This window comes from Hetaerina americana, unplaced genomic scaffold (assembly GCF_022747635.1).
Source record: "Hetaerina americana unplaced genomic scaffold, ioHetAmer1.1.p SCAF_89, whole genome shotgun sequence".
Classification (NCBI taxonomy): Eukaryota; Metazoa; Arthropoda; class Insecta; order Odonata; family Calopterygidae; genus Hetaerina; species Hetaerina americana.
The window spans coordinates 960,935-1,016,778 of record NW_027287527.1 but is presented as its reverse complement, the minus strand read 5'-3'; the positions used below and the strand labels follow the sequence as shown (position 1 = coordinate 1,016,778).

The window sequence follows — 55,844 nt, the reverse complement described above, 5'->3', positions numbered from 1 at the left end:
GTAACTAGCAAACTAAAATTGAGCACAAAACATTTATTCACTATTTGCATTAAATATAAAATACATAATAATTTCAACAGGAGGTGGGATAGTAATATAAAGTTTGTCCGGGGAATTATTTCCATAAAGACATGATGCACTTGAAATAGCATGAAAAATTTAGCATTCAAGTTGTCACCAAAGCCTTGGTATTCCCAGCAATGTTTGAAATCATTTTCAAGGGAATGTTGTCACCAAAGCCTTGGTATTCCCAGCAATGTTTGAAATCATTTTCAAGGGAATGTTGTCGGTAACACCTTCATGCCCAAAACACTGGTGATTGCTTATTTGTCCATTGTTCGCTTCTTCTTGCGCCCTCTACCACTGTCAGGCGTGGCATTCTCACCCCTCCTCTTGCCTGTGCCACACACACCTCCCGAGGGTGTCCCACCATCCTTTGGACCAGTCTTCTTCACTTGGCACTCATTCTTCTCCAATTTCTGGTGCTCTCTCTCAATCATTGTTAACAGTGTTTTGCAACGCCTCTGGAGATCACTTGAGAAGCAAGACTGCAGGAGCAAATGATGGCTGAATTGTGGGGCAGATCTAATGGCAAGGGAAATAACAACCTTTGGTAAGCAATTCCAACAAACAAATTATTGCTTAAAAAAACCAGATGTGAACAACAATCACATTGCTCCAAGGCTTCATTTAATATGAGTACAATGCAAAACGTTCGTGTGCTTTATAAACAACATAAATATTATATCAAAATATTATGACAGAACTGAAAATAATGAAAAATGGATTGATACCACAAATTCAGAAAAAACTTCAGCCTGTTCATGATCAATTATAGTTATGAATTCAGTAATATGGTACTATACTATATCATTATGGAGTGCATTTACACAGCAGTCAAGAGTCCTGGAATATGAACAAGATAACTAAAGACCATAATAAGTAACGGTTGAAATGAGAGGATTTGGAGTTGTTTTATTAAGGGATCGAGGGATGTGCTTAGAGAGATAGCATTAAAAATGCAGTGATCAAAGTTGAGGGATGCAATTTTATAAACCTCTAATCCAGATGCACCATAGAATTTTAATGTACATTAAGAAGACATACATTGCATCAGGCTCATCAAAGTATAGCGCATAATGATTCTCAAAGCCACAATTTTTTTATCAAAACCACTGCACAGGATAATGCAAAATGGTTTCACTCAGCGACCCATGGTTTACAAGATAAACAACATTAAGCCTCATTAACTTTATCACAACAAAAATGGTGTCTTTTCAGGAAAAATAGAAGTGGGCTGATGGAAAGGTAAAGAACTGCTGTCAGGAATCAGCACTTTGTCAGCTGCAGTTAAGTCCTCCTAGTCTCCAAGCCTCAATGAAAGGGAACTGGTTTTGGTTTGATGTGGAACGACCTAAAAACTCCAAATTAAGTTACAATGAAAACTTTTATTAAATTTTTGAAAAATGCGGTTATAATAGCAGGTGAAGTTATGTAATAAAACTTAATATTTGAGGTCTGTAATAAGGACTTCGTCAACTAATCATTATATCTTGATTGGATTGTCATTTATCCATAATTAAGAGAAAGAGTATTTTGTTGTTAAAATTAAATTTTCATGAGCTTGAACAAAAGACGATACTTATGCATGGCTGGTTGAAAGATGACCTAAACATGTTTCCAAACATTCTCTAGCCTCCTTTCAAGGTTTTTTTTTTTTAAAGGTATTCTACCCTTAAGGTAGATTTTTGGATGGACAAAATTACCAAACAAATATTTTATTACTCCTAACAAAACACAAAATCCATCATCCTACTCTATATCAGGTCCCTCTTCATCTCTGAGTACTTTCTTCCTCCCTTCATCCCATCCAACATCACTATCCTGTTCCTTCCCTTTCCTCTTATGCCCAACATTCTACCCTTTATCACAGTCTTCAACATCCCACTGCCGGTCAACACCCCCTTCATCCACTTTTCCTGCCTCCATAGGATTGCTCCCAACAAACCCCTCTCTTCGCCCACCATACCAAGTACTTCCTCATTTGTATTCTTCTCTGTCCATTTCACCTTCTCCATTCTTCTCCACACCCACATTTCAAAAGCCTCCAATCTACGTCTATCCTCCTGCTTCAACGACCACGTTTCCGCGGCGTAAATAGCTACGCTCCATATCAAAGTTTTTACGAGTCTTTTCTTAACATCCTTACTCAAAGTCCCCGTCATCAACTCCCTCCTCCTTGTGAAAGCCTCTTTGCCTAGCGCAATTCTTCTCCTTACGTCCCGACTACTTTGACCGTGTTGGTCCAAAACACTACCGAGATACGTAAACTGTTCTACCTGCTCTATTTTTCGTCCACCTATTTTAATGTTAAGCTTGGCGTTTTTCTTTCTAGAAAATCGCATAACCTTTGTTTTATTAATATTGATTCTCATCCCATACCTGTCGCACTGAATTTCCAATTCACTAAGCAATGCTTGCAGCCCCTTGGCTGACTGACAAACTAAAGCTTGGTCATCAGCAAACCTAACTGATTTTACGAATTGCCCGCCCACCTTCATTCCTACCTCCAGGCCTTCCCATGCCTCTTTGATCATTTCCTCTGCATACAGGTTGAACAGCAACGGTGATAATGGGCAACCCTGCCTTACACCCCTTCCTAACGCTGCCCATCCTGACTCCCCGTTTCCCACCCGCACCTGAGCAGTCTGAGACATGTACAGGTTGCGGATTAGCCTCCTTTCCCTCCAATCTATTCCTATTTTCTGCAGAATACTCATTAGTTTTTCCCAAATCACTCTATCAAACGCTTTTTCGTAATCTACGAAACAGGCAAATACCTCCTGGTTGTGCTCTATATTCCTCTCGATTAATAATCTCATTACTGCAATGGCATCACGCGTACCTCTCCCCTTCCTAAACCCAAACTGATCATCCCCTAAGTAATCATTTGCCCTACTCTCTATCCTTTTGTTTATGATCCTGAGAACAACTTTAGCTGCGTGGGATATCAAACTTATTGTCCTATAGTCCTCACATGACGTGGCCTTTACCTTTTTCGGAATAGGAACTAAAACTGATCTCACAAAGTCTTCCGGCCAGATTCCCTCCTCATAAATATTACGGATCAGCCCATATAGCCTCTTCCTCCCACATTTTCCTAAGGATTTCAAAAGTTCCACGGGAATGTTATCTACCCCGACGGCCTTATTTCGTTTCATCTCCCTTAATGCCCTTTCTATCTCATTGTCTAGTATGCCTGGACCTAAGCTGTTTTCCTCTACGTCATTTTCTTTTTCAATGTCTAACTTTGTTGGTCTGAGTTCTTTACTATACAGTTCTTCTACATACTCCTTCCATCTCTCTTGGATCTTTCCTGCGTCAACTATTACCTTACCCGCCTTATCTCTAACTGTTAACATAGCTCTTCCTTTCTTACTTCCCGATAACGATTTAACTTTGCTGTACAGCGCACCGATTTCACCCTTCCTCTGCAGACTCTCCATATCCTCGCACTGCGTCCTCCACCATGCTTCTTTCGCTTTATTTGTTGCCCGCCTTAATTTATTGTTCAATTCTTTGTACTTCATTTTGCCTAATTCTGTATTTACATTCTTCCATTTTCGCCGCTCATCCATTTTTGTAATCATCTCATCCGTGATCCATGGTTTCCGAGTCCTTTTAGCATTAACAGTTCCAATAGTGTCTTTTGCCGCTTTGGACAACCCTTTTTTGATACATTCCCAATTTTCTTCGATAGTACTTAGCTCTTTACCGTCCTCCATGATTTTCTCTACCGCCTGTTTGTATTCCTTTCTTTTCAACCCATTTAATGCTTCTACATTCCATTTTCTAACTCGCCGCCCCTGCCTTATCTTGTTATAACGTACACTACATTTCATAACAACTAAATTGTGGTCTGAGTCCGCATCTGCTCCCGGGAAGCTGTGGGAATTTATCACACTGTTCCTAAACCTGTGTCTAACCGAGATATAATCTAGCTGATATCTTCCCGAGTCACCTGGCATTTTCCATGTATACCTGCGTCTTTTGTGGTGTCTGAACCAAGTGTTGGTGATAACTAAGCCCTGTCTCCTGCAGAACTCAACTGCTTTCTCCCCGCGGTCATTCCTCGTGCCTAAACCGTAGTCCCCCACCTCATCACCATCTCTTCCTTCGCCTGCCGTCGCATTCCAATCCCCCATCACTATCAAAGGTTTCCCTGCAGGAACACACGCAATCATGTCCTCTAACTGATCGTATATCCTATCGACCTCTTCTTCCTTATGGTTGCTCGGTGGCATGTATACCTGGATAATAACTAAGTTCGTCGGTTCTGCTTTTATCTCCACTAGTAGTATTCTATCCGTTACCTGCTCTATGTTGACTACGCTTCTTCCTACCTCTTCATTTAATACTATGGCAACCCCTCGTTGGCTCTCGTCCCCACCGCTGTATATTATTCTATACTTATCACTCCAGTAATCCCCGCTATCTTTCCATCTCACCTCGCATAGACCTAAAATATCTATATTTCCCCTTTCCATCTCTCGCTTAACATTCTCCAATTTCCCCGTCCTCATCATTGTCCTAACATTCCACGTTCCTATTCTAACTAGTTTGGTCTTCTTCTCCTGCGTCTTCTGTCCTGCTGCCGCTGGTTTTCCCTTGCAAGGGTTTCGTGGGATGACGACCGCGGAAGCCTTGCCTCCCCCACTGCCGGGCACGACACACGGCCGATTGGGCCCGGCCCCGTGGTTGCCAGGACTCAAATTATCTCTATTGTCCATCATATTTTTCTAGGGAATGATAATTGAGGTGGTTTCCCGTTGCCTTCCTCAATAGTGTTTTTAACGTGACACCATCACTTACTGGCCGCCCCACTGGGGTCAGACGCCATTGCAGCCGCCTCACTGAGGAACAGACGCTGCGTGGACTACCTTTCGTCTGGCTCCTAACCTTCGACCTATCTGGCATGGGTGACCCAACCAGGAGCAATTTTTATTACTCCCGCCAGCACAGCTCTAGGGGTCATCGGAACGCACAAGCCCTTCCACCACGTCAAGGTTGTAGTCCGGGGAGGGATACATACATATATATACATACATATATATATATATATATATATATATATATATATATATATATATATATATATATATATATATATATACATTTATATACATATATATACATACACATATATACATACATATATATATATATACATACATATACATATACATACATACATATAAATACATACATACATATACATACATACATACATACATGCATACATACACATACATATACATACATACATATACATACATACATATACATACATATACATACATATACATACATGTACATACATATACATACACATACATATACATACATATACATACATATACATACATATACATACATATACATACATATACACATACACACATACATATACATACATATACATACACACATACATATACACATACATATACACACATACATATATATATACATATATATATATACATTAATATACACATATATATGTTTTGTTAGGAGTAATAAAATATTTGTTTGGTAGTTGTGTCAGTCCAAAAACCTACCTTAACCGGTAGATTACTTAAAAAAAATACATATATATACATACATATATATATATATATATATATATACACACACATATACATATATACATATATATATATATATACATATATATGTATATATATATGCATATACATATCTATATATACACATATATATATACATATATATATATAATTACATATATATATACACACACACACACACATATATATATATATATATATATATATATATATATATACATACACACATACATATATATACACATATATATACATATATATATATATAAATATATATATATATATATATATATATATATATACATATATATATATAAATATATATATATATATACACACACGTATACATATAGATGATTTCGTCGACGTAACACAGAAGTGTTCAATAATAAATTGGACAGCAACAATCAATACAAAAACACATAAAAAGATACTTACACAACATCTAAAAACCTACCTTGACTGGTAGATTAGCTAATAATAATAAATAATAATTATATAAATATATATATGTATACAATACATAGATACATACTTGACAGCAGCACGAATTTCCTTATATACATTTTTCTTGTCAAGGCCCAATTTATGTAGCATGCATACAAGAAAACGATCTTCTTCTTCTGTGTAACCTTTCCTTGGGGTTTTATCATAATGAATGCGAAGCTGATGGAAAGGTTCAGGATAACTAGCCATCTGAAAAAGAATACAGCAATAACTAGTACTTGGTATAAAACCATTGTTTCCCCAAAAGAAACCCAGCTCAAAATATATAAAAATTTGCATTAAAATACTGATATCACGATTATATATTTTATGAATAAAACACAAACATATTAATTGATTTGCTTAGGAAATTTGGAGAACTCACAAAAGCATTACTTCATAGTGATGTTTAAAAATTAAATGGACTATTGCTTGCTCACTAAATGCTTACTTCCTCCATAACCAGCCATACATTAGGCAATCTTGATAAAAGAACCACTTAGATTGCTTTTTAATAACACAAATATTTCTTAAGTACGATGGTTGCTATTTATATTTTGAACCTTGACAACAATAAGTGCTTCATGCCCCATCGGACATTTCCATCTGAAATGTTTGAGCCTTTTACCACTAACTTTCTTTGGGACATTTTGTCGTTTGATCAAAACTTGTATTGTTCACAGAGACACAAAAATTTTGTGTCATCAAAAAAATGGAGTTAACTAGTGAACACTTTCGTGTGATGATTTTTTAAGACTTTCGACGTGGATTATCAAGACAAGAGTGCATTGATCAACATACTTCCACTTTTGGCAATGAAGCCCAATCCTTTGCCACTGTGAAATGCTGTTATAATGAATTCCATCATGGCTGCCACACGCTCAGCGACGGAAGTCATGAAGGTCGTCCAAAATCAGTTGTGCCAGAAAACATAGATGCTGTGCAGGAGCTAGTAAAGAAAGATCGTCATTTGACCCAACGTGAGATTGAAGCATCCTTGGGGATTAGTATGACGAGCATCAATAAGATATTGCATGAAGCTGTGAAAAAATTTGTCTGAGGTGGATCCAGCATAATTTGACAAAATCTCAAAAAGATGCTTGTGTCAATTGGTGCAAAGAAATGCTCATCAAATACAATCACAGTGCATCAAAGCCGTGTATAACATCTATACAGGTAACGAATCTTGGATTTATGCATATGAGTCGGAAACAAAACAGCAATCCACTGTATAGGCCTTCCAAGACGAGCCAAATCTGACAGAGGTGATTCATGCACGAAGCACATCAAAGCATAAGATCACCTATTTTTTTTGGAATAACTGAACATGTGGCAACGTAGAACCGTGAATTCTGAATGGTACACAAGGTTTTGGTTGCCAGAAGTGCTTGGTGAAATACGGAAAAAGAAGCGCTGATGAAGGATCATTCTTCATCATGACAATGCAAGCCTTCACAGATTGGCTGATATAACTACCTATTTCACTGGCCAAAATGTTGAATTGATGGGTTAACCTCCGCACAGCACCAAATGACTTCTTTCAATTCCCATTTTTCAAGACAAATTGCTTGGCCAACGTTTTTCAACACCTGACGAAGCCGTTGATGCATTCAAAAACCATGTTTTGGAGGTACCTCAAACGGAGTGGAAAAAGTGTTACGAAAATTGGTTCAAGTGCATGGAAAAGCATATTGATTATCATGGGGAATACTTTGAAAAACAATAAAGCAATTTTCAACAGTAAATTATGGTCTTTTCATCATTAGGGTCAAAACATAAATAGCAACCCTCTTTTCGTGAAACCATACTCATACTTTCCTGGGGAGTAGAAACAAATTGCAGCTGTGTTTTATTATTGGCAGTTACCTACTAGTTAAGGTAGTTATTTGATAAATACAAAAACTACACCCTAAAATCTCACCTAATATGAAGATAAACACCGTACAAACCACTCACTTCCAGCTTTTTTCATAATTCCAAAACAGTTCTTTTCAAAATGTTCCTTAACTACTTATTTACAGGAAAAATACTTAACCAACAAATAATTGGCCAGGGTTCCCTTCTAAGTAGTCTCCTCCCCAACACACATTTATCCTGGACAATAGGTTTTCATCCTCTTCAGTTTGTTCAAACAGATCCTGACAGACTTGAACTTAATGCTATTTGTGGTTTACTGTCTTCAGGCCAGGCATGAATTTGGTAGCGACTTGATGCATCCTAAATTTTTCAGTCAGGATTTCAGGGCATGAACCAATGAAGATGCCACACTCTTCTGCAAGTCTCCCAACAGTCAAGCGTCGATTTGCAGAAACGATATCCTTCACTGTTTTCGATGTGGGGGTCATCAGTCGATGACAGTTGATGTTTTCCGGAGAGCTTGTCCTCTTCCACTGATTACCGCCTCTTTTTGAACTGCGTAAACCACTCATAACACACAGTACATTTTATTGCACCCTCACCGTTACCCTTGGTAAACAACTCAAAAGTTACCAGGAAGGATTAGCAGTTTTTCACGTAAAATTTTACAGAAAAATCCTGTTCCTAAAAAGAGTTCATTTCCTAATGATCCGATTTTTTAAGGCACTCCACAAACACCCCTTAACATTAATGGCTGTAAATAATCAACAAAGTGGTTTGAAGGCTGTTGTTCAGGAAGTTTCGCTGACAAAATTAAGCCTCCAAGCAGATTGAAAATAATTAACTGCAGGCATGACATTTTGAAGGTAATCCTCGATGAATCATAATTATTTTGAAGGTTACTGATTAATGGAATACTCAATGTATCGCTGACGGAATTACTGGCCTCAGCAATAATGAAATGGCTGCAGTTTTCCCCATAGAAAGTCAACTGCCAATACCTAGCTTTCATAGAAAATTGAACTAAAATAAGAAGTGTACCTTAACAGAATATTCTGGCCAACTATATTATCAAGTAACTGCAGTATGCATGTAATTATACATTTGGCAGTCTCAATGTGAAACACTTTTTCAGCTCTGATAACTACATGATGGAAGATATCATCCATTATATGAAGTTAATGAATGTGCAATTTTAAGTCAGTATCCATACAAAATTTATCTAAAGCAGTAGAATACCAAATAAATTACATGCTGACCATTAATCAGTGATATGAGGAGATCTGTGCCACCTAGTTCTCAGAAACGACATTTATGCTCACACCCCAAAAGATATATTGCATAACAACTCAATTATTAAGTTGAAAAGGAAAGTTTTAATATGAGTTAATAACTACAGAATTTACAAACCTTGGCATCAAGAGCCTTTTTGATCCTTGCTCTCCTCAGATTTTTAGCCTCTCCTTGTTCAATCCGTGCCATTATTCTGTCAAAGCGTTTCAGTTCATGGCAGCGTTCCCAGAACACAGAACTGTATCGAGTAACTTCATCAAGGCTCTTACCTGGAAAAAAGAATCAACTTTTGACAAAACACGACAAAAATTTTTTTTATAAAAGATTTGTTGGAGGGAATGCACTTCCTATGAGGTCAGGTTTTTATTGAGTAGACAACCCTCAAAAACAGAAACTGCTATGACTTTTCATATATTAACATGGACTTACTTCTAACTCAATTAGTTCAACTGAATTTCTGAAAACCTTCTCTTTAACTTTCTGAAATGACCCATTTGTTGGAACAAAAATAACAGCAGAAACTCACAAGTATGAAAGCAGAGTTCGTAGAATTCAGGAATGCTCAACCTTATAATAAATAAAATGCAGCATTTTGCAAAGGTTTACTGTACCTGAGAAACCTTCGGAATTGTTTCATACTGAAATGAAAGATATAATGTAGTTTTTCCTCCACGGTGTATATTTCTCATGACCTAGTTTTTATTGAAGTTGAACATCATCAGGTGAGAATATGTTGTAATCATACCAGTGTTTATTTATAAGGCTTTTCTGAGAGGAGAAGGGGACATCATGTACAGGTATGTGGTCATATCATTAGAATGAGGCATTGAGGTGATTTGGGGTGGGAAGCTGTTATTTAGTAGCGATTTGTACCCCCCCCCCCCCCAGATCTTACATGAAGTAAATAAGGGACACAATCTTAATAATTGGAGAAATTTGAAATAAGAAAAACAAACACTGCAGAGAATATAAGTTTTTGCTTCATGAAGTTTTTTATTACCTCTACTTCCCCATCCTCCTTATGGGAAAACATTTGGCTATATGCAAAAGCACACCACCCTTGGTAATGCCCCCCTCTTTCCATTAACACCTAGGCGACAGCTCTCCACCCAAAATCACCTTAATGTCTCCTATTAACAACTTGACTGATGCTTAATGATTCCTCCCGATCCTCCAAGAAGCACCATACAGGTATACGAGGCCTGTTCAAAAACCTCCTGAACTTATTTATTACAAAAAAACTGCACTAACAAATTATTGGCCAGGGTCCCCTTCAAAGAAGGTGATTGCGTAAAAACGTTAACAAGGTTTGTGGGAAACCATCAATAAAAAATTTATCTAATGAATATATTTTTATATCCTAACAACCCTTAGTTCGTGCATATGCTTTGTACAAGGTCTGCTCAAAGACTTTTCGAACTTTATTCATTGCAACAAAAATACTTAACTAACATACAATTGGAAGAGCTCCCCTTCAAAATGGCCTTCTTCCAAATGTATATACACTTATTCCAACAGTGTTTCAACTTTTTGAAACAGTCCTGGAATGCTCCAACTCCTCTGTCGAATTTTTCTTTATCACTGGATTGGTGGAAAATCTTTTTCCTTTGAGTGGGATTTTTTAGTTAGGGGAACAGGAAAAAGTAACATGGGACCGGGTCTGATTAGTAGCGTGGGTGGAGAAGCACAGTGGTCTTGATTCTGGCCAAAACCTTAAAAGAGTTCTGAGAGATGAATGGGTTGGCATGTTGTAGTGGTGAAAATAGCACTCGCCACTCCTCCAGAGTTCAGGCCTTTGTTGCCTGATTCTCTCTCCGAGACATTTCATAACCCCCGGGTATTACACCATGTAGACTCTGGCCTTAAGGTGGTATTTCATGCTACACAAGCACCTATGCACCGAAAGAAGCAGTCAAAATGGCCTTGACATTCAAGCAAACTTGTCCAGATTTTTTGGGGCAGGGAGATTGTTCCACCAATCCAGTGTAAAGATTGCACTTTTGTTTCAATGTCATATCCATAAACCCATGACTCATCACCTGTTATGACACTGGAAAAGACGATTTCATTCTCTTAAGTACGATCACACAGTTCCTGACAGACTTGAACTTGATGCTGTTAATGGTCTGCTGTCATCAAGTGTACAAATTTGGCAGAGATGCAATACATCCTTAATTTTTTCAGTAAGGATTTCAAACAAACCAATCGAGATGCCACACTCTTCTGCAATTCCCCTGACAGTGGAATATGATTTGCACAAATGAGATCGTTCACTTTCTCGATGTGGGGGTCATCAGTCTATGTTTTCCAGAATGCTTGCCATCTTCCACTGATTACCACCTCTTTTTGAATCGTGTAAGCCACTCATAACATACTGTACATATATTTGCATCCTAACCATTATCCTTGGTAATCAACTCAAAAGTTTCCTTTAAAAGAGACCTCGTATGAGACATTACATTGCTGTTTATCATTTTCTCCCAATGCAGGACATGCAATGCTATCAGAGTGGTTCTCTATCTGATATTTTGTTGGAATGGCAATATACCTTTATGACAACTTATACAGAGCAGTTTAATCTTGAAATTCTTTCAACTCGAGGCCTAATTAAGCAAAGGGTTTACAGAAATTAAGCCTTGGAATTATTTTCAAATAAGAGCCCACAGAATTGAGAATCGCACCATAAGCGATCGCACCTATTAAGAATACTCAAGAATTTTGAACCATTTATAAATTTTTCTCTTATTTTCCTAGTCTTCCAGATAATTAATTTCACAGACTATTGTGGAAGTTTCAGTGAAGTTGAAAACCAGCATCCTTACCTTTTACTTCTTTTGCTATGTTCTTGATATCATGTCTACCATATTTTTCATTTGCAGCTATGAAGTGAGCAAAGTTTCGTACGTTCCAGTTGGTGAATCCCTGAAAAAAAAAAGTTAATGAATTCTTAACTATTTAGACTTATAATCAATATTGCAAACATAAGCAAAGTTAAATAAACGTGATCCCAAAGGTAAAGTCTTGAATATTTTTGAAAACAGAAACAAACTTTTATTTCCAATAACTGATACATCATTCTAAAGCAAATAGAGTCCTTCAAGGCTCCAGCTCTAAATTCCTCTTCACTGGTTCTGAACCACCCATCTGAGCTGTTTAAACGCCTCACAATGCATGCCAGCATTTAATGTGCTCCCGGGAACTAAGATCAACAATAATACCCTGTTTCTATCCCAGTGCCAGCCCCAGTGGTGGCGGGGTAACATACACGCCAGCCAACCCAAAGGTTACGGGTTCCATTCCCACCTAGGTGGGTTTTCCTCCCCCTAGGGCATGGGTGTTTGTAATTGTTTAAAATGTAATGGACAGGGATTAGGTGGAAGAAGGGACTATGAAGTCTCAAACTTGCCCCAATAAAGTTGCTAAATAAATAAATAAAACAATTTTCATGATTTCTAGATTGGATGAACTTGAATTTTTGTGGCTTTGGGTAAAGAGGAATGCTGCCACTTATATAATTACTGTTTGATCTCCATTGTGACATGGAACAGCATAGTCCCATCACCCATTACAAGCAATGATGACCAGGTGACAGATGAGGTCCAACACTTCCACAATGACATGGCAGCAAACTTCTACGACAAGTCCGCAAAAAACTGTCCCAGAGTCTAAAAAAATACATCGACTAAGATGAAAATTGTGAAGTTAGAGGAATGTCTAAGCTCTAGAGTGACGTAAATTATTGAAAATAAATGTTTATTTCTATTTCCACAAAAGTTGGAAACTTTACTTCTGAGGTTACCCTTATACTTGCTGCATTTAATAATTTAGGTGTCTAACACAAAGTGGAAGAGTGCATAGGTTCTATTAACTATATATAAGGAATTTCACATCTTTTATTCAACATAAAACTAAATTTTTAAGTTACGGCTTTCAGCTAAGAGAAGTCAACATTAAACAAAGATAAGTCTGACTAGCACCACGGTTGTAAATTAATATTGCATTTTATAGGAGAAAAAAAACATCCTTCAATTCCATGAAATTGAAAACCATACCTGAGTTAAAAGTTTTTCCTTTTCAGTATGCTCTTCTTCAGACAGTGGCTGAGCATCATCAATCTTCCTCTGCTCTTCTTTCTGAATACGAGATGCATCACTCCCTAATTCTGGATTTTTTGGTACCTTAAAAAATTATTCATAGCTTACAGCGCGTGAGGAGAATTCAAAATAACCTCTGATTTCTAATAAAGCTGATATGCTCCTTCACAAGAAATCATGTGTAAGTACAGAAAAGTAATCATTATACTCACCTTATACCCCACAGTTTTATTGAAGTAGTAGGTTTCTTGATCTAGCAATTCATGGAGGCGAGGTGGGAAGAACTGGAAGTCTCGGACAATGGGTTGTTTTGGAGGTATTGGTGCCTAGAGAAATTAAGGATATGAAATTTAAGGTTTCCCCTGGTGGAGAGAGGATTTTTTCAGTGATTTCTCCGTATGAATATTAAAAATTCCAGGAAAATCAGAAAATAAACTGGCAGGATTTGAAGGGTGACCAATTTGCTCTTCACTCAAGACTTTACATTTAGATGCTCCTGAACCATAATGCCATTATTTTAAAATGACCTGACATTTCAGGATTTTCCAAACAAAAAATTCTTCACTCATTCCCTAATTCTGGATTTTTTGGTACCTTGAAAAATTATTCATTGCTTACAGTGTGTGAGGATTACCACTATATAGCCTCTGGTTTCCAAGTAAGCTGATATGCTTATTCACAAGAAATCTTTTTTAAGCGCAAAAATGCATTCATTTCCTCACGCGTAACGGCTAACACCCTAACACTTCTGGATAATATTTTTACAGATTTCAATGAACATCAAACTCACCGTGGTATTTAATTCTGCAATCTCTGATCACTTAGCTGTAGCAAATATTTCTTGTGGGAAGCACGGTGTAGCATAAGCATCAGATACAATAGATTTTTAAATTACTAATGTTAACTACTTCCACGCAATGCTTACAAATCAAGATTGGACAGAGGTATGCAGGAAAGACTCCCTTAATAATAGCTTTAATATGTTTTATCCTGCTTTCAAGCACAATTTGAATGCTCCTTTTCCTTGAGCCAGTGAAAAGTTTCCATGAAAAAAGCAAAGATTGGATGACACCTGAAATCATCAACATGTCAAAGACCCCAGGGACAATGTTTATACTCATTAAAACCTCAGATGACCACTCACTACATGAACAATATTGTCTTCTTAAGAAACAGTTTAGGAATCTAAAAGGGAGACAAAAAAAGGAGAATAACAATGAACAGTTAAGGAAGGCATCTAATTACTTGAGAGAAGCTGGAAAATCATTAAGAGTAACATGGCCACAACGTTTTCGTGACACCATCTTATGTTAATGACAACAAATGGTGGAAAAAACAACAACCATAACAGACCCAAATAAAATAGCATATGCATTCAATTTTTCATTTCTTCTACCACCCAAGACACCCCAACCAACTTCAAGGAAGATCATTAAATTTAAAATAAGGTCAAGCAAGACAATGTACGACGGTAATTGGCAAAGTTTTCCAAAAGGAATACAAATAAACGACCCACCTCAGTAAAACTTCTTTATTTACCAAAGTAGTCTCCTTGTACCCCAATGCACTTGATCCACCTGTGCTCCGATGCATTGATAACATATCGAAAATTAAATTTCTTCAGGCCTGCAAAATACCTGTATACTTTGGCTGTTCGTTCATTGTTTGAAGAGAATCTCCATTCAGTGAGGAAAATTTTGAGCTTGGGGAAGAGACAGAAATCTAATGGAGCCAAATCAGATGAATAAGGTGGGTAAGGCAACAATTTGTATCTAAGTTCACACATTTTTGCAATGGCAACGCAATTGTATATGAGCAAGGATTGTCTTGATAAAAGTTGTCGTGGCATCTCCCACAGTCTTGGAATTTGTCAAAGTTGACTTTCTTCCTTGTCAAACCTGGCCTTTTTTGTGTATCTTTTGCTGTAGTTGGTCCTGGAGGTATTTAGTATTTTCCAGTAATTATTTGACCAGCAGGAAAATAGTCTATCTGCATTATTCCTTTCACATCCCAGAAAACTGAAGCCATTACCTTTCTGACGGATCATATTGCCTTTGCTTTCTTTGGTGCTGGTGAATCAAAATGTTTCCATGGTTTTCAGATCTGTTTTGTCTCTGGGGTAGAGTAGCAGACCCAAGTTTCATCTACAGTCACAAACCGGTGCAGAAAATATTGTCAGTTGCTCTTAAAATAGGTCAAACATTGTTTGGAAATTTCCACTTTGATGCATTTGTGATCCTGCATCAAGCGGCACCCATCTAGTAGAACATTTTCACACATCCAATTGCACTGTTAAAATGAGATACACCCATTCAGATGAAGATCCCTACAGCTCCAGCAATTTCTCGCATGTTCAGTAGGTGATTCTCCATGACCATTTTATGCACTTTTGCAATAATTTCTGGTGTAGTGGCACATTTTAGCGTTCGAATATCAATTTATTCCATCTTCAAAAAGCACGAGGGAACAACAGCAAGGGGATTGGGATAATGCTGTGGCTAATGTGGAGGCTTCCCACCATGAAGGCCCGGGTTCAATTACTGGAGCCAAATATTTTTCAGTGGTATCCTGATCCCTACTTAGATGCTTTGTGGAGAGTACTTAAAGAGCATTATGACGTGCGTTGGATGGGACATTAAACTGCAGACCCCTTGATACTTTTTGACAAGAATAGGCTTATGCTGACACTGGGTTTCTCTCCACCCTTACTGTCCCAACCATCCCTAATGATGCAAATGACCTTATCTGTTGCCCCCAACAAAAACTCCAAGTAACAACTACAGAGAGGCATCCACACCACAGATTTCTTCCCAGAGCACTGACATGTTACATGTTTATTCATCAAAGATTACCTAATACTATACAGGCAACTCGCCACACTAATGCTGACATCTGGCGGTGATTCCGAGAACCTTTCAATCTACTCTCGTACCTTAATCCTTGCAGTGAAAGTGAGCTATGCCCCTATCTAGGGAAAATAGGAGTCACAACTCACCTGGTATAGATGTTGTAGCAGGTAAAGCTCTCAGGGAATTACAATAGTTCATCCTATCCCCTTTACTCTTCCTTGTAAATCTATATCTCTCTGATGGGGTTCACCCTGATTCTCTTAAGGTGTCTTCGGTTGTCCCAGTTTTTAAAAATAAAGGGGACAAAAACATCTTGAGTAATTACAGGCCAACATCAATTATCCCTCAGTTAAGAAAAGTTTTTGAGCTTGTCTATAATCAAAGGCTTATTTTTTATCTTGAAAGCAATAACCTTTTATCTGGGTATCCTTCTAAATTTTGAAAAGGAAAATCAACAAAACAAGCTCTACTCGATACAGTTACTTATATTATAAATACAATAAATTAAAAAAACAAAGTAGTTGGAATCTACAAAGGTGATCCCAGAAGTACCTGACCCAACAAAGAAAACAAAAATTTAGGAAATAAATGTATTTATTTTTAAACAATCTCCTTTCCGCTTGAAACACTTCTCCCAGCGAAGTTCAATAATCTACTTTCAGCTTGAAACACTTCTCTCAGCGAAGTTCAATCAGTTTTTTCAACCTAATCTCCTTTCAGCTGTATATACTTCTCCCGGAGAATAAGTTCAAAACCCTTTTTATAACAAGAACTGTATTGCTCCACAAAATAGCCATTAACTGCTGACAACACTTCTTCACGGTTGGAATATCATTGACCACCGAGCTATTTGTTCAAGTTTGCAAACAGAAATTACTCTGAGTGGGCTAAATCTGGCAAATAGGGTGCCTTAGGTAGCAATTCATGAATTTTGGCCATTACAATGACAGATTTGTGAGCTGGTGCATTGTCTTGAGGAGACAACATTTCCTTTTTGGCCAAATGCGGCTGATTTTGCCTGATTTCTTCGCTAAAATGTTGCAATAAGTTCACTTGATGCCAAGACCTTGCCTGCAGATAAAACAGTCTTTGCCTTCTTTGGAGCCACTTCTACCTCGAATCCATTGTTTTGATTGCTCTTTTGTTTTGGGTGTGAAGTAATGGACCCATGTTTCATCCATGGTTATGAAATGATGCAAAAACTCTGCTATGTTTCTGTGAAACTCTGCTGAACACTCAATTGAAACATCTTCACGACACTGGTTTTGCTCAAGTGTCAGCAAACGTGGCACCCATCTTGCACACAGCTTTCTCATGTCCAAATTTTCAGTAAATATGCAATGTACCGCACTTTGTGAAATGCCTACCGTCTGCTAGCTCACGCTTTTTCTGCTGACGATCATCCAGTGGATATTCTTCACCGTTTTTCTTAGTGGCTTTTCTTCACCGTTTCTGAAGTCGTCACCTCATTTGGTTGACCAATGCAATGCTCATCTTGACAGCTCGTAAGACCTCATTTAAATTCTGCTACCCAATATTTTACTGTCGTAAACGAAGGAACAGACTCAACGAGAGTAGAATTCAGTTCAGCTTTTATATTGGTTGGGCTGAGGCCTTTCAAATAAAAGTATTGTATCACATAACGATGACCAATTTTCTCTATTTCCACAAATTCACTGAAAACGTTCACAATTGATGGCTACCAAACAAATACAAAACAATTTAGCATCTTCAAACTTGAAACTAAATACAGTGATATTTTTCAAACAACTACCGCCATTTCCAGGTCAGGCCGGGTAATTCTGAGCCTTAATTACTTTCACTTCAGCAAATCTTTTGAAATGGAAGATCATGAAATACTATCAACAAAATGGAGGTGCTTGGCATAAGAGGAGTTGCTCTGAGTTGGCTTAAGACATAACTCTATCTTATAAAACTGACAAAAAATTGTTGTCTTATACAAAAACAGAAATAGTTATCTTTCATCTCGACTTCAGGTGACCAAAGGGGTACCTAAGGGATCTGCTCTAGGGCCAATACTTCACATAATATTTATTGATCAACCCATAAATTTAATGGATAACTGCTATAAGAGTGCCATGAATGCTGATGATGTGGGCATCATGAATTCCTGTAATTCATTGAAAAACTTACTGAATTCTCGTGAACTGGGGATTAAGCCAATGTTTGACTGGTGTAGAAGTAATGGCATGGTCCTTAACAATGGTCAAACACAAATGATGTTTTTTCTCCAAGGCAGTGGTTAAATAAAAATTTTGACTAACAGAGTAAAATGTGTGATCTCATGGTGGTAAAAAATTTAAAATCTTTAAGGTGATACAGGTATGTCGACCAACATCTTAAGAGGGATAAAATTATCTCGCAGGTAAGTAAAAAGATTAGTGCAATTCACTATCAAATATCAGTTTTAAAACACAATACATTTAGAAGTTCTAAAAATGTTATATTATGGCTTATTTTAATCGGCGACTGCTTATGAAATTGTAATCTGGGTAATATCATCCTCAATAAACCAATGATTTTTAGTGCAAAAAAATAGCAAGACTCATAAAGGTGTATGTAATTATCCTTAGCATGCACACTGCCAACCTATTTTTAAATAACGAAGAATATTAACTGAATCTATCATTCAGTGACTTATGCTAAGAAAAACTAGAGTGACTTCACAATGAATAACAGTTATCACTGTCAAAAAACTAGAAAATATTAAGATTCAAATGCGAAAACATCAAATTTGTCTATGGTAGCTGAAGGACCTACATCAATGAGTAAAAAATTGTTTTACAATCTACAAAAATGAGAGAGAGTTCACTATTGTACATGAGTGCTATTATATCATAAATGAATTTGTGAATGAACCTGTAAAACTATGCATGTTAGTTTCTTGTAATAACTGTATTTGCATTTCGAACGGGAATTATGTGATCTATGTCTGATTGACGTGTCCTATACACCTGGCAAGTATTCTCAATTCTGTACCATCACTGTGTCTGCTGGACAAATAAATATATTTTATCATTATACTTACCTTATGCTTGACCGTTTTTCTATTGCAGTCAATTTCTTGATCTTGAGGCTTCAAAAGATTAGGTGGGAAGAACTCTTCGTCTTGGTCTTTGGGTCGTTTTGAGGGTCTTGATGACTAGAGAAATTTAGCAAATGAAATTAGAGTGTTCACCCGTTGCGGAGAAGGTATGTTCAGTGATTTCTCTGCATGAAATTTTGACTAACAGAGTAAAATGTGTGATATCATGGTGGTCAAAAATTTAAAATCTTTAAGGTTATATGTCGACCAACATCTTAAGTGGGATAAAATTATCTCACAGGTAAGTAAAAAGATTAATTCAGTTTACTACCAAATATCAATTTTAAAACACAATACGTTTAGAAGTTCTAAAAATGTTATATTATGGCTTATTTTAATCGGTGACTGCTTATGAAATTGTAATCTGGGTAATATCATTCTCAAAAAACAATGATTTTTAGTGCAAAAAAAATAGCAAGACTCATATGTAATCATCCTTAGCATGCACACTGCCAATCTCTTTTTAAATAACGAAGAATATTAACTGAATCTATCATTCAGTGACTTATGCTAAGAAAAACTAGAGTGACTTCACAATGAATAACAGTTATCACTGTCACAAAACTTAAAAATATCAAGATACAAATGCAAAACCATCAAACCTGTCTATGGTAGCTGAAGGACCTACATCAATGTGTAAAAAATTGTTTTACAATCTACAAAAATGAGAGAGAGTTCACTATTCAAGTGGGATCTATCTGCATATCTGGTACATGAGTGCTATTATATCATGAATGAATTTGTGAATGAACCTGTAAAACTATGCATGTTAGTTTCTTGTCATAACTGTATTTGCATTTCGAACGGGAATTATGTGATCTATGTCTGATTGACGTGTCCTATACACCTGGCAAGTATTCTCAATTCTGTACCATCACTGTGTCTGCTGGACAAATAAATATATTTTATCATTATACTTACCTTATGCTTGACCGTTTTTCTATTGCAGTCAATTTCTTGATCTTGAGGCTCCAAAAGATCAGGTGGGAAGTACTCTTCGTCTTGGTCTTTGGGTCGTTTTGAGGGTCTTGATGACTAGAGAAATTTAGCAAATGAAATTAGAGTGTTCACCCGTTGCGGAGAAGGTATGTTCAGTGATTTCTCTGTATGAAAATTAAAAATTCTTGGGTCATCAGAAAATAAACTGGTAGGATTTGAAGGGTGACCAAATTTGCTCTTTACTCAAGACTTCACATAAAGATACTCAACCATCATAAATGAAAGAATTCAAAATCATCTGATATTTCAATATTTTCCACACCAAAAATTCTCAACTTTCCACACAAATACACAGCAACCAATTCCATATCAAATAAATACAAAAGAACTGAGTACCAGGGAGTAGACGCGACAGAAATTGCATACAGGGTCGCACCCAAAAGTGGTAGGACTGATTTTTTTCCAAGAATTTTATTGACGATATACTTACATCGACTTAATAATCTTCCAAGTATGCTCCTTGAGCTGCTACACACTCAGTGTAACATTGCTCCCATTCCCCGTATGCCCACTGGAAATTTTCTTTGGGGATGCCATTGATGACCCTCGTCGAAGCCTCTTTGAACGGCCTTTATCGAGTCAAAACGTCGTCCCATGAGCTGTCTTTTCATCAGGGGGAAGAAGAAGAAGTCCGGTGGTGCCACATCAGGAGAATAGGGTGGGTGCAGCAACGTGGCAACGCCATATTTGGCCAGGAGCTGTCTGACGATGAGCGCGCCATGGCACAGCAGTTTGCGATGGCCGGTCGGACTCTTTTCACGCGTTCTCGGCGGCGGGTGAGCACCTGCCCGTAAAAGTTCGCATTCACAGTCTCCCCTGGTGGTCTGTGTTCAGCAGTGTCCTCACTCTGTCCACATTCGTGTCGGTTCTTGCTGTCGACGGCCGTCCTGAGCGATGGTCGTCTTCAACGAGCTCCCTCCCTACCCTCTTTAAACAACTTGTGCCACTCAAATACTGTGGAACGGCTTAAGGCAGTGTCCCCATATGCCTGCTTGATCGTATCGAGGGTCTCAGTTGCCGTTTTCCCGAGTTTTGCACAAAACCTCGCGGAATAACGTTGCTCTAAATTCAGATTCATTTTGTTTTTCGACGCGGACAAAAAACTTGCTTCACTAAAAACGGTGTCACCACTCAACGACAGCCCGCAGGTGACTGAGGTTGGTGTTGGTCTGTTGCTAAGAGCCCCCTCCACTTTACCCTGCCAGGCAGACCCCCCTCCACCAATCCGTTCGTGCCAGAGAAAATCAGTCCTACCACTTTTGGGTGCGACCCTGTATTTTGTTTTTGGAGCTCCAAATAAACGCTAATAAAATGAAATAAAAAATCTGTAAGATTTCCTATAATTGTGAAGCAGAGCCTAATAGTTTACACCAATGTGGGTACTATGATGTTACTTAATGCTATCCCAGTATTTAAATCCTAGGATTTGGTTTGCTGCAGCTCCTACATTCTACTCTATTTGAATGCCAGTCTCCACATACTAGGGAGAATAATATGATGGTTTCCCGTTGCCTTCATATCCCAGTACTGCGGCCGATTCCATGAACTTCACTCTCACCCCCAGCTATGGCAACTGATGCTTGGCCGACCCATTTGGTCTGTGCCACCAGTGCCTGATGGTGAAACTTCTGCCTTTCACCATGGGTTCACGGTAGCTTTTTAGCATGAGTCTATTTTTCTTGTTGCCTCGTTCTGAAATACCATTGTTCTGTTTAAGTGTGGTTGCTTTATTCCGAGAAACCATAAACCAACTTTTTCTAGGCTGAAATATTTTGCCGGAACCAACTTTTTCTAAGCTGAAATATTTTGCTGGAACCAACTTTTTCTAAGCTGAAATATTTTGCTGGTCATGGGAATCAAACCAGGGACCTCCAGCTCCACAGGCAGATATGCTACCCCTGGCTAAATTACTTGCTGCGCGAGGTGATCTTCAAGCAGGATTCCACTGTACTTTGATTTACTTGGAAATAATACTCATTAAGCCAAGCTAATAATTGCATTGGTATTAAGAAAGAGAGGAATATGCTAACAATGTAAAATATTTAACATTAGCTATTTTAGGGTTTAGGGCAGTTACAACTGAAATTCCGAATGAAGTCGACAAAAATTAATTTCCATAATCCTGGAAAAACACTTCTTACTACAATGCAACTTTTGTGTCAAATAAATGAAGAGGTTTCTCAAACCCATTTGACTGTATTTTAAAAACTGAAAAACACGGAATATCTGAATAAATAATCCAACCAAAATGGCTCATGGCTCAAAGAGTACCCAATAATAAATTTTAAACAGTACAGTCAATGAATTCCTGATTAATATAATTATATTATGAAAGCTCTACCATACAATAGAACATAGGAAATATGAAAGCTAAAAAATAGGATTTGACAAATACCTTACAGCTCTTGGGCCCCAAATCCCTGAAAACGTTTGTAAAGCATGCATTTTCTGCATAGTTAATCTTTCTCTCACGCTTTGGTAGCTCAATCCAGCTGCCAGTTTCTATTATCTTCTGCTTTTCTCTGTGAACAAGAATTGAAACAAGAACGAACTCAACACCATTAGTCTTTCATGGCAAAAATGCTTAATTTAAGTTTTGGAGAAACCAATGAATTAACTTTAGCAATTTCAATTAACATAAAATCTCCATCTCCAAAAAAGCAAGAACTTAGAATGCAGTCCCAATTTGAATGGCTTTACCTATAATCCTCCCCTTCAAACTGGTACACTGATTCAGTGGGTGCATCAACAGTAAAGTTCCTCAAAGTAGATTCTCCTGAATCTTCCAGCTTCTTCCTCATTTCATCTGTCTGAAAAAGAAGAAAAAATAAAGTTCGAAAGTAATCATTAATCGGTAACAAATTTTGGAAGGATTTTACAAAAAGTATATCTCAAAAGTTAATCAGGCTTGAATTCTTCCTGAGAAATGATTTTCCATGGTACACTTTATCAAATACAACAATTAATATTTGAGAGAATAGCACAATAAGCAATCATAACTACTGGGTTCATTGAATTACATATGTTAACATATTTATTATTGAGATCATAGAATATGCGTAATCTGAATCAATAGCTGGATAAAATAAATACCTTGGCTTCACCCTTCTCCAATATTGTATCTATATCTTCATCTGTGATTGCTGATTCCTTGGAGGCAAACACATGATTGGCACCGTACCTAATCATTGACAACATTTGTTCCTTGTTCAGCTGATTAGACTTGCCATCAACAAGCCTTCCTAAAAATTTTGAGGTCAAAGTCACTCTCTTAATAAAACTGCAGAAATCATTAAGTAGTTCAATGAATGGCACTTACCCTGCTGAATGACTAGATTGTCTAGCCTCAACTTCTCCTCAGCTCTCTCAACAATCTTTTCCTCAACAGTGTTCTCTATTATGAATCTGAAAACTCGGACTTGCTTCAGCTGTCCAATACGGTGAGCACGATCCTAATCACAAAACAGAAGAATATGGTTATATTTCTCATCACTAGCAGTTAGAAGTAAAATACGACATCCATGAGAAAAAAATTAATAGTAACATTTTCACCTATGCATTTCAATTTGGGCCAACCATTTGGAGGTCAGCCAACATCTTCCTGTAACCATCGCATGAATAAAAAAGGATTACATTGACAGCTGAGCTGAAAAAAACATTTTGTTCCTTCTCTCTAAATGGATACATGGACAATTAATGAAAACTTGTACATGCAGAATTTTTACAAAAATATTGGTAGTGTATAAGGCTTGATTATTAACAAACCAGGTTATTTTTTAACCTGCATTAATTTCCTCAATACTTCAATAAGTTTTATTTTATTGAAAGAATATGCCAGTGGTGACTTATTGGGTACATTAACTGTTCTCTTGAAAGATATTGAAAACATATTGCTATATAAATATATCTGGCTATTCGTGTTTTTAACACATCTGCCTTATGACAAATTTCTGTGATACACCAGCTCCTTTGAAGATCATGAAAGAAGACATTGTCAAATACGAAAGATTGTGAGATATAGATACAAATGTGCTAAGACGTATAACTCAACGTACACCCCTCTGGTTCACTAGGCATGCATCTGCCCATTGATTTTGGAAGACTATTTTTGATAATCATCCTAAAAAACCAACAAAATATATTTATGGCAGATTTAACTGTGGTTTAAGCTAAGATTTGCCCACCCGAACCATTCATACTTTGTAGCAGAAAGCTTCCAGTAGTTGCCAAGAGACTTTTTGCTACAAGTACCATCCATTTTATCTGACTAGCAATGAATTCATTGCTCCTAACCAGCTGTGAAGGTAAATATTCTTTTATCTTCTTTGGTCACCTGCTTCTTACTTCTGGCAACCTAGTAGGTCTCAAAGTATGAACTAGAATGATACCTGGGACCATTGTGGGACGATGACTCTTGCCCATAACAAACACACTTCAATCTCTCACACTACCCATGATTCCAGACAACCAATATTATAAGTACATTTCTACATTTCCCTTTACTTATATCATGCATAACCATAATTAATCACAGAACTGCAACAAAAATCTGTCACTCAAGTGGCAGTGTTATTTGTGGGTCATCCTAATGAATTAGTAAAATTTCAATAGATACAATGCTTTTATTTATTATTATTAAAAATCCACATGTGCTGATTGACAGTGTCAGGTGGCACGCAAGTCCCAAATAATCACAAAGGTAAAATCAGTCATTAAACAAAAGTACACTTAAAGGGAACTTCAAAACACAAATCTCTTTCACAAAGCAAGAAAATAACCCATCTCATTAACATCAATCAATCAGCAAGAAAAAAAAGATGAATTAAAAAAAAATAAGCCATTACATATAATGTTACACCACACATCAATCAAATTATTACATATATTTCTTACATCTTTTCTAAAAAGTATGCACTCGATAAGGAAAGGGCTCGAATATTTTTGAAGGTAAGGTGTTCTTATCAACACCTGTTACATTTAGAAAAGAAAATTTTTTTCATTCGTTCTTTGTGCCCAGCATTATACTTGAATTTGTGGCCATTTCTCCCTATAAAATTTGGGTTCCCCACCTCTTTCCTCAGATCTGCCCAAGGTTTCTCCCCCTTCAGAATGTGGAACATTCAACAAAGTCTGCTTATTTTTCTTCTACTTTGTCAAGGTTCCCAGCCCAGCGTTTTTAGCATGTCAAACACACTCTCTATCCTCCTATGCTTCCCCAGTACATATTGGGCAGCCTTTCTTTGTACCTTTTCCAGTTTTTTGATATGTCCTTCCTCATGAGGGTCCCAAGAGACGCGTACTCTAAAATTGGTCTTACTAGGGTCTGATATGCATTTTCCTTTGTTGCTCCAACGCTCCCTTTGAGGTTTCTCATCACCAAATGAAGAGTTTTGAAAGCTTCTTAAAAATGTGCTCCACATTTAGCCCCCACCCTTAATCCTTAGTTAAATATACACCTAAGTATTTGCAGCTGTCACTTCTAGGAATGATATTTTCTGAGAATTTATAGTCCCTATTGTTTCCATTTGCCTTGTTACTAAAAGCGATGGATTTGCATTTGCTAACATTAATATCCATCCCATTATTTGTCACCCAATCTGCCATTTTATTAATGCCCCTTTGAAGTATGTCGCAGTCACTGTAATTTATCAGAATAAGCAACTGTGTCTCTCTGCCATTGCAGAGCATACCTGGACTGGACAAAACCACAACATTGTTTTCAAAAATGCAGAACTCATCGTATAAGAAAGCTGCTATTTCCTACGACTCATTTGGGAAGCCATAGAAATCAAGAAGAAATCCAATAATTTTAGTAGAGAAGACAGTTACATGCTTTCCAGCACCTGTAAATTCACCTTCAACCAAATAACTCCAAAATCTAATCAGAGAACACCCAAGCAAATCGTTAAAAATTGACCAATAAGAGACCACTCACGAGGATAGTTAATTAATTGGCCAATCAGAGAGCATTCGAGCAGAGGTATAAACACTGAAAAAACCAGCATCAATCACTTCTGACCTCAAGATGCAAACTGCAACACTAGCGAAACTGTTGCCCCACAAATATGGAAGAACACACATTAAATCCTGGAAGACTTCAATTAATGCACACCACAGAAGCCTTCACAAAGAGTCCCTGGAACATGACATGAATATAAAAATAAATTAACTCACCATTGCCTGGAGATCCATTTGGGGATTCCAATCAGAATCAAACAAAATTACTACATCTGCAGTTGCTAGGTTAATACCCAAACCTCCAGCACGAGTAGACAGCATGAAAATAAACTTATCAGAGCCTGGGGCATTGTATTCACTTATCTGGCGCTGCCTGTCTTCATGTGGTGTCCGACCATCTAGTCGACAGTACTGAAATTATGAAAAGAATCATATAAGAAATCCACATATCCCAAAAAATAATCACATCACAGTGGAACCTTGCTTAACAAGTAACTCACATAGCCAGTAATTCTCATTGATGGTCCTGAAAAAATTTCACGGATCGAGTGACCTTTTGCATAATTTGTGGCGAGAAGAGGGGAATTCCCAGAATGATTGAACCCCTGCTACTTCAGTCTGCTTTTAGCACTCGTTCCACTAGCATCTCAGTGTCACTAGTAATCACACATTTTTCCAAACTTTTGAGAATTTATTGCCCGGACACAAGCCAATGGAAGATGTCTCACGCGGCACAAATACAAGCAGCGAATTGGAAATTAAACCCCTGCTTTTTACCATTCAGAAAATACACGAGTCTTCATGAAGTGTTAAGTCCTAAATATCAGGCTAGATTTGAAAGTCAGATCACAGTAAACTTTTGTTCTGTACCATGCATACAAGGCATCACTCTAATAAGTCAGTGGCGATGCATCATAAGTTTACTTAACGTTCATTCTAAGTCGCTTTTTACCAAGTTTATGAAGCATTTGAAAAAACAAATGTCTCCAGATAGCTTTCCATTAAAAAGGAATTTGGTATATATCATAAAAAACAAACTATTTATTTCGATTCTTTTTTGCTTTTACAAATCGAGTCCATATCACTGATTACTTCATTCTAAAATACAAGGTGAACGTGATCCACCATCCTAAACAAAACATACATAATATTTTTGAATAAATATTGTACATAATTTATTTTATTTTGGCAGGGATCTCATCATCATATTTTACATTAATTTATACGAGAACAGTTGTTTCACTTAACAAGGGTTTTGCATTACAAAAAAAGGTCATGGAACGAATAATGCTCGGTACTATGAGGTTCCACAGTAATGTTAAGATTTTATAGAGCAATATGCCCATGAATCAACAATTTCTGTCAAACTTTTTCTTATTTATTTTGAAAATGGTCAAAACTGAAAGCAAAGTAATTAATGAGATATCAAACACACAACTTCAATAAATTAAATACACCTATTTTTCTATCTTTATGCAATCTATAATCTCTACATATCAAAGAATTCGATACAAAATCATTAGGCAGCACCTGCACTAATTTTATCCATGAGAATAATTGTGGTACCAAAAATCAGATGATGAATCTCAAAGGAAAGCTATTGCTTTACAATGTACATTATACATCATCCTGTGATGCATTTATTTCCATTAAATAAATTGTTTAAGTTTTTGAAAGATTTTAATTGGTAAGGTATGAAAGAAAATTATTCATGGGATTTTTTTTTACTATTCCTCATCTTTTTGTACATGTGGTTTTTATGTATTGTAATAAGGTCGGTCTAATGTGATCGCTTTCTAAGTTTCTTTAGTTCTTTTGTTATGTACAACAAATCAAGGCACACTCAAGGAGAGTATTAACGTTTCCAGGTTCATGGGTGTTCCATAATTCCTTAAAAAGCCAAGAGATGACGGTTGCAGTAATGGAAAGGTTTGCTTTAAATAAACCTCATCTCTCCTTACACTGATGTTAAAGTTTCAGCTTTATCTATTCATTTTTACAAAACTTTGTTTATTTAGAAAAATGAAATGAGTGTGATGTGATGATTAAACACTTCTAATTCAAAGGCTTAACATCTAGAGAGATCAAAGAAGTGAGATGAAGTCTATGGCACACCTGTTCCTGTGTGTGCAACTGTTTACCAATGGGTGAGTTTAAACTTGGCCCTACATTTACAAATGATGAATATCATCCAGGATGTCAAATACAAGTGACTTCCTCTGAAATAATTGAAGAGGTCCACCATATGATTTTCAGTCATCACCTACATCCATTACTTGCAAAAAGGACAAATGATACATGGGGAGTATTATGTGTAGTGTAGTAGTAAAGGAAAGACATCAAGAAATTTGTATTTGTCCTTCTTTGAGAAAGAAAAAAAAATACTTTTCCAACTAGATAATGCACAAGTGCATACCTGTAAAGTTTTGAAGGCAAAAATTGTTTAATTCAACTTTTACTTATTACAATATACTGTACTAACCAGATTTGACCCCCAGGGACTTGCTTTATTTCCAAACTTGAACAAATTGTTCAAGACCTAGCTGAATTAGTAACTTTTCATGGAAAATATGGAGCGCAAAATATATTAATGCAGTTTATAGTACAGTGAAACCTCATTCAATGAGAATAATTCGTTCCGCGATCTTTCTCATGGAGCAGAACCCTCACTTAGTGAAACAACCTTTTGCATTTAATCAATGTAAAATACAATAATGCATTCCACAACAAAAAAAATAAATACGTACAAATCTTACTCTTTGGAAAATTATGTATACACCTTTCATGTTCACAGATCATTTTCATCTTTTCTTCTGTTGCGGAATGAAGCAAACTGGAATGTGAAATGTATTTGTAGAATAAAAAAAGAATTGAAATATATTGTTTACTATTTTTTATGAATACCTAATTCCTTGTTAGTAGAAAGCTGTTTAGATACATTTGTTTTTGCTGAAGCTTCGAAATTGGGTATAAATGCCACCTATTATCATTAAATAAGTGTAAGGCATGCATTGCCACTGCCTTCTTTGCCTGCATTTTACAATATTTTCCCGTGATCTCCACATCACAATTAGCCTGCTGTTTTGGGGTAAACACTTCTTGAAGACGGCTGGATTTTCTGGATGGCAAACAAGCAGGGGTTTATTTCAAATCTGTCGCTTGCATTTGAACAGCATGAGATGGCCTTTTCTTGGCTTTTGGCCAGGCTATGCATTCTCTTCTACTATTGCGTGTAGAAATAGGTTCGCTTCAGGATCGTCTACCAGAGAAACCTGTCTTGTAACAATTAAAAAAATCTTTTTGGGCTGGTAACCTTTAGAATCTAGGAGTTTCTAGAAGTCATTGCTGCCTTGACTCTGAGCTTGCCACTTCCCCATGCCTCGCAATTCCATGGATGCCGGTTCTCTTCAAACCTTCTCAAACCAAGCACAGCTCCCCTTAATTACTTCTCCAGCCATCATGATTAAGACATCTCCTCAATGAGGTTGGCAAAAATCATTTTCTCGTTCTCACACATGATATTCTCATTAATAATTATTTATGTTCCTCTTGGTACCCACAGTTTCACCTTAACTATGAAATTTTTTGGGTCCTAGACCTTCCTGAGGAACCATAACCGGCACAGAGAAAGGAACTAGCCCTCATACCCTGATGTGGGAATTTCACATGCCATTGGGCTTGGTACTAGGTGAACTCTACTATCACCTACCAAATGGACCTTCTGGTTGATTACTGTACTCATGGATATTATTAATCGTAGCGCATAAAATCACTTATAATATTTCTAAACAATAATTTGGAAAAATGGGTAATTCCTAGTGATGCTTAGATTCTAGCAGGAGTGCTAAACACAGCTTGAGGTAGCAAGTGTGCCATTAATCTGGGAATTCCCCTCTCCCCGTCACTCACTATGCAAAATGTCGCTTGTTCAGTGGGTTATATTTGAAACCCGTAATGCAAATTTCTTGTAGTGTATGGAGCTTGTTAAGGGAGGTTCCACTGTATTTAATTACATATTTGAATCCCTGTCAAGATATGATAGTGTCATTGCCACACATTGAGAATTGTGGTTAACCGAATAATATTCAAGGCACATTTTATTTCCTCAATATTAAACTTGTAATATTAAGCCCTAGCACCTACAGTATTTTCTTGATATAACAAGCAAATCAGCATTCATGTAAAACTGGAAATCATAAAATTACATCTAAATTTTATGGTCAAGTGAATATATTTTCAGCTAGACCAGCCACTTCTAATTTTTAGGCTTACATGCTTTCTGAGGCTTATTTATTCTTCACACATCCATTTTATTCAGACTGTGGGAGCACCCTGGCTCACTAGTTTACTTACTGAATATTCTCTCCACAAACAATAATCCTCTAGAATATCCATCATTCTTGTCATTTGAGTGAAGATGAGAACACGTGACTCTTGTAGTTTCAGCTTGGGTAGCAATTTGTCTAAAATAACCATTTTACCACAATTATACACCTGAAAAATAAAATAAATACATATACATATGGGTTGTGATTGAGCAAGAAATCTGAAACATTTTCATTTTTGTAACCTTGGAAAATTAGTTGAATTTGCCTGCACCACACCCCGCAGAATATGCATTGTTTTCAATTACCTAGCTGGACACCCTCCTTCAAATACTGAGGATTATCTACTATGTACTGAAATAAAATAACTAATCTGACATTAATCCTTAGGCTTCCGCGACGTCTATCTGATGAATTCATGCTGCTTCAGGGAATTACCATTGCGTAGGTGAGTTGATGGATAACTGTTTCGCCCCCAGTCCTGTAGTAGGTCGAATTGATCTGCTATATATAGGAGAAGCTGGCTGGCTGGGAGCTCTCTGATTGGCTCTTTCTTGGCGGCCAATGTAATTCACCCTTTTCCATGAGGGAACCAGAGCGTAGCCGTCCTCACGGTTGAAATTGCTTGGGTTATGTAAAATTTAACACTTGTGTTTTTTCAAAAATTATTCATTTATTCATGAATGTCTTTTTTGAGCCCTTCAAAGTAATCCCCATTAGATATTATATCCTTGTGCCAACATTTTTTCCAATCCTTGAAGCACTTCCAAAAATTATTTTTTGTGATCTTGCTCAGCTCCTTCCATGCAGTCTTTTATCTCGTCAATTGTAATGCAAATTCATCCTTTTATAGGCCTCTTCAGTTTCAGGAACAAGAAAAAGTCACTGGGGGCCAGATCTGGGGAATACAGTGACTTCGGCGTCGACTACGGCGTCATTCGTGTGTTGTTTTTGGCCAAAAATTCGTGTACAAGTAACATTGTGTGAGTAGGGGCGTTGTCATGGTGCTAAAGCCAATTTTTGTTCTCCTACAAATCTGGGCATTTGTGGGAGAATCCTCATTTACTGTTCTACCCTGTGGCAAGAACTCATGATGCACCACACCGATGCAATTGAAGAAAACTGTAAGCAAAACTTCCACATTTGACCGAACTTGGTGTGCTTTTTTTGGTCTTGGCTTGTGCTGCAGCTTCCATTGGGATGATTGAGCTTTAGTTTCCACGTCATAACCATAAACCCATGATTCGTCCGAACTATTCGAAATACGTGAGAGACATAAGTACCAACATACTATAATGCCACAAAAAAATCAAAAATACATAACCCGCAAAAATTCAAATTCGTGATACTCTTTGAACAGACCTCGCACATTGGCAATGCATGGACACCCATATTACACCATATGAATGATCACTTGGAAAGCAAAATTATAATATTTACCCATATAAAATTCAACATTTCTTACCAAATGCTCATCAGTAGAGTACGGTGGGCCTGGCTCGGCTCCATCAAAAAGATAAGGGTGATTACAACACTTTCGAAGTTGCATGAGAATGTTTTGCAAGCGCATTTTCTCAATTTTTCCAGCCCCATTGACAACATCAATGTCCTTCATTAGCAGTTTCGTGTACCTATACGTCAGGGACAGCCACAAAAAATAAGAAGACTGTATTAGAAAAGATAGTTATGCTTGATCACCTGGGATATCCAAAGTGCATAAAATATTTTTCAGGCAGTGATTTTCATTATCAAAACAGAACTCACCATTCTCTTTGCATTTTACTCAGGCCAACATATAGTTTGACTTCCTTTTTTGGAGGTAGATTCTTCTCAACATCTGATTTCACACGTCTAAGCAACAATGGCCTCAGGACCTAAATTTTTATAACATTGGTTGAAACCTTACTTACAAATGAATATACAAGACTAAATCACTATCAAATCACCTATTCCTGCCTTAAATGATAAAATCAAAACATTCCAGCCAAACAGAATAGAAACATTACTTACAGCATGTAATCTTTCTACTAATGAGGCATCTCCTAAGAAACTATTGGTGTTAAACCAGGAGTCAAAATCCTGAAATTAAAAAGGAATACATTTTCAAAGCGGGTATAAAAATGCACACCGACTCTAATCTGCAATGCTAGCACGTAGACCTAAGTAGTTTTACCCTTTGTGATTTTAAAAGCATTGTGAATTTATCAAGACTTTAGGTGCTATTTTGCAAATTGAGAATTATCTCCATTTGCAAAAGTAATTCAAAATAATTTCCAAAACTGTACACACACAAAAAAATAATTTCTGCAGGCATCAATTTAAATATCACTATGTTCTTTTGTTTTGCATTTAACCTTTTTATACTAATACATACTTAAGGGACTGGGCTATATAAATATAAGAGGGTCATCCGGAAAGTAGTACCCGTTCGTGAAATAAAGACACAAAAGTAAATATTAACAAACATAAAAAATTTTATTTGAAAGAGGATACTTTAAACTACTTCTCAACATAATCTCCAAGCAAATTAAGGCATTTGTCATAACGTGTGACAAGTTTCTGTATTCCTGCTGCATAGTCCTTCGCCACCAGCTCATTGAGATACGCGAGGGACCCATCTTGCACAAATTTTTGCATAATGCAGATGGTGTTTAACAATTTCATGAACAATTGTTCGAGAAACATTGGGAAAATGCTCACAGATGTCATCAATTGTGACGCGCCGATCGTTCCTCACGAATTCGTCAACTGAGCTCACCAGTTGGTCTGTAATGACAGACGGTCTCCCCGAACGCTCATCGTCGTGTGTGTTCCCCCTCCCCATGTTGAAGTTGCGACACCACCGCCGAACAGACGACTCGTCCATTACATTGTCTCCATACACCTCCTTTAATTGGCGATGAATATCACATGGGCGAACGTTTCTTGCATTGAGGAATTTAATCACTGCCCTCACTTCACAACTGGCGGCGTTCTCAATTTTTTTAAACATTGTAAACAATCACAGAAACAACACAGGCAATGCTAGCGTCACGCAACTTGGCTCAGAGAAGGCAGACAAGCCACTGAAGCTATCTGACCTCGTCCAGCGGCTACTCGCGTCGTCAGCACTTCATGCGGCACGAACGGGTACTACTTTCCGGATGACCCTCGTAGTTCATAACATTATTAAAAAAGTCAATAAATCATGGGATACATTTTTCACTCAGGGTCTCTTCATAATATGATGTATTTAATGGTTTTATCATCTACATGGCTATATTTGGCCATTTTAAAACATACTCTTCAATTTAAAATTGGAGTTAAATGCATGTCTTAATACTTCATTAAACATTTCCTTACTCTACGCTGAAGTTATCACTGTATTTCAACAATAATAACTATCATCAAATTCACCAGAAAATTTTCATTCTGTAGGATGCAGCATACGAGTTAGAAACAATAGGAATGTGAAAAATGATTATCAATTGACAATTATGTTATTTTCTACCCCATTAACTCTTTACTTTAATTCATGGAACTCATAAAATGCATATGATTTCATACTTTGAAACCTAGGGGAAAACAAGGTTATGAAACATGCAAGCAAGTTTTGGGTCACAGTAGAAACTGGTACTAGTGATGGTTGGCCCACAACAGAGCTAGGATGCTCGATAGGATTGCTATAAGTAGGAAATGACATATTCCAATTACACATGAGATTTTTACAAAAATGCATTCCAAGGGACCCTCCAAAACATTAACACGATTACAATTCAAGCTTGACAAGGCATTTTGAAAAATTAGTAACTTGATCAAAATATTACAGCATTAGAAATTTATGAAACACTGATCTCATAACCCAACCAAGCTATAGTGATAATGATAGCTTACTTCAGATGAATTAAAAACATCCGGCAGTAGAAAGTTAAGGAGGGACCACAGCTCGTGCAGATTATTCTGCAATGGTGTTCCAGTGAGTAGGAGGCGATTTGTCGTCTTGAATTCCCTCACTATCTCTGACAGTTTGGATTTTTCATTCTTTATCCTGTGTGCCTCATCTATAACCATGTACCGCCACTTAAACTTCTTCAAGACACTTTTCTCTATGATAACCATTTCATATGATGTAATGCAAACATCCCACTCCCCAGGCATTAGGGAATCCCGGATGAAGTTATTCTGCAAATAAATAAGGAATTTAAAAGTTAGAAGAAGTTGGTTAATAACCACCTGGACATAAATTGAATGGTATTTCACAAGGTAAATTAAACTGTCAACAAAAATAATCTAAAAAAATTAATAAATGCACAAATATTCAATGAGTTAGTAAGTAGAAGAGTAAGAAGTGGCTATTCTAAATTTGGAACAAAACATAAATTAATCTGTTAAAACAATATGCTACATGCATACAGCCTATTACTTACACCAAAAGTCACCTAAGTATTTGCCTAAGTGCTAAGTGATAGAAGGAAATAGTATTCTTTGAAAAAAAGGTACACATTACTGAAGCAGTAAGTAAGCTATGTTTTTCATGTTGTGGAACTTGGTTGGCCGTAATAATGGATGGATTCCCATTCAAATCACACATATATAATCCACAATTTCATGATCACCAATGTTTAGACTTCTCTAACAAATAACAAATTGAAAGACATTACCACTTCAAACAAAATATAGTTTAGCCACTCATTATGAATTCAAATGAAAAAATGAACATCATGCCGACAATCAATGCATTTAATGTCCCCAATCTATTCTCTGGAGAAAAATGTAAATTCCTGAATTCCAAGGTTTTGCTTTTAGATTGGAGAGTGTTTCAAGGTACTTCCCAGTCCCTCCTGGTTTACAATAACTTCTGGTAACCCTAACTGTGTCAAATTGCAAGCAGTTTGTTACCTGAATAGAAAAGGGGTCTTTTAATATTACACAGGTTAATATCTTTTTAGATACCCCAATTATTTCACGTGAATAGAATGAGAGTAAGAATGGAGGATGCAGAGATGTGAGGCATGAGTCACAGCTTGACATGTAAATTCATAAATCAATGGTTATTGGAGTAATACACAAGGCATACTGAAATTTATGACTGGTGCCAGGAAACTCTGGTTTATGAGGGTAATCCCAAAAGTACCCAACCCAACAAAGAAAACACAAAAATTTTGGAAATAAATGTATTTATTTTCAAACGATCTCCTTCCAGCTTGAAACACTTCTCCCAGCGAAGTTCAATTAGTTCGACACCCATTCTATAATAAGAACGGTTTTGCTTCTCAAAATAGCCTTTTAGTGCCAATATCACTTCTTCACAGTTGGAAAAACTTTGGCCACCCAGCCATTTTTTCAAGTTTGCAAACAGAAAATAATCTGAGGGGGCTAAATCTGGCAAATAGGGTGCATGAGGTAGCAATTCGAACTTTAATTCATGAATTTTGGCCATAGCAATAATGGATTTGTAAGCTGGTGCATTGTCTTAATGAAATAACACTTTCTTCTAAGCCAAATGCGGCTGCTTTTGCTTGATTTATTCGCTCAAACGTTGCACTTAGTTTGCATTATACTATTTTTCAAGATAGTGAATGAAAATTATCCGACGCACATCCTAAAAAACCGACGCCATGACCTTGCCTGCAGATGAGGCATGATGATACACCAGCTCCTATGAAGATCATGAAAGAAGACATGGTGAAATACGAAAGATTGTGAGATATAGATACAAATGTGCTAAGACGTATAACTCAATGAACACCCCTCTTGTTCACCAGGCATTCATCTGCCCATTGATTTTGGAAGACTATTTTCGATAATCATCCTAAAAAAACCCACAAAATGTATTTGCTGCAGATTTAAATGTGGTTTAAGCTAAGATTTGCCCACCTGAACCATTAATACTTTGTTGCAGAAAGCTTCTAGTACCTACCAGGGTCGAATTCCAATAGGATATTCTTATTAAAAGTTTCCTTCAAACACACATGGTTATGTCCTCTACCTAATGATATACGTTATCAACTTCTTCCTCCTTGCTGGCATGTCTACTTAATCTTTTAAAATAAAAATTAATATTTGTTATTTAATGAGATTTCTGAATGTAAATTCACTTTCAAATTTGGAAAAAACAGCTTATTAGATATGGAGAATAGCATTATTTGTGACCACAGCGCCATTATTGCTTCTATGCGTTCGCATAATTATTGGACTACTCTGTCCAATAACTATGCGAACTAAGGCCATAAAAAATTTATTTTGCAAAATTTAGTGTACATTGATTTTGTCCCCTTCACAGTACTCTCCATTTGTTGCAATGCACTTATTTCATCTTCTTTTCCACTGTTTAAAGCACCCTTGGAAGTCCTCGGCAGTTTGGATTTTCAGTTATCTCATCGTTTCTTGCTTTATCGTGTCCACATCTTCCCAGTGATGTCTCCTTTTTGCAATCGGCAAATGGAAAAATGTCGCAGGGAGCAAGTATGGTAATTGAATTTTTTTGCCAGAAACTGTCCAACATCATAGTTGAATGTGCAGGCACATTGTCATGGGGAAGGATCCATCCTTCATGTTCAGTTAAAATAGTGCGCACAGTTGATTTTCCTAAGTTCAGTTCATTAGCTATCATTCGGACAGTTTTACGACAATCTGAAAGGACAAGGGATTGCACACTATCAATGTTGTCGTCACCACAGGTGATTGAAGGTCATCCCGGCCTAGCATTATCTGTGACATTTTATTGGCCATCTTTTAAACCCTTATTCCATTTGAAAACGGATGCTTTCTTCGGAGCATTATCACTGTAAACTGCTGTCAACATTTCAGTAATTTCTTGATAACTTTTACCACACGTCACCAAAAAACTTCATGTTGATTCGAAGCTTGATGATTTCGTATCATTCCATTTTCGACAAACAGTAAAAACAAGGACAACAGAAAATTCCATAACTGGCACCATATGCACAGCTCGACGATCCGCCAAGCAAATATGGCTCATTGGGTCTCAGGCAACTAGTGCCGCTAGTGGGTGGGGCTATAGTCCATGCCATGGCTACCAATTGCACCAATTGGTGCATTTATTGCACAGACCATGTAGTGCAGGATAAAATTAGTCGATAAATAAATAGAATTTATTATTATTACTAAAATTGATAAAATAAAATATTTTTATCATATGTACATTGATGCATACATGTATGTACACGCATTCGTATAAGAAGGTACGACGATATTACAGCACCTATTAGTACTTGCTTGCTTTATAGTGTAACCTAACAGTTGCAAAAATGTTTTTGTAATATAAATCTGAACATGTTATTAGTATCATAGTTTATTAGTTGGTATTAATTAAATGAAAATACAAGACAGCTAAGGGAACTTCATCCACAATTATTTAGTTACTTGCTTACTGTTTCATATGCATAAGAACGTAAAATATCTAAGTCCCCTACATGCATTTTATAAAATATAAAACACTATTTTATATTGAATGAAGCCTTAATCTGCTTGATAAAGAATGCTGTGTCAACGGACAAATTCTGCGTTGATGTAACAAGTTTTATTGACCTCCTATTACGGTACACCGAATAATCTCCGCTAAGACTTTTGGATCTACAACTGATTCCACTCTAATGTCCATCATAAAAATCTTGAGAAAAAAAAAATGTTTTTCAAAAACATTTTTTTTATTTTTCAACATAGTCCCCTTTTAGAAAGATACACTTCTCCCAACGTTCCAGCCATTTCTTTAACCCCTCCAAAAAATATTATTTGTCGAACTCTCCAAAATACACCCCTGTCTCGGCGATACCTTCGTCGTTTGAGCTAAATTTTTTTCCTGCAAGCCATTTCTTCATGTTAGGGAATAAGAAAAAGTCACAGGGAGCCAGATTGGGTGAATGCGGGGGGTGCGGCAGCAATTCATAATGTAGTTCAAGCAGTTCATGAAGTAGACAGCCGGATCAGCTTGTTGTCCACTGTGAGCAATCACGGCACCCATGGGGCCGACAACTTTTTCATCGCCAACTTATCATGTAAAATAATAATTGCCATTCCAGTCAACACACCCATAGCCTCTACTAATTTGCGCACTTTCGTTTGTCGATCAGCGAGAATCATGGCGTGGACTTTTTGAATGATTTCCTCGGTAACCACATCTGCTGGGCATCCTGGTTGCTCCTCATCAAAAACAAATGTTCACCCACATTTAAATTCGTTGAACCAATATCTAACTGTGGTCAGAGATGGCGAAGTGTCCCCATAAACAGCATCCAACTTTGCTTATACCTACTTGCATTTCTTCCCATCCAAAAACAAAAAGCGAATTACCGGAAGATACTGTTCTTTTTCCATCTTAGCGAAAATCACGAAACACGTCTTACTCGGATGGCTGCCAAATTCAAACTAACCTTTAAATCAGTCTGAAATTTGTTTCACCGTCGTTTAATAGATGGCAGCACACGATGATAACATAAACTTCCGTCAGGAACGCCCTTTGTCAAACACAGGTGCTTATTGAACCACCCTCGTGCATCCTTAAAGCTTAGTTTGAATTTGAACTGATCAAACACATCATGTACACAATTATTTAACATTTTTCAATATTCTCATGAATGTTTCTCTAATATTTCTACAATTGCCGGCCCCGGTGGTGGTGGGGTTACGTCCTTGTCTGCCAACCCAGACGCCGTGGGATCAATTCCCGACTAGGTGGTTTTCCTTCCACCTAGGGCTTCGGTGTATGTAATTGTCAAATTGTCATATCAATCTTCAAAGTTAGATGTAAAGGTCAAAGTGCTGTTTTCGGACTAATGCAAAATAAATAACAAAATAAAATAAAAAAATGATCTAAGAGAATGGATACATTTTAAGAAAGACTGTTTTGGTAGAAAGAGTTTGCCTGACAAATGATCATTTCCAGAAATTTTATGAGCAGTAAAAGAAGATTATCGACTTCATGCCATACTTACTCTTGTTTCTTGGTCTCCAATGAGACATACAGCACGCAAGGATGGGCACCACTTTTTAAACTCATCCATCCAATTGGCAACAGTTGACTTGGGAACAATGACAATGTGATGCCCCTGAATTTTACGATAATGCTTCATGTACCTTAATTGAATAGAGAGAAAGGGATATTCAAGGTTTCCATGATCTGCATAATCATTATTGCATAAAGCATTCTTGGTTCAGGTATTATAAAATTATTATTCATTAAAAGGCCACAAGTTATCAATTGAGCAATATTTTTGCAATTTATGCCATGTGTTCTGTGTACATCAATATGATAGAAGTACAAAAATGAACAAAATATTGAATCATTAACCTTACATTTGTTAAAACAATAGTTAAACCTTCATTTTCATAAAACTTTGATGAATGTGAAGCAGTAAATGGAAATAATGGCAACCTATGCTGCATAGTTCTAAAAAATTGAAGTTCACAACGTCTAATATAAATTATCATCCCACTTTCTAGTACAAAAAAATTGGACAAATAGGTTTGCATGCCACATACTTAAAGACAAATGGGAGAATCTTAGAGGATAAGAACATACAAAAAGTACTTTTTAATGGAGAGCAAGTATTCAACACTTCCATTTTGAACACTTAATGAATTTTTTAGTATTCAATAATTTTACCAAGTCTAACCGACACCACTAAGCGTGATATTTTCTTTCTCTTACTTCTGAATGTATACAAACATTGTAGAGCATTACTCCATCGATAAATACCCAGACAATCACAGGCATGTCTAAAATATTCTCCATGATCAACAACCAAGAAATCACTATCAAATACCATTTCTTTACCATGTTCATTTTGAAAATACAAAAAGTTACAGTGGAAAAAAATAGGTTAAACCTATATGATAGATACATCTATTTCCCTAACTAATGGACTATTACACCCTCTATTATATCACATAAAACTTAATTTTAAAATGACATTCCATTATATGCATGAATAATTGTTAATGTGAACACTAGAGAACTTATCCAGTGGCTTGAATTACCCCAAACAGCCATTTATTCTGATCTAATGTAAAAATAGTTTGCAATAAATAAAACATTTATTTAAATTCATACATGTGGCTAATGCAGTGAAGGCAAATCCAAGGCTGAGGTTATAAATTTGAAGCAAAAAAACCACCTAACCCAGTCAATAAAAAGTAACTAATTCTAATCCTGCATTTCACTTAAATTCAGTCAATATGCTCAATGCTCTTGGTGAGGAATAATTTAAAAAATCAAAATATCCAGTGTTGTCAACTTTCACAAACTAAAATGATGAATATATTTGCATAGGCACCAGTGTGTATAAGTTTTCATTCTTTTGCCTCTTTTTGCAGGTGTCTGGATTGTACTCTTTCACAGTGGATCGGAGCTGGGGGAAAGGGGGAGGGGGAGAGAAGTTCTCCTGCACCAATTAATTCAAAAGTCAACTGTAAAGAGAGCACCGTGAACTGGTCACGGCTGATACAGTTTTGTGCAGTTAAGTATATGTTAGAAAAGGTTGCACTAGTTTTGGTTTAACTTTACTTTCTGCCTCATCTTTCCTAGATTCAATGAAACTATGTTGTCTCATAGGCACACAACCTCACTCATTCACAGTAACTTGGGAGTTGAAGAACATACTGAATGATAATTCTGACCCAATTGCTTGTTAGTTCAGTTTCCTCACAAACTTAGAAAGCATTTAATTTAATTGAGCCTCGAAGAAACTATCAATTTAAGCAAAGTATTAAATTGAAAGAATGGTGAAGGCAGAAAAAGGTATGTCTAGCACTGGTGAACTAATGTCAAATGAAGATATTAAGTTTTTAGTCTTCTTCATAATCACAACATCATCTGTTATTTCATTTGTTAACGTGGACAGATCACATAATCTATTTTGTCAAAATTAGATTTACATCATCATTATGCCAGAGGCAGGAATGACTTCCATTATGGGAATATAAGAACTAAAGCATTGAAATTAGGACCCAATGAAATGGGCATCAGATTATATAACAAACTACCCAAAAGTATCAAGGATACAAAGGGAACTGCTGCATTCAGGCATAAATTAAAAAGATATCTACATCACAATATGTTCTACTCGGTTGACGAATATCTCAACAATATTCCCAACCAGTAAGTTCATAATTTTAGTTTCTAGCAATGAACATGGTCTGATTCATGTTAATGATCAATGATTTTTCTGAATTTCATATTGCATGTGCATGTCACAGCCAATGTTCATGGGTTTGTACCAAACATTTATGTAACTATGAGCATCATTTCTTTTATGTATCTTAACCGAGCCTGTGTCTTTGCTCCTCTTTGACGTGCCTTATATCATGGACATACACCACCCACCTGGTATTTTTGTATTGTGATCTCTGGAAAAATAAAAAGAAATAATAATAATAATATGATTTAAGATATTTATAGTCATCAGGGTAAATAGTAGATGTAGTCTTTTAACTGACCAACACTTCAGAAGAATTTTTATTGTTATATAATCTACTGGTTAGGTAGGTTTTGGATGGAGACAACTAACAAATAGATATTTTGTTTCTCCTAACAAAAGAGAACCCAACATCTTACTTTAAAAAAATCTCCTTTTCATCTCTACGTATTTCCTGTTCCCATTCATCCTGTCCAACATCCCTATCCTATCCCTGCCCCTTCCTCGTTTGCCTCACATTCTCCCAGCTATTAGACTTCAACATCCCACTGCCAATCAATATGCCCTTCATCCAACTTTCCTGCATCCTTATGATTTCTCCCAGCCATCTCCTCTCCTTGCCCACCACACCTAACACTTCCTCATTTTTTTTCCTTTCAGTCGATTTCACCTTATACATCTTTCTCCACACCCACATTTCATAAGCCTTTAAACTACTTCTATCATCCTGCTTCAATTACCATGTTTCCGCTCTGTACATAACTATGCTCCATATCAAAGTTTTGACGAGTCTTTTCTTAACATCCTTACTCAACGTCCCTGCCACCAATTCCTTCATCTTTGTGAAAGCTTCTTTGCCTAATGCAAATCTTCTCCTCATGTCCTAACTAATTTGACCATTTTGGTTTGGAACACTACGAAGATAAGTTAACTGTTCCATCTGCTCTAGTTTTTGCCCTCCTATTTTAATGCTAAGTTTAACCTTTCTCTTTCTGGAAAATCACATAATCTTGGCTTTATTTATATTGATTCTCATAAATATAACCTAACCATCTCTAACTGATACCTTTCTGGGTCACCTGTCTTTTATGGTGTCTAAACCAAGTGCTGGTGATGACTAACCCCTCTCTCCGACAGAATTTAATTAATTTCTCCCCACAGTCATTCCTCTTGCCTAACGGATAGTCCCCCACCTCATCACCATCTCTTCATTTGCCTAACGTAGCATTCCAATCCCCCACCACTATCAGATGTTTCCCTGCAGCAACAAATGATTATATCCTCTACCGGATCGTGCATCCTATCAACCTCTACCTCATTATGGTTGCTCAGTGGCATGTTTATCTGAATAATGACCAAGTTTTTTCGGTTCAGCTTTTACCTCTACTGGTAATATTCTATCTGCTGCTTGTTCTTTGTTGACTACGTTCCTTGCTACCTTTCCATTGAACTTTATGGCAACCTGTTGCCTCTTTGGCTCTTTCCTCTGCCTCTGGCATTGGCATAGTTGGCTCTTGTCCCCTCCGCTGTAAATCACTCTATAACTTTCACTCCAGTAATCCTTGCTATCCTTCTATCTCACCTTGCGTACACATAAACCTAAAATGTCTATATTTTCTCTTTCCATCTATTGCTTTATATTCTTTAATTTTCTTGTCCTCAACACTGTCCTAATATTCCAAGTTCCTATTCTAACTAATTCGGTCTTCTTTCGCGTCTGCTGTCTGTTTTCCTTTGCAAGGGTTTCGCGGGATGACAATCGAGGAAGCCTTGCCTCTCCCCCTGCCAGGCACGACACACAGCTGATTGGGCCGAGTCCCATTGTTACTAGGACTGATATCCACTTTACCATCTATCATTTAAGCTGTGGGAATAATAAATGAGGTGGCTTCCCCTTACTCAATAGTGTTTTTAATGTGACACCACCACTCAATGACTGCCCCACTAGGGTTGGCCGCCTTTGCAGCCACCTGACTGAGGAACAGATGCTGCCTGGACTACCTCTTATCTGGCTCCTAACCTTCAACCTATCTGGCATGGGTGACCATACCAGGAGCAATCACCATGGCTACCGCCAGCACAGCTCTCGGGGTAGTTGGAATTCACAAGACCTTCCACCAAGGCAAGGTTGAAGCCCAAAGGAGGGAAGAAGCATTTATAAACACTAAATCTTTCTGCATAATTGTTTGGTGGAGCCAAGTTTACTTGTTACTTGAATGGGTGTAAGCACAGTGGAAATGTTTAGTATCTTATACCCCAATTAATAGGGGAGGGAAATGAATTAAGCAGTGAAAATTTAAACAGCCCAATAATTACACAAATTAATTCAGACAATTTAGGCAATGCATACTTGCAATCAAATAGAAACGGTACTCCACAGTTTGTAGATTGATTTCAAACAAAAACCTTGTTCATCAAAATGTCACAAAGCACCATGTTACTTACAATTACTTAAACTATCATTTTAGGAGTTGCAACAATTACCCAAGTAGAGATATGGTCTGAAGAGTCTTTCCAAGTCCCATCTCATCAGCAAGAATACCATTGATACCATTTTCATAGAGGGATATCATCCAGTTGAGTCCCCGAACCTGGTAATCTCTTAGCTCGCCACTTTTTATGTAGGGAGGTGAAGTTTCAAACCGAGTGATGATTCGTGTAGTAGCATTTGTCTCTGCCAACAACTCTTTATCTTCCTCTTGCTCAGCCTTCCTATGTTGATGACTGCAAAATAAAAGTTATAATACCATTAATTTTAATGCCCATAAATGCCAATTTTTCCATTGGAAGAGAATGGAAAAAAAGGGGTAGAAAGGTACCCCTATGCGAACAAATGGTAAATAACTCGAGTTATCTTTCAAATACAATATTTTGTACAGAAAATGTAACTGTAACTAACTTATGATACAAATTTGCCTTAAAAATGATGAAACATTTGTAAACTGATATTCCATTGAAGGAAAATGGCATGAATATTTACCAAGTACAACAAGATAATTTTCTTAAAAAAATGACTTTCAACTGATTTATTGATAGAATACTTCTATTGACCCAGATATAATTTTTCTAAAGAGGTAGTAATCCAAGTTAACTATAATCACAGTTTACTTCTGATGCGGACTTGTCATTTTATTGGATTAAACATAATTATCTAATCAATAGTTATGAAATTTCAATGATTCCAAACACGACCACAGAAGGGGATTAAATCTCAAATTCATTTAAGATTTGCAAAAGCCAAATTATTCTCCTCAAACTTAGAGATAAATGTAATTCTACGAAGTATAAAATTTCTTCAACTTACTCCGCAGCGTGGACATTCGCTTCCAATTTACTTGGTTCTGGCTTTTCCACATTTTTTCGAGGTCTACCTCGCCTGAGCTTAAGAGGACTTGACGGTGGTTTGTCCCTTTGATTAACAGATATAAAATGTGAAAATATTTCTGTTTGTCGAAGAAGGTAGTCAAAACGCTTACTACGATCGGTCTCCTGCAGATGAAATAAAACATATATGAGTACACTTGACACATCATGATGAAGTTGGGAGAGGTTAGTAGTTGTTCTGTCAGCTACGCAAACTCACCAATTTTGTCTCATAATCATCTATTTTACCTCTGGATGAAAGAGTATCCCCGGAAGAGGCATCCTGAAAAATTGCGGGTTAATCAAGAAACTACAACAATTGCCATGACGTTCATTACAACTCAAAGCGATGTAAATATGTATGAAAACAGGTTTCAGCACCAAGGCAACCTGAACAAATGGAAGTTATCTGAATGATATTTCAGACTTACAGCATTCTCGCCTAAGTCAGCGGTGTCCATACTGTCCTCCACTTTAGGCATGTTTACCAATACTTCCTAAAATAACATGAAAAAATGAAATTGTTTTCTCCTACACATCCGGTAATCGAGCGAACACCTACTTCTTACTTCACGGCACTGTGGATATCACTGGCGGGAATCAAAGGTACTAGTCTAGTCAAATCAAGACGATTCAAATAAGTTCTGGAGGGAATTTGAAAAATTCGTCAAGCGGGGCTTCACTTCCTGAAATTTTATATATGCAGAAGACATTGTTTTTTGCGCCAGTTTAAAAAAGTCATGCATTAAAATCACCTTTTTGGGACTGCTTATCTCTCTTTACATTTCCTTATACTGAAGTGCAAATTGTATTTCTTGTACCTAAGAAACGAATTCGTTTCAATATTGCCACTTATCGGACACCCGTGTTTATATTGTGGTACTATTGCAATTTATTGTTCATCTACGTTTGAATTTGTGCGAAAAACAATAAAATAAAAGCAACAAGAACAATGATTACAACCAGAGAATTGTCTTATTTGAAACTGATTAGATTACCTACGAAGCGTTTTGGGTAATTCTTTCCGGGCGTATGAGGATATGCAGGAGGGAATATTTAGCGTGGTAATGGCTTAGGTATGGTTAAAGGATTATTTGTTAATCCTTATTAAAAGGATTATTATTATTGTGAACACAAGAAGCTAGAACGGACACAGTGTTAGTGGGTATTGATTTTCCTAATTTTGCCCGACCTGGCAACCGAAAACCCGCACTACATTTACCTAATAGGTATAAGAAATGAAGAACTGAAACTCTAATCTAATTTGTTTATAACTTTAGAGAAGGGCCTATTTTCGAAATAACTGCAGCGTGAAAAGAAATAACCTCAAGCTATTACGTAGCTAGAACGGACACAGTATTAGTGGGTATTGATTTTTCTAATTTTGCCCGGCCTAGCAACCGAAATCCCGCACCACATTTACCTAATATAAGAAATGAAGAACTGAAACTCTAATCCAATTTGTTTATAACTTTAGAGAAGGGCCTATTTTCGCAATAACTGCAGCGTGAAAAGAAATAACCTCAAGCTATTACGTAGGTGTAAAGTAAAAACGTTTTTAATGAAGCCATTATTTGAAAACCAATGATAATAATACACTTTTTAACAAATTATGGGATATTGAAACAGCGATTTGTATAAGAATTGAATGCACTAAACCTTTAACAAAATAACTATACGCATAATTTGCGCCTCCAACTATTGACTAATGAAATACTTATAAACAAGACTCTGAGCATCCTAAGCGTTTCAATAAGAGGGTAATCCCAGTTGTACCCGGCCCAACAGAAAAAAACACAAACATTTTTGGAATTAGTGTATTTACTTTTCAACATAATCTCCTTTCAGCTCTATACACATATCCCAGCGATGTTAAATATGTCCGATACCCTTTTTATTCGCGAATTTTGGCCATTGCAATAACGGAGTTGTGAGCTGGTCCATTGTCTTGACGAAACAGCTCTTTCTTCTTAGCCAAATGCGGCCGCTTTCGCTTGATTTCTTCGCTCAAACGTTGCACTTTGTTAGCATAATACTCGCCGTTAATAGCTTTTCCTTATTAAAGATAGTCAATGAAAATTATCCCCATCGCTATGACCTTGCCTGCAGATGAGACGGTCTTCAACTTCTTTGGAGCTGGTTCTCCCTTTTGAATCCACTGTTTTTATTGTTCTTTTGTCTCGGGTATGAAGCAGACACATGTTTCATCCATGGTTATGAAATGGCACAAAAATTCTGCTTTGTTGCTGTGAAACTTTGCTAAACACTCAATTTAAACATCTTCACGACACTGGTTTTGCTCGAGTGTGAGCAAACGCGGCACCCATCTTGCACACACATTTCTCATGTCCAAATGTTCAGTTAATATACAACGTACCACACTTTTTGAAATGCCTACTATGTCTGCTAGCTCGCGCGCTTTCAGTCGACAATCATCAAGTATCACTTAGTGGATTTTCTTCAATGTTTCTGGAGTCGTCACCTCATTTGGTCGACCAATTCGATGCTCTTCTTGACAGCTTGCATGGCCTCGTTTAAACTCCGCTACCCAATATTGTACTGCTGTAAACGAAGGAGCAGACTCACCCAGAGTAGAATCCATTAAGCTTTAACATTGGTTGGGCTGAGGCCTTTCAAGTAAAAGTATTTTGTCACATAACGATGACCAATTTTATCCATTTTTACAAATTCACTGAAAACGTTCACTATTGATGATTGCCAAACAAATACTAAACAACATAGTGACTTCATACTTGAGAAATATGCTTTATAGATTGCATACTTTCTAATACATTGATATTTTTTAAAGAACTACCGCTATCTCTACGTCAGGCCGGGTACATCTGGGACCATCCTCTTCGAACAGTGCAATTACTCAAATTGATTAAAGAATTGTTTTCAACATTTAAATACCTTAAAAAATGGCCAAACGAATGCCGGAAAATATCCAAAATAGTATCATACTATGGAAAGTAACTGAAAAAACGAAAGAATAACCATTTAATAGCGGTGGAAAAATATTTGATTAATTTTATCGGAAATATTATTAAGGCCAAGGGGGTGGAAAATATTTCTGCGGAACTATTAAAAGGTTCAGGGAAATGTGGGAGGAATTGTGTATATGGACTAATTCATAGCATCTATGAGGAAGTATCAAGAGACTTAGTGAGATCACTATTAGTTCCTATTCCAAATAAGTTAAAGGCTGCATCGTGTGAGGAGTACAGAACGATAAGTTTGATTTCCCACGTAGCTGAAGTGGCTCTCAGGATCATCAACACAAGGATGGAGACCATGGCAAATGATCACTTCGGGGATAATCGGTTTGAATTGAGGAAGGGGAGATATACGCTTGAAGCCATCGCAAGATTAAGGTTGACTATAAAATGCAATGAGGACGTGTTTGAGGGTTTCGTAGATTTTGAAAAGGCATTTGATAGAATGAATTAGGACACAAAAAGGAGTATATTGCAGAAATAAATTGGAGGGATAGGAGGCTAAGCCGCAACCTGTACATGTCTCTGACTGCTCAGGTGCGAGTGGGGAATGTAGAGTCCAGAAGGACAGTGTTAGAAAGAGGTGTAAGGAAGGGTTGTCCATTATCGCCAGCGCTGTTCAACGAATGTGGAAGATATGATTAAAGAGGCATTGGGAGAGCTGGAGATAGGAATGCAAGTGGGCCTGAAACCCATAAAATAAGCTAAATTTGCTGTTGAAGAAGCTCTAGACAGTCAGTCAGTCAAGAGGTTGCAAGCATTGCTGAGTGACTTTGAAATTCAGTGCGACAGAAATGAGATGAGATGAAATATTAATAAAAAAAAGTTTGCGGTTTTCCAGAAAGAGAAGGGCTAAGTTAGTCCTTAAGATAGGAGGGTAAAAACTACAATATGTGGCACAGTTTACATATCTCGAAAGTGTTTTGGAGCAAAATGGTCGATGTAGTAGGGACATAAATGATGTTGACAATGTATTATTACCCCAATCCAACTACGGTAGGTGAGATTTAGTAAATAAAATTATGAAGATTAACTGTAGAACAGATTGATTAAAGATGCCAATTTTACCTCGCACAATAAGGGATCAGAATATCAAAGCCCGACCGTGGTAGGGGTAAATGTTATTGTAATAATTAGTCTAGTGGGTACCCACCCCTTGCACACACCATGGAGGTTGCTTGCAGGGTACTAAATGTACAAAATACAAATATCAAGTGTTGCACCATTGTTATATAGGGTTTAGGTCCCCTGCTAAGGCTGCTTAATTCTAAGGAATCCGGATATCTTTCTAAACCACTGCATCATCGTCAAATAAATGAATCTTACTAGTGACCATGGAGTTAATGTCGTTAACGTAAAGAAGGAATGAAACAGATCCGGTGACATACCCCTTGGATACACCCGAAGTGACTTCTACTGCATTACAGCTAACTCCATCTATGACTAACTCTTTATACCCGTCTATCCAAAAAGTCTTTAATCCGACCAAGGATATTTTGATCTATGCCATGTGCTTCCAGTTCTTAAGTGGTTTAATATGAGGTACTTTATCGAAAGCTTTTTTAAAATCTTGATAAACCGTGTTCACGGGAACATTGCTCTATCCCGAAATAAGAATATCGTGAACAAAAAGCGTAAGTTGTGTCTCGCAGGTTCTACCTTTTCGGAAACCGCGCCGATTTTTCATCAATAACTTCTGTCTATCGAGTTGCTTCACGATCGAACTAGCAACCATATGTTCCATAGCCTTGCACGAAATGGATGAAAGGGAATAGGTCTGGAACTGCTCGGTTCCTCCTTGCCTACATTTTTAAATATTGGTGTTACGTTAGTCGATTTCCAATCACTGGGAACCTCGTGATCTTTGAACTAGCGAATTTTAAACATAATTTCTAGATACGATGCCATTTCTGACGCTAGTTCTCAAATGTGTGAGCAGGTATTTGATCGGGCCCGGAAGATTTATTAGGCATGAAATAAGATAAGACCATGGGGATAAATAACACCCTCGAGGAACTGCTTAAAGGTATAGAAAAACTAGGTTTGATGGACGATGAAAAACGAGATCACGCTTGACAAGACTAATTTTTACAGTTTTGCAATTGCATTCAGAATACTATTTAGAGTATTGCAACCCTCATAGAAGGAAAGATATTTCTTTAATTTTTATAAGGCTATAGTTTTTCCTTGGTTGGGTTTGAAAGGGATTTATCTCCGCCTGCCAGTGCGTTGCTTAAGTCTTGGTCTGTGTTCATGAATAATTTCCTAGTAAATAGCTTCAAATATGTTTTATTTATTATTTCTTTATTTTTAATCGTTTATTTATTTTACGTTTTAGTATCCTACAAGCCACCGCTAGGGTGTGTGGTAAGGGCTGAATACACACCAGACTAATTTTTATTCAACCTAAGAAATAACATTGAAAAGCGTTGGGCTAATTTTTAATGCGGTTGTTGAAGAGTTAAATCTAATGCTAGGAAAATGTAAACAATGAACGAATGAACAAATACATCGATTTATTACAGTTTCCCTGTCATAAATGTTTATCCATTTTCATCGTGCAATCCAAATTCATTCACACCCAGGAGTAACTCATTTAATAAAAATAGATGCACTATCGACTTGAAGTAGGGTTCATTATTGCTTTTAGGTAATGTTTTGATTTTATAAAATTATTAAAAAACAAGTCGGGCTATTATCAAACCCGCGTAGTCAGTCGCGCCAGACACCGCCATAGATTCAGCGCAAGAGAACATTTTGTACATGGTAACTTTTAGGGCATCATGGCCATCAAATTTCCCCGGCAAGCAAGAACAGACGTTAAAGCTTCCAAGGGAAGTTTCCAATGGATTTTGCACGTCCATCTAAAATTAATTACGGGTTTAAATTCTAAGGATCAAAGCAAACACCTGGTACGCTCAACGTTTGGCGTAGTTATTTTTTCCGAAACGCGAAGAAATCTTCCCTGCTGTAACCGTTTCCCAAAGAAGTTATTTGGGAATATATTTTTGCTATGTTAAAGGCGTTAGTTCGTGATCGCTGAATTCGTACGATATTTAATTATTTGTCAATGCTCCCAACACATTTAAGGAAAATCTCATAACGATGAATTGATTGCTCTAGGAGTCTGTGGTGATCATTTCACAGTAAATATTTACTCTGAAACAAAGTGCGTTAAGCGATTATAGATGCAAACAATGGACAAAATGGGTTCTCCTTTGGGTAAGTTTACACCCTATTTAAAATTAAAACGGCAATTCTGTGTGATAAAGCAAGGGAAAAGTGCATGAGAAGTTGTTGTAAACCTTAAAAATATTTTCAAATAGAAAAGGATTGACGGAATACGAAGACGAGGGTTTATTTTAGAAGGAGGAGCTTCTTCCGTCCCATCCACTTTTTAAGCCACCAGTCTCATTCATCAGTTGTTCTATTGAGTTTTCTTCCAGGTTTGATTAGACCATGCATGAGGCAATAACGTTATCACTACCCCAAAACCATTAATTCCGTTCCAAAGCGTTTCAATGCATACGCGGGCCCTAAGGTTTGGTATCCTCTCACCTTCAGCGGACAATACCATTTGTGTTCGAGTTTACCTCGTGGATAGTGCAAGTAGATATTACAATACCCTCTTTGATAACTGGTTTGGCCAGGTATAAAATAGTTTCAAAATGCGGATATTTATGTTCACGCAGGTGCAATTCGCATGATTTTGTATGAACCGTGAAATATTACGGTGTGGCTCCTGCCAAAGGATTGGCGTGGGAGTGTAACATAACCTATAGCGGCAAGAAAAGGAAAAAGACAATTGAGGGTGAAGGGGAGGAGTCTTGCTATCTTCAGTTTACTTGTGAAAGTATTCCTTCGCAATATTTCCTTTAGCACGGAATCTTAGTTCATGGATTTCCCTTACCTTCGGAAGGGGAGGACCTAGGTATTTGTTGTTTCGAAATTGTAAACGGGTTAAATGATTTGCAGGAAGGACCCTCCCTCACTTCCTTAAGAAAGGTGACTTGTACTACCGAAAATTCGAAAACGAGGGAGTTTCTTTTCTTTTTTGTGTGTTTCTGTGTTTTTGCCTTTGTTCGCTAGTGCTAACTTCATATATATATATATATATATATATATATATATATATATATATATATATATATATATATATATATATATATATATATATATATATATATATATACATATAAATACACACACACACACGCACACAAATCCGTCAAATGGCGAGCACATATTCATTCACACGGATACAGATAAAGGAGTATAAGGGAAAGGGATGGAAACGAACCATTCCTGTGTTCGTCTCGTATAAGTGTTTATATTCATTATATATACATAAATAGTGGGTAAAGCGTTGGAATGCTGACCGGAAGGTCTCGGTTTCGATTCCCGGGCAAGGCACTCTGGGCGCCTGCAGCTCCGCCCAAGCTATGTGATTTTTCGGGTACCAGATCTTCCTGGAAAACTATAACCGGCACAGGGAAAGGCACTGGCCCCCCTACCCTGATGTGTGAATTTTCACACGCCGTTAGTACTGGGTGATCTCTACCATCATCTACTAAACCGGCCTTCGGGTTGATTACTGTGTTTATGGTTATATACACAAACGAACTCTTTCATCGAAGCCTCTTTTTCTGAACCACACGACACACATCGTCTTTATTGATCGTTCCTCATCCTCCCGGTCATTGGTTCGATCATTTGCGTAAATCCTTCTTTTTCGAGATGATACTTTAAGTGTTCTTGTTGATTGAAAAAAATATCATCATTTTGTGCGGGTGGAACTTAAATATTTGGTGGGGAGTGGTCATTAACCGACCGGGTTACGTATTCGCCGTTCGTCCGCAGCATGCTATGAACAGCGCTTTCCTTTTCTTGCGAAACAGTAGGCGGGATAACTGATGGAGTATAAACGGAAAACGCCGGCGGGTTCAAGAGTGAGAGTGTGGGGAGCAGCGAGAGGAGAAAACGTATACACAGCCGAGTTCCCCGATCATGTGCGTCTGTGTATGACTCTTATCTTGAGCTTCAACTCGTCTAACAACATTTTGGACAACAGTTGGAGATACCCAACCATTCACTCGTTCTCATTCGAGTGTTCAAGAAGACACTTTGATAAAGGTCTCGGCCGAGGAGTCTCGAGGAAACTGCTACCTAATGGAAAAGTAGAGGTGAGTAACTAAATATAGTATAAGTGTCACGGCCGGCAAGAATTATCTTGAATTCTAGAAATGATTCCTGGACGTGCCGTTATATATCGGTAAGGGATATACTATATATCGGAATTCATTGTTTAGCTCTCGGCAGTGGAACCAAGCTAGTTCTATGATATTTTTCTCACATGAACAACCAATTTGCGTTGTTGATCTGACTTGATTTCATGAGCTTTTAACTTGCCCTGGCGCATAAAATCTGGAGTTTATTTCAATGATGATCATTGAAGAACGGCTCAAGTCATCGAAGTTTGCCTCTAGTTTTTATTTGTGGGAAAGGTTAAGGTACATGATCCCATTTTGTGAGCTCACAACCCTAAAGACAAATAGGGTGTTGCCTATTGAGAAAAGGACCTACGGTTTTCAACATTCGAAGAGACTTTTTCTTCTTGCACGAAGACCTGATCACTTATATTTGTCATTGAAAAATAAATACCAGGTCAAATAAATTAATTTAGACCTAGATAATAATTTACATTCCTTTTCATTTTAAGTAAATATTTTCTTCTTGCTTGCTGAGTTTTAAAATCCAGCTGGTAATTTAAAATAGGATGATAATGTTTTATCGCTACATGGAGATATTTTGAACTTTGTCCAAGATTATCATAAGTATGCCCCTGAAACATCTAAGTTTATTGTTGAAATTTCCATGTTTCTTTGTTTCAAGACAACGGCGACCGAAAAAATTTTATGTCAAACAAATCTGATGACTGCTGAATGCATAACATCTATTGCAGCAATTTAAAATGTGCCTTTAAGAGGAAAAGAATCTGAAATTTTAGCGGGATATTTGCAATTATCAGTAAAGGAGGTATAATAAAATTCTCACACCCTGTATTCCAGCAGTAAATTTTATCTAGTGCCCGTTCTAGCGCGAAATTCATCGACATTTTCATATTAGCGGAGAAACAAGGCCAACTTTCCATTACCCCAGTTCGTTGAACAAGAATCACACATCACCGCTAAAGAACGAGCGCTAGAGCTAGTTAAAATTTCAAATTAAATCTACATAAGAAATGATATGCAGGCTTGCTTTGGATCTATAATTACGTAGTTATCACTCGGAGATCTTTGAGTCAAATTCACCCTTGGAAATAAATAATACACCTCAATGGTGGTGGATATTATTAGTGGAGGTGATAGAGAGGCTAAGCCATATTCGCTGATGATCGTGCCTCAGTAAGGAAGACAGACAAGGGATTGAATTAAATGTTGATCATGACAGGATTCATGATTGAAGCACAGAATGAAGATTAATGTCAAGAAATTGAAATTATATGGCATATATTAAAGTGGATTAGAATATTTCTAATCCTTGGGCAATACCTGTTCCGGAGTAAAATTTGTGTAGTAGTAGAGAGATGATGGGCAATCTAATGTTAAAAATAGGATAGAAATCTATTGCTAAAATTCGTTTTTCAAAGAGAAAGGAAACAATGTTAATTACACTAAATGATTGTCTAAAGGAAAGAAAATCTTAGCAAAGACCTAGCGCATTGTGCAATGCTGTATCGTCTGGCCTTTTAGGCAAGTGGAAAATGCAGATAAGAGACTGTTGAGTTGGGTGCGGAGATGAAATAAAATGGACAAAAAAGAAAACAAGCGAAGAAGGTAGGTTTGCTGGACTAACTCATGACAGCAAGAGAAATTGTTTCTGGGAAAAATCCCAAGAAAGAGAAAAAGTGGGTACAGGAAATATTGAGAAGCAACTGGATAACGAGGATCTTGCTCTTCTGGAGTAGTAGTAGTTTTTAGGGGAGGTGACCGACTGCTGAGGTCATTTGCGCCATAGGGGATGGGATGAAGGGTGGAGAGAAACCCGGCGTCGGAATTAGCCTACTCTTTACGAAAGGCGCCAAGGGGTCCGCAGTTTAACGTCCCATCCGACGGACGGCGTACTCACTCAAAGTGCCCTCCACAAATCACCTCAAATAGGGTTCTAGATACCTCTGAAAAATAATCAACACCGCCGGAATTTGAACCCGCGCCCTCTGGGTGGGAAGCCCTACATTAGCCCCCGCACCATCTCGATCCCCATTGCTCTTCTGGAGTATGCTAGAGGAGCACAGAGAAAAATCTAGGAAATATTCATAATGGTCGCAATAAAGGTTAGGCACGATTAAGAAATGAGGAAGAAATAATGTCGTCCAAACTATCTTAGGAACTTACCATAACTTTTAGTTTTTTAATAGGTAGACTTCTTATGGTGATAGTAGTCTGGCGACTTTCGCTCAACTTGGGAATAATGGGAATTAAGATTTTTTAAGGGTGTGAAGGAAGGTTGGGGGCATAGCGTCGACTCAAATTTTACGAAAGCTACAACAGGCCATCTTATCCGCAGCGGAACGTTCGAGGCATTAACTCACATTGTAGTAAGCACACTCCTCGCGATACTCAATTGCATTAAAAAAACCTATTCAAATACCTATCGCCTCAGGATTTGAATCTATAGAGTTGGTAGGCTCATTGTTAACCGTTCCTTTCGATCTCACTCTTGCAATGATGTGCTA

The 55,844-nt window shown here is 37.2% G+C and overlaps 1 protein-coding gene across 1 annotated transcript; it reads right to left on the bottom strand.

The window, feature by feature from the left end:
- Positions 1–227: 227 nt before the first annotated feature.
- LOC139698557 (chromatin-remodeling complex ATPase chain Iswi-like) lies at positions 228–45,676 on the bottom strand. Its single transcript, XM_071597396.1, has 23 exons — positions 45,545–45,676; positions 45,334–45,396; positions 45,055–45,239; positions 44,235–44,474; positions 39,549–39,690; positions 34,489–34,776; positions 32,626–32,694; positions 32,380–32,489; positions 32,081–32,246; positions 30,644–30,784; positions 26,507–26,701; positions 23,652–23,784; positions 23,426–23,574; positions 23,033–23,142; positions 22,728–22,854; positions 20,255–20,368; positions 19,277–19,390; positions 13,591–13,704; positions 13,337–13,462; positions 12,107–12,206; positions 9,402–9,553; positions 6,184–6,344; positions 228–585 (listed from the first exon to the last, which is right to left on the bottom strand). The coding sequence occupies exons 1-23, from the start codon at positions 45,593–45,595 to the stop codon at positions 324–326; spliced, it is 3,312 nt and encodes a 1,103-aa protein (XP_071453497.1). The 5' UTR covers positions 45,596–45,676; the 3' UTR covers positions 228–323.
- Positions 45,677–55,844: the final 10,168 nt, after the last annotated feature.

Excerpts from the sequence above, each read along its gene's own strand:
- LOC139698557 (XM_071597396.1), bottom strand. The coding sequence starts at position 45,595 with ATGCCTAAAGTGGAGGACAGTATGGACACCGCTGACTTAGGCGAGAAT. Across the intron at positions 45,397-45,544 it reads CTGACTTAGGCGAGAATGCT|GATGCCTCTTCCGGGGATAC; the intron begins GTAAGTCTGAAA and ends GCAATTTTTCAG. Across the intron at positions 45,240-45,333 it reads ATGATTATGAGACAAAATTG|GAGACCGATCGTAGTAAGCG; the intron begins GTGAGTTTGCGT and ends TTTCATCTGCAG.